Here is a 68,208-nt window from a genome sequence, read left to right as displayed (position 1 = left end):
AGGTTGGGGGGGGGGGGGGAGGAGGGCAAACCAGTGCTCAATATAAAGGCCATGGAATAGTGTGTCCTTTCCGTGAACCTGGCTTTCTCTTTCTGCCCCCACCTTCTCTCCCCTTTCCCCTTCTCTGCCCAGCTTCAATAAAATCCCCCTCCCTCCACCCCCTGCATCCCTTTCAACATGAAAGAACTGAGTTTTGGAGAGGGGCTTGGGAGTCATGAGGTGGGAAGAGGGAGAAGGCGCGATTAATTTGGAGTTCTCCCCCCTCCCCCTTCACTGGCCTACCCCATTTCGCGTAATCACGACTAGTGCAAAGGAAATAATTTATTTTTTGTTGATTCATTAAAAGAATAAGGGTCAGAGAGGATTCGAAGGCCAAGAGAACAGGGGAATCTCCAGGAAAGACATAAAACCTCTGGGTTTAAAGGGGGGGAAAATAATCCTTCCTGATCTGACTTAAAGAGAGTCAGAGGCAGAGACAGAGAAATAGAGGCAGAAGCAGAGAGACAGAAAGTGGGGTGTGAAAGGATGTTGCACTCAACACGTTTCAACTGTCAAGAGTTTCCACTGACAAGCTCAGATGAAGCAAGCAGGGAATTGTTGTCCACTGAGAATCCCCCTACTCACTTTCTTCTGGTCCTTTAGATCAAATCTCCAGAAAATCAAGTCAGGAGTGACCCTCTGAGAATAGGATAGGCACTCCAACCCCCAAGGGTTTATCCTGGCCTCCCGTGGTTTCCAAGGGATATTTATGATCATTTATGACCCACCCACCCCCAAAATCCACCCCTCTGCCCAACCCACCCGGCCTGTCCCAGCCCCTTCCCCATTTAGCCCCTGCCTCCCTTCTCCTCCCATTCGACTTCCACAACTCCTTCCCATCTCAGGATGCTCGAGGTCCCACAGTAATGCAAACCCCCTCCGATTCCAGAAAACAACCAGGTACCGGATCCCAGCCCATCTCCCGGGAGTCATGGTGAGATGTGATAAGTGTGACTGCATCTCCTCCCCGGTCCCGGGTGTTTGGGAAAAGTCTTCCCAACACTACCCCCACCCTCCATTTCATCGTCCCCCTCCTATTCCCATTCTTCCTTCCAGACTGGATTTCAAGAGAAAAAAAATACATTTCCAACCAAGCTTTTGAACAGCGGATGCGCCTCACACATCCCAAATCCTAGGATTTGAGGATAGAAGACGTGTCTCTGACCCTCCTAGCCCGAACCCCAGGTTCCTTTCTCCATCTCTGCAGATGGACCCTCCCTCCCCCCACCCCACAACCCTCCACATTCCAGCACCTTTGGAAATTCCTCCTTTTCAGCATCCCAGGCCCAAGCTGGCCTCACAGGCCTGCGCTTGCTGCCTACAGGCTCTATTCTCCTTTACAAACAAACTCCCTATTAGCTTGAATTACCCACCCAACCCAGGACAGACTGGTATAGGGCGCTCCTCCCCAACCCCAAAATTTAGGGGGGCATGGCCATCGGTTAGACCAGGCCTCTGCCCACTTCATCCTGTCCCTCCCAGGCCCTTCCACCCCAATTCCCCCTTCACAAGGGCTTCTATCACCCGGGTCCTCTGGATCAGAGGGGAGGAAGAGGAGTACCACCCCTTCCTTCTCTCCTACCCTCAGTGCCACCTTCCTGATCCATGGGGTTGGAGGAGAGGAATTGGGGACTCAACTTAGATCTCAGAAGGCTGGGGCCTAGTTGCTACAGCAGGTTTTCACCATCCCTCTGCCGTCCTCCCCTCCTCTTCCCCGTTCCCTCCTCTTCCTCATTCTCCTTCCATCTCTTCCTCCAACTCTTCTTCCTTCTCTTCCTCCTTCTCCTCCACTTCTTGACTCCCCTTCCTCCTTTCTCCTCCTCCTCCTCCTTTTCTCCCTTCCTCTTTTTCCCTCCTACTTCTTGTCTCGAGCCGTCAGTAAACACAGGGCCTACCCTGAGGGGGTCGATCAGCCTTCTAAGACAGGCCAGAGTGACCCCAGTCTTATTTTAACAAGGAGGAGAGGGGCAGACTCAAACCAATCCTCTTTGCCACCTGACCTTCCCCCGAAAGCCTAAACAGCTAAGAAATTCTCTCCCTCATTCCTGGCACTGATAAGGAGGAAGATTTTAACAATAAATGGCTACCAATTCATCTCTCACCGGACAGACCAGAGAGCACATGTTGGGCGGTGGGATCGGGGGGGGAACCAGAAAGAAGCCAACAAAGGAGAGAGGTTTGAGGTTCAGACCCCTGTCAGTTGGGAAGTCTCAAAATTTGGGTTGGAGGGAGGTCAATCAACCAGGGTCACAACACCAAATGCCACAACAACGACAACTACCACAACAATACTACCGAGAGCTCAGCATTAATAGAAATCAATCCTGATGCTCCTCATGTCCTGGCTCTGCTCTCTCTCCCCCCTGCTCTTTCTCGGGGACCCCGGAGTTGAGAGTTAAGATTTATATGTTTGCTCAGACGAAAGTTAACAGCCAACTGGGAAAGACGGAGGATTTTAGTGGAGTTCACGAAGCGGGACGGTGACGGGACCTGGTAGAAGGACGGTCACCCGGTGGGGGGGGGGGGGGGAGAGGGGTGAACGGGACGGGGGACGGGGGAAAAAGAAGACCACCAGACCGTTGAAGTAAAACTAGTCCACATCCACCTGGTTTATTATTGAAACACGGGAACGTCACATAACACTAAATTCTTTATTGCAAAGTTGTACAATCGTCGAGGAAATTTTTGTCCAATAAGCAACATTGAGGACGTCGAAAGAAACAAAAAAAAAAGCGGGAAGGGAGAGGAACGGGGGAGGGAGAATTGGGAAGAAGGAAAGGAAAGGACCTCTTTCTCCCTCCCTTTTCTCTCTCAGCTTCACTTGGTCTGATACCCTCAACCCCTGGCCCACACGGGACCCCCACGGCAGGGCCCAGAAGAAATACGCAATCACGCTTTGTCTGCCGCTTGCCTACCCCCACCCCCCCATGTTGATACAAAAGGATCCGCTCAGCTTTGTTCGCATAAACATCACTCTCACCTCTGTTTACTCCTTTCCCTGCATTCTCAAAGCAAAGGCATGAAGTGGGGTGGGGGAAGAGAAGACGATTTCGCCCCTCATTCCTCTTTCCCTTTCTTTTTCCTCGGTCCTCCCCCTCGCCTCCCCATACCGCGAAATTCACCGAAACCGATCGCCGCAACCTCGGAATATTGTATTTTGGTCGGTGTTTTTGTTGGGGGTTGTTGGGGGGGGGGGGATAATTTTGTTGCTCCTTTCTTTTTCTTTCTTTCAAAAATAAATACAGCCCCTCCGATCTCCCCACCCCCAACCCCAGGTTTGGCCTTTCAAAACTCTCCGTGGGTTCTGTACTGACCCAAACATTCACATGCGTTAACAGGGAGGAGGAGGAGGGTGAGGACGGGGTATGTGTGTGTTTGGGGTGGTTCGGGGTAATCTTATATTTTGTGGCTGTTTTCTGAACACGGGGCGGGGGAGAAGGGGGAAGGAGGAAGGGGGGAGAACCAAAATATATATATATTATATATATATATTAGATTCTATAAATAATCAAGAGTCAATTTGTGTGGGGGGTGGGGGAGAGGTGAGGGAGGGGGTAGGTTTATAACCTGGTAATATCTTCTGCTCGTTGTTCTTGCGGGGTGGGAGTTGGAACCGGGTCTTCGGAGGAGCCCGCGCCCGTGGCGGTGGCGGCAGCGGCGGCGGCGGGCAGGGAGGGCCGGTGCGGTTCCAGCCGGGGCGGACGAACGGACTTTGGTGTTGGGAAGGCGATGGTCCTTTTTCCACTTCATCCGCCGGTTCTGGAACCAGATCTTGATCTGCCGCTCCGAGAGGCACAGCGAGTGCGCGATCTCGATGCGGCGTCGCCGGGTCAGGTAGCGGTTGTAGTGAAACTCCTTCTCCAGCTCCAGGACCTGCTGTCGGGTGTATGCCGTTCTCGACCTCTTCGGCTCGCCTCCATTGTAATTAGGGTTCACTGAGGGGGGGGGCCGGGGGGCACCACGCGGAGGGGGACACATATACACAGAGACAGAGAGGGGGGGTCAGAGGCCGTGGGGATTTCCCCCACTCCCCTCCCCCCCACACCCGGCCCGCCCCAGCCCCGGGAGAGTGAGAGAAAAATCAAATAAAGTCATCCAGCTCCAACTTGGGGAAGGGGAAGGTGGGGTGGGGGATGGGGGGGACACGAAGAAGCTGAGGACTTTGGAGTCTAATAAGAGGGGGGGATTCCTCTTTGTAACGCCGCTGAATTATTTATGCGTCCTTTAACAAGCTTGGAATTTTCACACATTACATAACAGATCACAGCACATGGCACGCACTGCACCAGAGTAGCTAAGCTATAAAATTTATGGGGGATGTAATTGCCTTATTCCCGCTACGTAAATCCAGCTGAATTGTGCTAACCTCCAGTACGACTCCTGGAGAGAGAGAGAGAGAGAGGGAGAGACAGAGAGAGACAGAGACAGAGAGACGGAGAGAGAGAGAGGCAGAGAGAGAGAGAAGGAGAAGGGAGGAGGGAGAGAGAGCTCGTGAGCCGGAGGGGGGAAGAGGCGAGGGAGGAGGGAGCAGGGGAGGAAGGAAAGAAGGAGAGAGGGGGGAGAGGGAGATGGAGAGGGAGGTGGAGGGGTGGGGGGGGGGAACCGAAGTTGCCCTACCCGTGCTAACGTGAATTTTTTTCATCCAAGGGTACACAACTGGAGGCTATGGTGGCGGTGGCGGCGGCGGCGCTGGATGGATGATCGGGAGGCGGGCTGACTGCAGGCTGGAGGAGCTGGTGCTGGGGAGGTGGAAAGAAGCCGGAGAGGGACCCCGTTTCGCACCAGCGGCTGGGCTTTCTGGGTCGGTGTGGTGGCCGCCTTGGCCCGGGCCGTGACCCCCGGGGGTTCAGCGGCCCCGGGAGGCTGGTACAGCTGTACTGGCGCTTCGGGTAGCTAGCGCGAGGTAGAGGCGTGGGGTACAAGTCCTGATGGTGATGCTGGATATCCGGGGGTCCCCCCCCCTTGCCCGGCTATAGTATTCCGGACTGTGGTCAGGGATGTAGCTATTTGTGTGAATATTCCTCGCATGGAGGAAATTTCGGATCGATGTAGTTAGAGTCCATCAAATAGGAACTCATGATCATTAATTTCTGGATTGGGGAAAATAATTTTTCTCGCTTTGTCGTTTTTCTGCCTCCATAAAGCCCTCCTACTACCAAGCGACCCTGTAAAGTTTCTTTCACCATGTGACCTCTGGCGGCACAATCACAGGCAGCAATCCAGTCCCCGGATAAGGAACAGAATCGCTTTATTCAAAATGTATCCAATTTTTTTTGTTGTTGTGGGGGTGAAGGGGGGGAGAAGGGGATGGGGCTCCCCCTCCCCCCCAGGCGGGGTTTAGGGGAATCAGAACCCCCTATTCCTGGGGCTGAAGAAGGTATTGGGGGTGGGGGTGGGGTTGTCCTTTCCCTCCTAGTAGAAATAAATCAGATTGGGGGAGATGGAGGAGAGGGGCGATGAGAGGGGGATCCTTCAGTTTCTCAGCCTCAGGGGGTCTTCCTGGCGTTTAAAGTGGCAGAAGTGAAGGAGGCGTCTCCCACATCCCCCACCCCCTCCCTCACCGCCTCCGCCTCCCTGGGGAGGAGGGGGAAGGAGGGCTGAAGCAGAGTTTGAGTTGGATATGGGTGTGCCTGTGTGTGTGTGTGTGCGTGTGTGTGTGTGTGTGTGTGTGTGCTTGCTCTGTATGGTGTGTGTCTGTGTGTGTCTGTGCCAGGGAGAGCTACGCACCACTGGGAGATGCTGCAGGAGAATCAAGAGTCCCCAGAGACTGGGGTACACATCCCTTCTCCCCCATCTCCAGTGTCAACCCTCAGGGCACTCTCCCCGAGAGGAGGCGTCCGGCCACATTACCTGTCAGGTGCAGGTGGCTCGGGCCAAATGACCCTCTGACGTCAATCCCTCAGTGGTCTTGGGGTCCCTGGCCCCCTCTGCTGGCGAGAGACCCAGATTGCCTCGGGGAAACAGTGTTCTTCTTCTTCCCTTTCCTCCCTCCCCCCCTCCCCAGAAGCTGCTCACCCCCTCCCTCGCAGGCATGGACCTCCGGCCTGGTCTCCCCCCCAGGGCTGGCTGGGGCACCACTCTGGTGTGTCCCAGAGTGGATTGAAGGCGCTGGGGCTGTTTCTTCGTCATTCGCCCTCCAGAGACCCCGGAAGCTGCTGTAAAGGGTGTGAGAATCTGGACCGGTCGGTGAGGGAGGGAGGGGAAAAGGGGGTCCCAGCCTGAGGCGAAGGACCCCCCTTAAGGGACACATACACATACACACCCCCCGCCCGTTCGCAGGGCTGGAGAGAAATGGGGGAGGGAGGCGCCGGGGTCCCCCCCCCCCGGCTCTCCACGGCTGACCCCCCAGGCCTAGAAACCCTGACCTCTCTGTGGGGCTAGCCCCCCTGCCTCCCCCCACCCCCGCTGCCCACGGCGAAGGGTGAGGGAGGGGCGGGGGTTGAGGGGAGCCCCAGAGAGGGAAGCACTTGCCCCCCCTTCCGCCCAGCGATAACAATTAGATGATCTCTATAATTCACATTAAGCAGGGGGACAAGTGAGAGAAGAGAGAGATGGGGCCCCTTGTTACACTTGATAACAATTATAGTTTAAAATCATAGCTTGCCGCGGCCTGCTCATATTTTTACTTGATAACAATAAAAGTGACACATAAAGTTAACTGTTTATGTTTTATTTATTAGACTAAATCTGCCAGCGGTGTTTGGAAGCGTTCGCCTCGTTGCTACAGCTTTTATAGGGTTGTAAAACCCCATAAATCAGTCTCGGGGAGCAGTCGAAGGCCTTTTGTGTCGGAGGAGGACGAACTGCAGGCAGTGGCTGCCTGCCTTCCTGAGCTCTCCCTCTCCACCAACAGTCATAATGTGGCGATTTTTCCCCCCTCTGATTTTATTATTACGATCTTCGACGCGATTAGGCAATCTACCTTCAATTCGCCACCCCACCGCGGCCGCCCCTCCCCACCCGATCTGGTTGACCACTTGAATAAGTACCTTTTAAAATGGCATAACAACTATTTGAGGGTTTAATTAGAACATCTGCAATTAAGGGAACGAGAAGTCGTGGGGGGATGGGGGAAGCCAGGAGAGAGAGATAGAAGTCGCTTCCGAGATCTTTGGGGAGAGTTCTTTCTCCCCGCCCTCCCCCACGCTCGAGGTCCTTCAGGGGAACCCAAATGGGGGTGGGAGGAAGTGGGGAAAAGGGTAGGGAGAAGAAACTATTTGGGAAGGGCGGAGAGCGATCCCCGGCTCCCTCCTGCCTCCCCTCGCGCCCCAACTCCACCCACTCTGCTCTTTTCTTCCCCCGGGGTGTGATTTACAAGTCCCTTGCCCCCCTGCTCCTAGCTCTCTGCTGGTTGGGAGAGGTCCCAACCCCAAAGGGTCCCTTACACTCCCATTGGGGCCACGGGGGGAGAAGGCCACCGCCCCGTTGGCTCAGAGGAAATGCAGCCTGGGGTAGTGGGGTGGGGGTCGGGGAAGCTCCCCATCGAGGTTCCTCCGCTCCCCATCTGCCCTAACCCAGGGAAGGAAATGCCCAGCTGGTTTTCTGTGGCCCCGAGGAAGAGGCTGGAGTGGGCGATGCAGGGGGAGGTGGGGGGGGTCTGGGTCTGGGGAAAGGGGAGAGCGACCAATCCAACTTTATTCTAAGCCCATTTGGAGAGGAGAGGGAAGGCAGTCCGAGGAGGAGGGACAGGGGACGGGGAATCCAGTGGACCAACCGTCCAGCAACTCCCCCTTTCCATCCCCCAGAGGCCCGTCGGGGCCCGGAGGAGGGAACTGGAATGTCCGAGAAGAAAAGGGGGGAGGAACGGACAGAGGGGCACACTTGTCCCACCTCCGCCCCTACAGCCGGCCTGCTCCCTTCTTCCGTTCCCAGGCTCAACAGCACCCCGACTTCCCGCCAAAGCTTCCAGATTCAGGATCCTGCTAGATAGAAGGAGTGACCCTCACCAGCTTTTGAAAGGACATCCTTTTCCCCGAGCTCACCTAACCTCTCCTCAGGGTCCCTAAACGCCCGTCCCTCGTCTCCCTTCCTATTCGGACAGTTACAATATTTTATTCGCGTTGTGAGGTGAAGAGGATGCTGAGTTCACTTTCAGTTTTGTGGCCATGCATACGGTTATGTACGGATTACACATACACACCACACGCGTACACACATACATATATTGCACACTCTGACAGGGGGGTTTCTGGACGACACCAATTTTGAAAACTCTTTCTGTACGTATCTGTGCCCATAGGAAATTGATTCACACACAGACAGGTATTTAACACTAAAAATATGTTTCTTTTAATTAAATAGTCACATATCTATGAAGTCAAACCCGGGTATTGAGATATATTTACATATATATATATATATATATATATATATATATACATATAAATATTGTATATACATAATGTAAATAAATAATATAAAGTATATGCATTCATATATAATAGCTCCATGAAAACGGATTTACAAAAATGTGTCCACAGTTTGACCTAAATAGATTATCTTACTACATACGCTATTATATACCATATATAATAAATATTAACTACATATTTACCCAGGGGGCTAACTTATTTTCATTAATAAATATTTATACACTAAACTACATATGCACACAACTTAAATGGGAGGATTCAACTTCATGTTTAACACATTTAACAGTCCTGAATACAGTCACACACAAACACACACGCACACGAATTTAACTGCTTGAACATTTTTCAGTTCACGTAGACACACACAAACATACACACACACACACAATTCCCCGAATTTTAACTGCACGTATATAATATACATATTTAAATGTCTGCTCGCTTGCACCCTGCACGAATAAATCTGACCCTTTATAGGTACATTTAAATAGATATTTTCCCACCCACAAATATATGGATTTAACTCTGTTTATGTCTGAATATTTAAACGTCCATATGGCCACCCCTCCTACCCTTGGTCTTACTACCACATGTTTGTATATTTAAACTGTCTACACACCACACACACACGCTCACACACACACGCACACACGTACGCATTTCCGCGGATCGTGGACGGGGTCGTGGGCCTTTGTATGTGTGTGTGTGAAGAGACCAGAGAAAGAAAGAGAGAGAGAGAGAGAGAGAGAGGAGAGAGGGAGGAGAGAGAGAGAAGAAGAGAGAGAGAGAGAGAGCTATCTCATGCACGAAAATAGCTCTCCCTCCAAGGAGGCTGGCGGATGTTTGGCTCGGAGCTGCGGGAACGTGTGAAGGAGACATGGAAAAAAAAAATACCCGCTTCATTTGTGTTGTTGCCTCAGTCTCCTGCCCTATCTCCTGCCCCAAACCCCCGAATCCGGCTCCCGGCCCTCTCTGCCCACTCCCTTCTTTTCACGGAAGCCCCCCACCCAAGCCTCCCGCACCCCTACGGGTACTCTCACTCCCTCTGTCCCTGACGGACCGCCCCCCCCGCCCCCCCGACACACACATTCCCGAAACACACGAATCACTACAAAGCCGACCACTCTGAGAATCCCGAAGAGGAAATTCAGGCTTCATTGTGTGTACGGAGTCTTTGTGCACGAGATTACCATACTGACCGTTGGGTAACCTATAGCTCCCCCACCCCCATCCCACCCCCCTAACAATCTGTTAAACCGAACAGCAGTGTATAGCCCTGAGGTTGGGACGCGATGGAGACGAATCTCATACTTTCCGAGATATTTCTGGCGAGATAAGGGCTGTGGGGAAGGGCTTTCCTTTGAATTGGGGTATTGAGGGGGGCAGTGGAGGAGGGGTTATCAATCCAGCTTGCCCCCTCAATTGCAAGAGATTGTAAAAAGAGAACAGGGTCATTCTCCCCACCCCAAAAGTGGCATCCAGGTGGCGAGAGAGCATCATTCTCATTCACCCCTGCGCCCCCAATCTTCAGACCTCTCAAGAGGACAGAAAACGCCCCCCCGGCTTCCCCCAACCCCCAATCCGCTTCCCTCTCGACTCCCATCTTCATCCGAGGAGACGGGACTAATGTATGCAAAGGATTATGCAAATACTTAATTGATTTTTTCTTAAATCTCTTGTCAGGCGAAGTAATGAATCGGGCCTAAAATGATTTTAATAACCTGGACGTGTCACCAGAAAATAATCCGGCTTTTCCCCATTTTTTTCCCTCTTTCTTTAGTCCAGGGCCCGCCGGTTATCCTCGCCACGCCGGCCGAGGGTTCTTTTAAAATATTAAAGACGAAAGCCCCTCTTGCTTGTTTGCTGACCTTAAAAGAAGTTCTGTTGGCCCCGGCTCGCTTTCCTCCTCCTCTCCTTATTTTCCCCTCCCTTCCCCTGAAATTCAATTTTCTTCAAATCTCGTTTAAAGTGGCTTTTTAAAAAGTGGACGCATTTTAATACTTGGTTAGACAGTGTGACCTGCATTTCACCTCGGCTAGATGACTCGTTCCAATAGGTCACTGCAGCGTAACGTTATTGATGGGGAACTCCATTGAAATTTATCTCCTCACAAATGGCCTTTAGATCTTCCAGCGAGTTCAATAACTAGTTATAATGGAGAAGGGGGGACGCAGCCGTGGGCTAACGAATTTGATGTTTCATTTTTATGCAGGAGAAATTCGTGGGTTCGCTTTGCCCCCCCCCGCCTCCCTTTCCCCCCCTGCCTGTCCTCCCCCCACAATGAACCCGGATTTTCACCCCCCACGCACATTTTTCTCAGAGCTAAGATTCGATCCTTTGAATCTAATTTCCCTACGTTCCCCCCCCCCCGGAAAAATTTGCTTTTAGTTTTTATTTCGGTTCAAGAATCGATCGAACGGACGAAGAGAAGAAATTGAGGTCTGTATCATGCATTTTCACGTTTGGGTGGTGGAGGCTTGGGATGGTGACTTTCACTTTTTAGAGATTGAGGGGATGTACGTCTGTGTATATGCATGTGCATATTTGTGTGTGTTTGTTACTGTGGATGTACTCCCGAGTGTGTCTTGGTTTGTGTGTCTTTCTGTGTCTCCGTTAGTGTGTTTAAGTGCGTGCCTTCTGCGTGTGTGTTTGCGTGTATGTTTGTGTATGTGTTTCTGGGTCTCTGGGAATGTTTCTGGGTCTCTAAGAGTGTGCTTGAATGTATGCCTGCGTGTGTGTGTGTGTGTGTGTGTGTGTGTGTGTGTGTGTGTTGAACCCGGGCCAGTAATTTACAGGACAAGCTGGGGCTGGGGCAGGAGAGAATTTGAGTATCCTTGGTCCTTTTCACCTCTAAGCCTTTGGTAAAATCTGTGTGAGGACACTGGAGTCCGAGGGCTCGGGGGAGGGAAGAAGCCGGCTCCTTGGAAAGCAGGACAGGTCAAGGTGTGGTGGTAGTGGTGGTCGTGGGGTGGGGGCGGCTGCGGGGGTGGGCGGACCCTCTGCTCCTTAAAGTCTCCCTGTTTCCTGGAGGAGGGGAAGCTTAGAGGGGCAATCCTCCCTGCCTTCCAAAAGAGGAAAAGGGACGGAGAGAAGATGGGAGCGTGTGGAACTTCAGTCCGAGATTCAGGAAACTCCGCCAGTCACGGCTCCCCGGTTGCACGGGCTCATCGCGGAAGACTTCGTGGCTCACCCCACCCAGCGCTTCTGGGGTGTCCAATTTAGTGTCCTTCCACAACCCCTCCCCGAGCCTTCTGCCACACCTGGCCTGCTCTTGGGCCTCCCCCAAATCAGGGAGAAGGTGGCCGAGTCGGGAAAAGGGGTGGAGTGACAAAGAGGGGGCGCAGGGAGGGAGGGGGGGGCGGTTAAGAAAGGGTACTCCCTCATTCCCCCCATCTGTAAATTCCTCGTTTCAGCCTGCCCAAGCCACAGGGCCGGGAACAGCCAACAGAGGAGTGCCGGGACTCGCCCCCTCTCCTCAGCGGGCCTGGGGGCCGGGGGCGCCAGAGGTCCCCGACAGCTGGGCGCTGGGGGAGGCACGGCCTCGGGCGCCGCCGCTGAAGCAAGGAGATCGCCGGTGATCAAATTTGGAAGAAAGACGCGGGATGGGAGTGGGGACACCCCCACCCCACCCCCATCAGCCTTTTGAGAGGGGGTGAGGAGCCCCGGGACCTGGAGGTAAGGGAACTTAAATCGCCATTTTGAGGCGTGGATTTGTAAGTAATCCCCCTCTATAAACACCCTCCCTAAGTGCCAGGCCAATTTACCTCGAAGTTTCCTACCTGGGACCTCCCCACGAAAGCCCAGCTCAACTGTGGCTAGGAGACAGCTTCGGGGTCTCCCGCCTCGGCTCCCTTAGGTGCGGGTGAACTGCCCGTGGACTGTCGGCCCTTTCGACCCCTCTCAGGACGGGCGGCTGGTCAAGAGGCCCTGGGCCGTGGGGGGTTTATTCTCCCCCGAGGCAATGACTTTCGGCCTGGGAGTGAATCGGTTAGCTTCATGGTCTCGCCACCGAGAGGGGCCCGATTTCTGAGGTCAATACCGTAGTCCCCGGCCCTTACCGCCGGCCTGACGCTGTAAGCGAGGCAGAAGATCGAGAATTGATCTGGCGAAGACCGTGGATTTCCCCCCCCACCCCCGTTCCAGAAACTCTTCCAACCTTTGCAAGCAGGTCAACACGTGTCTGCATATCATGGCCGGCCAGGAGAAGTGTCAGGGGAAGGCTCTGTTTAGGGCGACCTCCCATCAGAAAAATTACACCCCCCCCCCCACACACACACACACACATCCCAAGAGAAATCACAGAACCCTTCTTGGAGCCATTGGACCCCCATCAGCATAGCGGCCCCGCAAAAGCCAAACAATTCCCCCATCCTCCAAGGTTCTCCTTATTAGCGCTGGAGTGACGTTTAATCTGTGCCTGAGATGTTGGTTGGGGACAGTAGGTCTAGAAGGGGATCAGGAGACGGTTTGAAGAAGGAGCCACAGAAGGCCAGGGACTCAGAGACCGAGGAGAGACAGCGACACCCCACCCAAAAAACCCACGCAGAGAAAGGCACTCGTGTCAACTCTCCCTGTCTCTCTTTTCTGTATAACTTGCCTGTCTTACTTTTACCTTTGTCCGGTTCCCCTCCCACCCTCCCACATGGGACTTCCTCTCAGTTTTAATTCTCATTTGCGGAGCCTCGACCTTGCCTTGCTTGCGCGCCCACCTCTTCCCTTTTAACGATTCGGTCCCCTTCTAATGACACCTTTATGGGAGGCTTGTGATTACGGGTTATTAGTATTTTCGGGAGTTTTTATTCTTCGAGTCCCTGAGGGGTTGGGATGGGAGGAGGTTTGAGGTGGAGGTGGGACCAAGTAAGAAAACTTAGAGGAGGAGGTGTTCTAATCCACCCCCCCACACACAAAACCATTATCGGTTCCCCCCACCCCACCCCCCCACCAGCTCTAGGAAGGAGAAACGATGAGGTTACTAACCGCTCTCCTCGCTCTCTATTAGAATGCTGGGGACGTAGTTGCCGGCAATAGCTATTCGTCAAAGCCGCGGAAGCAGGGGGAGTAACGGAGCTGGGCAGAAGAAATCTTGAGGATGATATAGGGAAGCGGCGCCGAGAGCATCAATTCAAACCCGATAAGAACCTAGGCGTCCGCGGGTGGGGACAGGACTGCCGGATGTGTCCCCCCCCGACCCCGTAATTGGGGTCGGAGTCCCAGCCCTGCCTTCCATCCTCATTGAGCCCCCAGTCCTCCCCACTTTCCATAAGGACTGAGAGACAGAAGTAGGGAGGGAATGAAAGAGGGAAAGGGAGAAAGATTTGGGACCCCAGTCTGTGAGGGAACTGGAAAAAGTGGCAATGGGGTTCGAAAGGGGTGGAGAGGTGGTCTCTTCTACTCTGATCTCTTGTTTTTTGCTTCCATTAGCACCCCCCCTCCCCCCAAGAAACCATTCCATTCATTGGTCTAGGCCTCAAGCATGCTGGGGATGGGGGGGCAGAGAAACCCTGACGCAGAGCCACTCCTCTCCTCGTTCAGAGAGGGACATCTCTCTGGTTAGAGTGGGGCAGACCGAAAGACAGTCGGGCAGAGGAGTGGAGTGAGTAGGGGTAGAGGACAGAGGGAGAAGACCACGGAAGAAAGAGATTACACGGGCTAGAGATCTCCCAGCACTTGCCTAGAATGCAGTGTGACCGATGCCTTCCCCCTCTCACCCCCCAACACTACACCTGGACCGACAGACTCCCCATCCCCCACCTCACTGTTAGATCCACAATCCGGAGTGCTCCGGGGAATCCAGAGAGGAATCCGGAGGGATCTAGGCATCTGGATCTGGATCTAGAAAAGAGTAGGGTCTAGTAGGGTGCAGAGTCCTTTCGACGCGGCCTTCAAGCTTCAGAGCAGACAGGATCTGCAGCAGCCCGCGCGGGGAGCGAGGGCCGTATACACCAGGGCGAGGTCGATAAAAGGGCATTCGTAACATAGACTCATATAGTGCATACATCACTGGGGCTGTGGGAGTATAAAAATGACCCCATTTCTCTCGGCAAGAGAAGCGGGTTCGGCCTGGACAGATCGGTGAAGCCTCTTAAACAGCCCCCCAATTCGCACTGTCTCCTCTCCAGCTCCTAATTCCAAACGCCCCGGCCCTGAATCCTCGCTCGTCCCCCGGAGGCAGACGGCCCCATTTGGGGCGGTTCCCGTGGGAAACTGCTGAGGGCGAAGCCCGAGAGGTATACTGTGAAGCGGTGACGTCGCCCAGGGCAAGAACCCGGTACTCCTGGGAGAGTAATTTGCCCCTGGTGGAGGGCGAGGGGGGAAGTGATAAGGGAAGGGGGTCCCCATTCCCCCTACCCCTTCCCCTGCGAACCCCCCAGGAGGCAAGGATTGACGTGGCAGAGATCAGCCCTTCAGGGGCCGGCGCCGGAGCTAGTTCGAACTCGGTAGTGGGGTCATTGGGAATTAAAACGAGGTGCCCATCCCCCCGCCTTACCTCCTTCCCCTCCCCACAGCACCTGTATATATGTACATATGTTTGCACGTATTTATTACTCTATTTATTTATTTTATTTGTACATTATTTATTGTATTTATTTTGTTAAATGCTTTGTTTTGTTGTCTGTCTCCCCCTTCTAGACTGTGAGCCCGTGTTGGGTAGGGACCCGTCCCTATATGTTGCCAACTTGTACTTCCCAAGCGCTTAGTACAGTGCTCCTGCACACAGTAAGCGCTCAATAAACACGATTGAATGAATGAATGAATGAATGAATGAATGAATGGTGTGGAGGCAACAGGCGGAAACAGGGACCGGGGGCAAACACACACACACACACACACACACACACACACACACACACACACACACACACACACACACCCTTCCTCCCCCCACCCAATCTGCACAGAGGCCCTCACATAACACAAGCACAGCTACAAACATATGCACAGAGACACACATATACAAACACACGGATATACCCCACTACCACAAAACAGGCCAGCCACCACTGGCACATATATTTATCTCTACCCTTCCTCAGCATTTCTATATAAACGTTTGACCCGATTGAACTTTTAGTTTATTCATTCTGACAACCCCCATTTGTAAATATTCTTTATGCTGTTTCCCTAGTTAGCGTGCAGCTCCTTGCGGGCAAGAAAACGTGTCTCATGTTTCTGTATTATGCGCTTTGGACAAGGCATTATGCACCCAATGGGCGTTCAATTACTACTTCTGTTACAACTGCTGCTGCTGCTACTACTATTAATCAGTACTGCTACTTGCTACTGCAACTAACGATTACTACCACTCCTATTATTACTACATGCAGACCCAGACAAACATATACACAAAACACCCCTCCACCAGTCTCTTGGTCATTCTAAACCCACATTTCTCTGAATAACACACACACAATTGCAGCAGTTTAATTCGATGTCCTGAGCTCTCCCCCACCTCTATTTCTCTATTCGAACCCGACCACCTTCCCGGTGTGAAACTGGAGTCCAGAGTCCCCCTGACTCTGGCTCTCCTCAGCTTTTAAACGAAGTCTCTTTCTCCCACGTGTAGTCCCGATTTGATTTCCATCAGGGGAGGAGAGGGGAGAGGGGAGAGGGGGCTAGGGAGGGCGAAGGCAGCTCTTCGAAGCCGCACCTTTACGGGCAAAAAGAGGAGGAGGGCCAAGGAAGAATCCGGCTCGTATGAGATCTTCGAAACCGTGCTTTCAATTATCCAAATAAAACTGTCCCCAATCGACGATTGGGGCAGACGTAGACGAGGCCAGGACCCAGGCCGTCTCGTCACTTTACTATATGGGGGTGGGGGGCCGAGCAGAAAGCAGGTCTGGGGAATTTACAATCCAAAGCCCCGAGGGGCGATTTCGTGTGAAGAAGCTAGATCAAACGGATCCCTCCGTGCGTTTTTGGCCTTCGCTTTCCTCCCCACCAGGGAAAGCCAATAAAAGCTCTGCTCCCACCCACCTTCCCAGGACACTTGATACAAAAGCAGTCCCCCCCGCCACTCCCGCTGTCCCCGAAACGGGCGATTTTCAGAAGTTCTCCCAGGAACACGTTTTCTCCGTTTTCTCTACAGGTGATACCCCGGGAAAGTTGATCTTACGGGAAACTCCCCCGCTCCCGCCCGGTCCAACGCTGCCGGACATCATCGTTGGGGACAGATGTGACAGGCACAGTCGTCCGAAGTCAGACGGAAACATTCCCCGCCCCCCGTAACATCTGGCCGAATACAGCCTAGCTCTCCCCCCATACCCCACAATGTCCCCATAGTGAGCAGGGCCCCGAATAACGGCCATTGGGCAACCCTCCGGCCTGCACCACGGATCCGCAACGGGATAAATCGGGTTCCAAGAGAGCTATTCCGGATCTGCCCACGACCCCAGTATCGGTCGGGCCCGCAATTACATTTATGATCATTTTCTGGCGTGAAAGAAATGTGTTGGGTTTCTTTTCCCCACGTTATTTACGCCGATTCCATTTCACTACCCGCTACTCTCCAAAGCGGCCCGCGGAAGGAAGGGGAATGGGGCAGATCAGAGAGATTTCTCTATCTCTCCGCCCGCCTCAGGAGCTGGGGTTGGCCCGCATCAAAGGGGCGATGCTATCGGCTAGAGGGCGGGCGGCAACGGACTCGCTGCATAGTGGTGGGCCAGAGGGGAGAGTGGGAATGGAGTCCGCGTCCGAATTATTTTGGGGTGGCTTCTACCCAAGAAGAACAAATCGGAAAGTTGACTGAACCAGACCCTCCTGGTTCAGAGGGAAAGGTGGGTTTAGAGATAGGAAGCGAAATCAAAGAAACGAATGGGCTGTCCACACAATCCGAATATAGGGATCGTCTCTCCTCGTCTCCCTTGGACGCTGCACACCCTCACCCTCGAGCCCTTTCTTGGCCTCTGGACTCATATGACCTCCTGGGGGGTTACTCCCCCACCACCTGAAATCTCACCCTGAAAATTTCCAGGTCTCTAGGGAAGGGGTTGGGGGGAAGCGGACGGTAGGGCGGGGTGGGGCTCTCACAGAACAGGGAGCGAACTCTCTATGGGCCTTTTCGGGCTTTTCAAGCCTTAATCCTCACCACCTGGCACATCCCGCCCCACCTGGAAACGCAAAACAGATTCGGGGTTGGGGCTAGAGGGAGCGAGTCGCGGCAGAGTGACCAGGTCACAGGCATCAAACTCTCCGCCCCCCACATCTTCCTTTTTCTCGTCCTCCCTCCCCTCGAGTCTCCTCCAAGAGGCCTTCCCTGACTAAGCCCCTCCTTTCCTTTTCTCCCACTCCCCTTCTGCGTCCCCCCTGACTTATTCCTCTTATTCATCCCCCCCTCCCAGACCCACTGCACTTATGTCCATATCATGTCATTTATTTATTTCTATTCATGTCTGTCTCCCCCCTCTAGATTGTAAAACTCGTTGTGGGCAGGAAATGTGTCTGTTTATTGTTATACTCTACCAAACGCTTAGTACAATGCTCTGCACAGGGGTAAGCGTCAATAAATACGATTGATTGACTCGAATCCAGCTCGGTATCCATTGTGGGGGACAGCTGTTAGTTCCAAGGCCAAGGCCAAACCTGGGTTTTGAATAGGATTTGGGGTTGGGGGACGGGGGAAACAGCCTTTAGGGCGGATAAGTGGTAATAGCAGCTTTTGAGAAACGCCCCTCACACATATTCAACCTCCCGTCCCCCCAACCACACAAACCCTCACCTACTCACAAACACGTCCTCCACCCCTTCCACATACACTCCAACCCCACCCCACATACCCAACACTAACAGACACCCTAACACCAACACACACACCCTCACACTGCAATCTACACAAGCTCACACACTTTCTCCCTACCTTCTCTTGTATCTACATACTCTGTAGGTATACATCAGTTCTTGAATCCCCTTGAACAAACTCGTACACTCACCTCCTGCTCCTCCCTCTTTCTCCCCACCCACTCGTCCTTTCACCTATCCTCTCCTTTTCATTACCTCTTCCTTCTCTCCCCCCATCCTCCACTCCCTCCTCCTAACCTCGAGTCACCTAATCCCCCTGCGAGATTACTCGACATGAGTCATCTTCGCACCTTCCCTCACCCCCCACCATAGCCCTCAGCGGTTTATCCGGGGACCCAGAGCGCCAAAGAAGTCCAGTTCAGTACTTATGAAAGGTTAACTATCTACCAGATGGGATAGGTGCTAGGTTTGAAAGCATTTTCTAGATTCTAGTGCGGGTCCTCGTCTGTCCTCTTTCACCGCTCCCATTCCGATCCGGGACATCATCCTATTTAGCAAAAAGAACAGGTATCCTAACACAGAGATGGAGGTCGCGTCGATGCCAGACCAAAGCCAAGAAGGAACGTGTTCCCAGTAGCAGTTTTGCTTATACCACCCCTTCACCCGATGACGGACTCTCCTCTCCTCCTTGGCCTGGATGATCCGAATCTGTGGGGGCCGCGAAGACACGCCCCTGAGCGAGCTCCATCGCTTCGAATAACAACTTTGGAAAGACCCTTGGGGAGGTTATTTCTCCCAGACGCTCCCGGGAGGAAGGGGAGGGGACAGGGCTCCACAACTTGCTGCTGGCTGTCTGGGATGAAGAGGGCAGGGAGGAGCCGGGGATCTTGAGTGGATTCGGGGGAATTTGTGTGTGGAAACAGAAGCTGACAGAAGATGAGCAAGGATTCTAATTGGGATTGGCCGGGGAGGACCATGTGATTCCACAAAGCGCTTGCCTTGATTGGTTGCTTCCTCTTTCCCTGGGTTAAAGACCTAGGAAGGAAATACTGAGCTGGCTTACCTAACAGGGTGGGGCGGCCAAGGAAGAGGGAGAAAGGGAGAATGGGAGAGGCAAGTGGGGAGGGGGAAAGAGAAAGAGGGAATGGGAAGGACAAGTCCCCTTTACACCCGAGTTAGAAAGACTCCTTCCTCTTTCTCCTCCCCCATTTCCACCTCTTTACCCCTACCGCCCCCCCCGCCGGCCCTCACCAAACCCAAAACGCAACCCCTATTTATGTGGGCCCAGACCAGAGAACTCCTAGCTAGGTAGGCAAAAGGGGTGATTCGCCTGTTTGACCCGGAAAAGGAGGTAGGCGCTCAAATGTCAGGTTTCCACAAGCAAAAAAATCAGATCACTCAGATCCATTCCCTCCCCCACAATTTACTTTTGTTAGGGAGAATCTTTTTGGCAGGGAGGGGTGGGTGGGGATGTGGAATGATCAGTATTATTTGCTGTTTCCTAACTCTTGGTCCAGAGTTAGGGAATGGGGACGGTGAGGAGGTTACTTATTAGAGAGGATAAAGAGATGGGTTGGTGTGTTGGAAGGATTGGTTGGTAGGCACAGATACTAATATTCGGGACTGCCTATTTGGGCTTCGAGGGAGATAGGTGTGTATGTGTGTGTGCGCGCGTTCTGTGCGCGTGCGTGCGTGCGTGTGTGTGTGTGTGTGTGTGTGTGTGTGTGTTTCTGCGAGTCCGTGGGAGGCCTGTGCTCTGGGATCCCAGGACCCCTGGGCCCCCCTTCTGGTGTATCTGGGGTTCCCTTCTCCCTGTGTCAGATCATCTCTAGGCGGAGGGAGGAGGTGGAGTAAAAGGAAATAGCGGAGGGCGTGGGAAAGGAAGGAGGAGGAGCAGGTGTTTACTCAGAACCCAGGGAATCCCTGGCTAGGGACCCCCCCTTTCCATTGCACCCCACACCCCCTGCCAAGGGCACGAGTTTCCAAAGGGCCAAGGAGACAAGAGAGAGGGCTCAAGTTGGGAGAGGAGGATGGGGAAATGGAGCAAAAGATTGAAGGAATAGGGAGGGGGAAAACGGGGAAGGGGGAAGGAAGGAAATGTGGCTAAATGGGGAAGGGACAGAACAGGAGAAAAGTGGTAATCAGTATTCTATTGCTCTGAGGAATTTCTGTAGGTTTTTACCCTCTTTCCTCTCCAACGCCCCTCTTCCTCGTCCCCGTTGACCCCAACCAGGCCCAACAGATAGGAGCCGGGAAGACCCGGAGAGGCCCCTATCACTATTTCTCTGTCTTCCTCTCCCTCACCCTCCTCCACTTTCCCTCCTCCTGGAGCCAGGTGTTCTGCTTCCTAAGTGTTGGTTGAGTGGGTGATGGATTGCGGGGCAAGGAAGAGGAAGGAGTTGATTTAGAGGCTGCTGGGCCCGGCGTCCGGAGCCTAGTCACCGTGTGCCCCTAAGCCCCCTTCCAATTCGAGGGGACTCTCCCTGGGTGCCCATCCCCTGCTCTCTCAAGCCTCTCCTGACCGGTGGACAGCGCTACCGGCTCCGAATCCACGTGCGCCAGGATTTCCTACTTAGAGCAGTACATTGTGACGCACAATAGTGGGGTGGGGTGCGTGGACACACAGGTGTTGGGGTGAGCGTGTCTACACTCTGTCCTCCCCTCTCTCTCCCTCCATCACCCCGGAAGGGCTCCAACCACGCAGTTCCACCCCCCACCCCCCTTCCGAAGGCCTCGGAGCAAACGAAAGTCAAAAGGAGAAGGAGGCGCGCCCCCCTCCCCCTCGTTATTCCGCCCTTTTCACCCCGAGCGGCGCGAGACACGGGATGGCCTGGAGACTCTGGTCTCCCTCTACTCCGGTTTCACTCGGAGGAAACAGGACGAGGGACAACCGAGATTTGGGGGGGTTCCAGACCTCCGAGAACCCCCATAACCCTCTCCGCCCGCCCACCCTAATTACTCAGTTTCTAAAACTTGGATGGAGTGGGGGAGGGAGGTGGTGGGTGGGGAGAATAGGGTTGGGGGAGGGGGGGGGGTCGAACCGGGAAGGCGGGGGAATTTGGCACCCTCCCCCTACCTCGCATCCTGTTCTCGTCATGGGACCCCTGCTGTCTCCTGGACGCCAAGTTTCCCCCTCCCCGGATCTACCCCCTCCCACGCGTTCGCACCCACACATGCGCACAGTGTCGGAGCCCGGCCCAGCAAAGTTTGACTTCAACTCTGGGGTGAGGGACGGGACTCCCGGAGAAGCGACTAGAGAGACAAGGATCGGAACGGATTGGGAAATCTCAGCCAGAGGTTGCTCCCCCAGCCACCCCTCCCCCCGCCCCACCCGCCCCATCAATTTCTTTAAAGGGCCAGCACCTAATCTCCCCCAAACTGGATGAGCCCTGACCGAGAGAGGGGATGGGCCCCAGATGCGGGAATTCCCCTCCCCCAGTTCCCCACTTAAATCCTCCGAACAGCTCCCCTCTCCTGCCTGAGCCCCCCGTCGGGGAGAACAGTGGATGCGGGGCTGCGAGTGTGTGTGTGTTTTGGGGGGGGGGGGCAGAGACCCTCCCTCACGCCACGGGACAGCTAGAGAGCGAGAGAGAGAACGAGAGGAGAAAGTCACTTACCGCGACCGCCTGGGATTCATTGGCGAAGATGTAACCTCTCCTCTCCTCACATCACTCCCCGCCGACGTAATCCCCCTCTAACCGCCTGCCCCGCTGTCCTAGCCTTAAAGCTCCCGGCAGCTGCGGGACTGGACAGTTAAGATTATATATGGGGTAAATATATTGTGGGATTGTCAGCGCTCCTGACGCCATAAAACTTGGTTTAATGACATCACGTGGTCCCCGGGAACCACTCAGCGGGCTGCCCTGGGTTTGCCACATAAATAACCTCCCAAAGTTTCTAACTCCAAAATTCACATCGAAGCCATGCCTATTTCTCTAATGCTCACTCTTCCCCCCGCCCCTTCCAGCCGACACCCCGGGGGCCCCCGCCCCCGCCCCCGCCGCGGGGCCAGCCGAGCCTCGTGGGGGTATCTGAGGTCTGGAGGTGGGTTTTCGGACCTGTCTCCTTTGGGGCTGGGGGGACTTCCACTCGATTTTGGTTTTGGTGTGTGTGTGTGTGGCTGCGCTGTGATTTTGGTTTTTTTTTTCCCCCTTCCTCCTTCCCGAGTGGTCTCCCACGCCGCCCTGCTTACTCTCTCGTGGAGGTAAGTGTAACTGTTTCTTTCGTGGGGAGGGAGGAGGGGAGGGGCTGGGGGCCGGGATGCCAAGGCCACTCATTCGCCACGGGGTCATCAGGAGGAATGTTGGAGGTCTGGGGGGTGGGGGGTATCTCGCTGGTCGCGAGTTCGGATCCACTAAGAGGGCAGGGGGAGGAGCCGGCGGTTTTAATGTTGAGGTAGGAGGCTGGGCGGGTTGGGGGCAGGGGGGCGATCTGACAGAATACTGGAAAGAATGGAGGCGGGCGGGGGAGCCAGCGGCCCTATCTACACGGGCCTAGAAGAGAGGAAAATCCTCATTCGAATGATTCAGTATCTTCTGGGACTGGAAAAGCGGAAGGGGAGGGGGCAGGGAGAAGGAAGGAGGAGTGGGTTGAACCATCTTGGGGGACTGTCTACACCGCCTCCAGACTCAATCCTCCACGCCCCCAGGCCCCTGTGGCCAAGGGCGAGGGAGGGAGAGAGGCTTGGTTTGGCTGGCAAGATAGAGCTTCGTCCTTTTCTGTAGTTAACGGCTACTCACCAGGAAATAACAGCGATTTTCCGCGCTTCAATGCTCTGCCGATAGTTTCCCTCAGCATGGAGAAAAAATTAAAATAACTCCCCGAAGAAAATTACCCATTTTATTTCCGAGACCCAGAGCGCTCTCTTTGTGTCTCTCTCCGTCTCTATCTTTGTCTCTGTCTCTCCATCTCTCAGTCTCTTTCTTTCTTCTCTTTCTGTCTCTCCCACTCTGTCTTTTTGTTTTTCTGTCTCCATCGCTCAATCTCTTTCTTCTCTTTCCGTCTTTCCCGTTCTGTCTTTATCTTCGTCTCTCTCTGTCTCGCCATCTCTCAGTCTCTTCCTTTCTTCTCTTACTCTCTCTCCCGCTCTCTCTAACTTTTTTCTTTTTGCCACTCTACGCTGTCTCTAACTCTCTCTCTCTCTCCCTCTCTCTCTCTCTCCTCCCTCTCTTTCTCTCTCTCTCTCTCTCTCTCTCTCGCTCTCTCTCTCTCTCGCTCCACCTCGGGAAGGGTCTCTAACTCTCTTCTCTGTCTCTTTCGGCCTGTGTCTCAATCTCTGTGTCTCTCGGTCAGCATCTCTCTGTTTCTCAGTATGGTTCTCTAGCTCTCTCTCGACTTCTCTTTCTCGGGGCTTCCGCCCTCCCTGTCTTGAGGCCTTTAGAGGCAACTCACCTGGAGCCGACTGAGAACGTGGGGAGAGGGGTAGGATAGGGGACGGGGGAAGGGGGAAGGGAGAACAGAGAGGAGGCCCGAGTTAGTTGAAAACTGGGGCAGGGTGGGGTAGAGGGATGGAGGGGCTGGAGGGGTGGGCGAAGGAGGGGGCTTCGCTCTTTTTCAGGAAAAAAAGAAACAGATTAGTAAAATGGGGACTGAGATGCTAGGAGATAAATTGCCGCCTGTTGTCTACATTTCATCATATATAATCATAAATGCCCTCTGCCCCCCAAGCCCGGCTAGCCCCCCCTCCACCCCGAAATCCGGCAGGACTGTTTCTATGAGTGTGTGTGTGTGTGTGTGTGTGTGTGTGTGTGTGTTTGTGTGTGTGAGGAAGCGAGCCCTTTGTCGGAGGCGTGTAAAGGAAGCGCTGTAAACTTTTATGGAACCATCGACAACATTTCTTTCTCCTGTAAATTGCTTCCTCTAACTTCCCTATCCCACCCCACCCCCCAACCCCGACCAGCCCCCAATCTCCTTCTAGCGTAATCAGGCGGCTTCCGTGATCCAGAGAATTCAGGCCTCCCCAGACTTCCGCCTCTCTTGACAAGGATAATGAGGAAAATCTGATTTTGTTTTGTTTTGTTTTGGAGGGAAGCACGGGGAGGGGGCTGTCCTCTAGGCCTGAATCCTCCGGATAATTGCCACTCTGAAGAGCACTCTGTCTAGGCGAAAAGGTGGCCGGGAGTGAGACGGACAGACTGACCAACAGAGAGCGCAGACCCGCCTTGAGTTTGTGGCGGCTTACCTTTACCCCCTTATTCAGGGGCACAGAGACTTCCCGGCACCCCAGGACTCCCGGGAGAAACCCCTTTCCCCCCTACTCGCACACCACCCCAGCGCCTTGAAACTGACGCTTTCGCATCGTCTTCGAGTTCCCCCAACCCCCACCACCCAATCCCGCTTCCACTGGCCCCAATCCCACCATCAGTTCTGCCTCAAATGGTGGGCTCCCTTTCCCGCTCGGGCTCGGGGCGACCTAGGTACTGGTGGGGAGCAGAGACCCCGTTCTTAGGCGGGCTGCACACCGCTTCCCGCCTCCCAGCCGGCTATCCCTCCAAGTTTCACATACAGGTATTACCACCCTGGCACATACCATGCTGTTTAACACCTATTAGCCACAGTGCCACGCTGTTTCACACCAATTTGCCAGTGCCACCCTGTCACGGTACCACTATGCCATGATACCACCCTTCTGCAGTACACCTTCCCACAGTGCCACCCTTTCATAGTGCCACACCGCCACAATACCATCCTTCCACAGTCACAGAACTAGTGTCACCTTGTTAAACTGCCCCCCTTCCACAGTACTACCCTGTCACATCCTACACGCCTCGGTGCCAGACTCCCACAGTGCCACCACTACATGCCACGGTACTACCCTCCCTCAGTGCCATCCTCCCACATATTACCTGTCACACTGCCACCCTCCCATAGTGCCATCCTGCCAAAGTACCACCTTCCACATTCTACCTGACTCAGTGCCATCCTGCCACAGTACACCCTTCCACAGTACCGCCCTCCCACAGTGCCATCCTGCCATGGTATCACCCTACCACGATACAACCCTGCCACATGCTGTCTACCACAGTGCCACCCTGTTATGGTACCTCCTTGCTACAGTGCACCCTTTCAATATCACGGTGCCACCTTTCCACAAAGTCACAGAGCCCTAGTGTCCCTCTGGTTACCCTGCCCTCGCCCCAATGCCACCGTGCCACGTTTCCAATACTATTTTTCTCTCCTCAGACCGAGGCCTAGGAATCCTGATTCATGCTCCGAATTGTCCTGAGACCCCCATCCCCGTACAGCATTGTCCAGCCGCCCCCCATACCGCTCCAGGGAGTCGAGACGAAACCTAATCAGAGTGGCGAGGTGCAGCTCGCTCATTGGCGTCCCCAGATAATTCAGAGTCTCCCCCCAACCCTCCACGAGAGACACAGGCAGAGAGGCGTAGACAGACAGACGGACAGGCAGATACGGGATCGCTTTGGGCGTTGAGTCTAACCGTCTTTATTCAATATGACAAAATATAATTTCCAGGTATGGAATTCGCGTCAATAAATAGGTGGATTACAACAGTAGGGGATTAAAAAGCGAAAGGGGGAAGGTTGGGGGTCGGGAGGCCGCGCTAGCCCACTGCACAAGCCGGACAAGAGCGGTCACTCCATTTCTCCCCGGGAATCAAAACCAAGGCGGTCTGGCGGAGCGCAGGCCGGGCCGGGGGCGACGGGGGACGGCGGGGCCGAGTGAGAGGGCGAAGCACAGGCCAGGCCTGCTCTCCCGTCTGTACCGTTTGGATTTTTCTCCCTTTTTTAAAAGGCGACGATTTCCCCGGTGGAATTCGACCCAGGGTCGCGTACTCCAATAATTCCTTTCATTTTTTTCGCTTTCAGGGGCAAATCATAAAAAAATAATGAGATCTGGTAACAAAAAAGGGAAGAAAAGGGAGCGCATACACTCACACACATTCGAGCACGCGTGCACACACACACCACACACCACAAACACACACACACACACACACACACACACACACGCTCAAGCAGACAAGCCAAGGCAGCCCTCCCCTCTCCTCGGCCTTTCTCCCCAAGTGCTTCAGGGGAACAAAGAGTCCATCGGTGCCGGCGGAAAGGGCTATGGTGGTTTTGGGAGCGGACTCGGGGGTCACCGAGGGAGAGAGGAGAAAGACAGAGAGTTCAGAAGACCCTGGGCCCCCATTTTCCAGCTCCCTCTCTTTCCAACACCCCTACCCCCAGACGATTTAAAGAAAATAAAGAGAGCAGCGTGAAAATACGAGGCGATGCAAGGATACTGGCTAGGGAGAGACGTTATAAGAGGGGAAGGGTCCACTTGGAGGCAGCGGATGATTTTTTTTTAATTTCCCCTCTCCCTCCCCCCTTTTTTTAATTTTTAGCATAAAGAAGTCCAGGCTGGGGGCAGAGAGGGGCTCAGAGAGACGAGGAGGGATGCGAAACTGGCCGATGAAGTTGAGGGGGGGGCGACCCAGGTTATTGAATATTAATAGGAGTGGCTCTTGCCTGGAGGGGCTGAGGGGACAGCGGAGGCAAGGCCGCCTCCTCCCCCCCACCCCAAAAAGTTTTCCCCAGGTAGACACCAACCAACTCGCGGAGCGGGAGAGGGGAGGAAGTACGAGGGAGCGGAGGATTGGGGCTCTGCTCCACCATCCCTTCTTCCTCTCCCTCCGTCTTTCCCATGCCCTCCCGCTCTTTAGAGAGAATCTTTGCTCTTTAATTTCGAGTCCTTCTTCCACTTCATCCGCCGGTTCTGGAACCAGATCTTGATCTGCCTCTCGTTGAGGCACAGATTGTTGGCGATCTCGATGCGGCGCCGCCGGGTCAGGTAGCGGTTGAAGTGAAACTCCTTCTCCAGTTCCAGGGTCTGGTAGCGGGTGTAACTGGTGCGCGAACGTTTCCCGTCGGTTTCTGAAAGACCACCCCCGGCCCGAGACACACACGAAAATCAGGACAGTGGCTCGCCCGAAACCCTCAACCCGAAACAAATAAAGCCGCCCTTTCTCGACCGTCCTCCCCAAAACTCCCTCTGCCCCGTGCGCTCCAGGCCAGAGTCCAGAGGGTCGGGCGAAGGGGGGCGCCCTGGGGGTCCGGGGCGGGGGGCGGGGGTCCTGGGAGAGGCGAGAGTTGGCCAGAAAACGAAAGTTTCCCGGCGGACACACACCTAGCCGAGGCGACAGGGTTCGGAGAGTGGGGAGGGGAGGGCAAAACCTCGCCATCGCCTCCGTCTGAGGAAAATCTTTCCAAATCCCTCTCCCCCCACTTTCTCCCAGACCCCCCACCCCCCCCCACCCCCAGGCCCCCGCCAGACTGGGCCGGAGTCTCCCCACCCCCAGGCAGGCTCTCCAGTGTGATCTGTATTTTTTAAATCGCCCCCTCCCCAAAAATTGAATATTGCCTTTTATACACGTTTTGTGCCTATGATCCAATTATGTCGTCGTAAATTCGGACGCATACAGCCTCTAAGCCTTTTAGTGGACAGTTTTACGAGCAACTGATGCCCGCATCGTAAAATTTATGACCGCGGGTTTTTTTTCTTTATTTGCCCCGTATGGCCTATAAAACTAAGGCGGACCCCAGCGCACAAAATGAAGGCGTAAAGTTTACCGTGGCTTATGTGAAGTTTGGTCATCCATGGATAGATTTGTGGTTGGGTAGGCGGCTGGGGGGTCCCTCCTGCTTGGAGCGCGGGACTCTGCTCCTCCTTGATCCCCCCAGAGCTGGGGGCTGGCTCTTCCAACGGCGGGCTGTCTACCTTCCGTCTGTACATCCCCGCGCCGAGCGGAGCCGGGTCCTCCCCGGGCAGTGATGAGCCCGCGGTACAGGCGGGCCGCTCGGGGGCAGGTCTGGCCGTGGTCGCCATGTCCAGCCCGTGGGCAGAGCCGGAAGGAGCAGGCGCTGGGAAAGTCAGACTCAGATCCAGCCTCCCGTAACAATACCTGGAAGAAGGCGCGTCGGCTACCGATCCATAGTTACCATAAGTTTGAGCGTTATATGCAGGAATATTAGAACTTTGCTTATAGAATGAATTGGCTACGTAGGAACTCATGTCTCGCAGGAGGAGGAAAAAAAATGTTTTTTTTTTTCTGCGCCCTTTTTGATTAAGGGTGATTTGTGACTCTTTGAAGTTGAGGGGTTTTGTCCTCCAACGTGCACAATTTATAGGGGGAGATAGCTCTTTCTTTACCCTATGCGCGCTTGCCAAATATGGAAGGCTTAAATAGGGTCACGTGACTCGGGCGGCCACTCATAAATTTGGCTTGATGACCTCGGGAGGTTAGCGATGGAAGCCGGTGAAACATATCTCGCCATGCCGGAGAAGCCTAAACCGGAGGGGGGGGGGGGCGGGGGGGGGGAGGGGAAGGGGGGGACGGGGAGGGGAGGGGAGGGGCAGGGGAGTGAGGAGAGTCGGAGAGGCTGAGACAGAAATCGAAAGGGAGACAGGCAGAGACTCAGACGGACAGACAGAGGGGGAGAGGGGAGGGCAGAGAAAATGGGTGTAGGGTTTGGGGGGTCGGCGGGACAACGAAGCCACAGCGACACCTGGCGCTCGCTCGGAGGAATTGCACCGTGGCTCGCCCCGGCTCGCCTCGCTCCTTCGACCGCCTCCGCGTACGGGACATTGCGGATGGCGCTGGGCAAATCCATTCCCCTCCCACCGCTCCTGCCACCCCCTCGGCCTTCCTCCTCTCAACTCCCTCCCCTGGGGATTTTTACGGTTTACGGAATTTGGGGGAGCGACGGGGGGTTGGCCTGGAGAGTCGGGGAGCGTTTCTGAATGGATTTTTGTTCCCTAGGAATGTGGGTGTCGAGGGCTGGGGAGGAAAAGCCAAGCCTCCCTCCCTCTCTCTCTCTCTCTCTCTCCCTCTCTCGCTCGCTCTCCCGCTCGCTCTTTGTTGGGATCGGGGTTGGGGGATTTTAGCCGAAACGGTGCCTTTTTTTCGGGGGGAGGGGCTCCCTCTGGGGGGGTTCCCTGATTCCATAGGGGTGTGAGGAGATGTGGCTTGGCTTTAGGGTCTCCCATTCCTGGAGGCCGGGAGAGGGGAACTGGTAAGGAGGCAGGAAAAATAAGCGTCTTTGGGCCTCAATGACGGCGTGGGTGTGAGTGTGTGAGTGTGTGGGAGGGTGTATGTTGGTGTAAATGTGTGTAAGTCTGTGTGTGTTGGCGTAAATATGTGTGTGTGCTGGTGTGTATACGTGTTTGGGAGAATGTGTGAATTGTGTTTTTGTATGAATATGATTGTGCATTTATGTGAACGTGAGTTTGTATGTATGCGTATGCACTTGCGTGTAGGTGGGTGGATGTATGTGTTGGTGTTTGTGGATTGATCTGGAAGTGAGTCTATGTTTGGATGTGTAAAGATGTGTGTAGGTGGGTGTTTGGGCGTGAAGGTGTGTGTGTGTGTGTGTATAAGTAGCTGCGTAAAAAAAACCCTGAGACAATCGGTATGGGGATGAGGGTTACCTCTCACCAGATTCACGAATCTGTTGGGGTGCCTCTGGGTGTGATGATTATGTGATCCCAAGATAAGGCCCCCAAACGCCCTCCCTGTACAAACCCAGGCCTCGTGTGTCCCCGAACGGGCCACCCCAGGCTGAGGGCGGAGGTGGGAAGGGAATTACTCGAGATCCTGCCAGAATCCAGGACAAGACTCGAGCCCCCGCTCGGGGGGGACCCGAGCTGCCTCGGGGGCTGGGCCCTGTTCAGGCGGCTTGTATGTGCCCCAGAGGAGGCCGAAGGGTCCCGTTCGGGACCCGGATAGAGTGCGGGGTGTGGGAGAGGGACCGGGCCCGTCTCCCACCATTCAGTCCACGACCCCCTCATCCAGCACAGATGACATTTTCTCTCTTCCGTACCGAGGCCTGCGGTTTAATTCCTCCCCTCCCACCCCACGCCGTGCGCGGGAGGAGAGGGGAACTAGGGCAGAAGCTGGGTGGAGGTGCAGGACTCGGGAAAAAACGGGTTTTCTGGAGTCTGGGTAAACAGGGCTTTTCCTCTTTCCCAAATGTCCTTTCTCTCCCCATGCAGCGCCCAGCCCTCCGACCCCTTTGCCTTCCGTACCACAACAGCTGCACCCTAGATGGGGCGAGGGGGGGAGGGCGAATCATCTCCCTCTCTCGCTCCCCTCTCTCCGGCCTCCTTAGAGGGCCATTCTGCACCCGGAGGCAAGCTCCGGTTGTTGTGATGTGGAGGTGGTGGTAGTAGTTGTGTGTGTGGGCGGGGGGGGGAGTTGGTGTGGGGAGGGGTAGCAGGAATCCAGAGAGAGCAAAACTGTAAAATATCTGACTTTGTTTGAAACACAAGATCCTAGGTATTTACAACCCCATACCCTTCGGATGGTCTTAGGGGTGAGGGGGGGGGGAGGAAGAGAGGGGTATCTGGAGAAGGAAAGACGAAGCCAAACGAGGTGGTTTCGGCGCCCCTCGCCCCGAAATTTAGGCTGCAGAGTGAAAGAGGGAGAAGGCGCTTACACACAAACACACAAACGCACAGTCAGAAGGGAAGAAACTCTTCTCTAGTCAAAGCGAACTTTCGCCCGAAGTGGACAGAAACGGAGAGTCAAGTTTAAAAATAATATCAGTTTTATTAAATATTCAAGGAGGAGTCCGCCGGACGTGACCTTTATACATGGAAGGGGGAGGGGTAACACGAGGGAATTTTTTCTTTCTTTTTTTTTTTTTTCCTCTTTTCTCCTACCGGCTAAACAAACCTCATCCGTTTTCTTTTCTTTTCTTTTCTTTCTTTCTTTTCTTGTTTTTTTTTCTTCTCTCGCTTCGGATTTTCTTTCCTTGTTTTTAGATTTTCTTCATTCTGAACTGGAACACTGACGGCGCTAAACATAAATATAAATACAGAGACCACAAATACAGCTAAAAATATTCACACAGAAACGCTCACAGTTCGTTATACTGTATGCCATGGTGTCTTCGGGCTCGTCTTTCTTAAATACAATTGGACTATACGGAAGATATGCTAGTGGGGGGGGGGGCGCTGAGAGGCTGCGGGTGGGGAACTGGGGGTAGGGTGGGGGCTGGGGAGAAGGTGGGGGGCAGGGAGACGTTTTTGAGCCAATCTAAGAGGGATCTGGGCTGTTTGGGGAGACGATCTGCTTAGGAGCGGACATTGATTCATTTTAGACCTTCCCTGGGAGAGAAGGCTCTCTCCTCTCTGTCTCCCCCCTAATTCTCTGTATGTCTCTCTCTGGGGTTCGGGGACCAGGCTTTTCACTCAGATGCGAAGTCTGCACCTCCCAACCTTCCAAGTCTTATGAGAGAGAAGGGGGAGAGCGACAGAAGAGGAAAAGGAGAGGTGGTGGGGCATTCCTGTCTGTTTTTAAGATTCACGTTTGACTGTATTTTTTTTTACTGTAGTCAAACATATAAATTGTGCCAGTGATAAATATCGGGGGGGTGGGGGAGGCTGGAGGAGGGACGAAGAGGACAAGGGGGGGGGGGAATTCAGTTTTTTTTTTCACTCTTTTTGCTTTTCTTCTTCTGTCTCTTCTCTTTTCTCCTCTTTGCCGGCCAAGCTGTCCGCGGCCGCCCCGCCACCTCCCCCCGACAGCGTAGACGTGAGATTGGATTCCTTTTTCCACTTCATCCGCCGGTTCTGGAACCAGATCTTAATCTGCCTCTCGGTCAGACACAGGGCGTTCGCGATCTCGATGCGGCGCCGCCGGGTCAGGTAGCGGTTGAAGTGAAACTCCTTCTCCAGCTCCAGGGTCTGGTAGCGAGAGTAAATCTGGCGACCCCGTCTCCTGTCCGCCCCGTAGCCGACTCCTACGGAATCGGAAACAAAGCAAACTAAAAACAGTTAGTAACAATATAATACAATCTAATCCCGAGTCCCCCCCGGCTCCTGTCCTTTCCCAATATATCGCTTCCCCCTACACCCTCTCGAGGTGTGGAGCGTTTCTGGAAGGGAAGATCTGGAGGACCCCCCCCCCCAACACACACACACACACACTTAATTACTCCACCCCAGGCTGGGGAGAAGGGGGGAATCTCTCGTAAAGCAGATTGGGTGATGTGTGTATGTCTGTGTGTTTGTTCGTGTGTGTGTGTGAAGTGGCTTTATTTGATTTTTTTCAGCTCCCAATCCTGCCCTTCTCCACCTCTCTCCACTCCTAAGACCCCCCTCCCACCCTGAGGCCCTCCCCAGTTCCCGCTGCCTTTCGGATGGTCTCTGCTCCCTTCTCTTCCCCCCCAAATCTCTCCCCCGGCCCTCCCCCCTCAAAGCGAGGGAGAGGGGGCCCAGCAGCGGCTGCGAGAGGGAGCGGGAGAGGGGTGGGGGGAGAGAGAGAGAGAGAGAGGAGCGTTTTTATGAGGCCATAAAATGTCTCTCCGCCTGTTCTGCCGGGGAACTGCCCACGGAGGCCGCTCAGTTGATCGAATTTATATCTCGAAGCTGCAAAACTCACCACTGTGCGAATTCATTCGCTGCATCCAAGGGTAGATCTGGATACTGGCTTTCTGATCCTGGCCGGTCGTTCTCGTCTGCTCGCTGCTAAAATCCTGAGTGATTGAGTTCTGTGAGTTGTGTCCCAGGGTGCTCTGTCGGCAGTTCGACAGAACGTCTTTCTCCTGGTAAAAGGAGTTAGATCCGTACTCGTAGGGCCCCCGGCCGGAGCCGAACACGACGTTGTCTTGGGGGGAATAAAAGGGGGGCGAATAAATCCGGTTCTGGGCGACGGCAGCCCCGTAGGCAGAGAAGTGTCTCACGGGGTCGTAGGCGCTGCTGTTGAGAGCCACGTTTGGAAGCGCGTCTTGACTGGCGGCGAGATGGCAGGACAGAGGGGGGTTGGTGAAATACGAATTCATCTTTCCCTCTTTACCTGGCCCGGGCTAGGATTTCTTTTAATATTTATTTCGGTCTCCAGTTTGGACTCGGAACTAGATGGTTATAGCGACGGCTCCACTCCCGGACAGACAAAATGACAAAGTCAGCTGACCGAGCCGGGGCCAATGAGGAGCGAGACGTCAAGGAGTGAGAGGAAAGATCATTTCTGGTTGTGTTGGTTTCCCTAGTTGAGACTAAGTGTGCCTTGAAAGTAAGACTTGAGGGGTGGCTTTTTTTTCCACCCCCCCTTCCTCCTTCTTGATGGAGAGACTGCTTTGAGGGGGCCGGGGGGAGGTCCCGCAAGGGGCGAGAGAAAATCGGTTGCTCCCCCGGCCCCAAGCAGACACCCCCCTCCTCCCACCCCGCCCCTCGTGTTTCCAGATCCCTGCCTGTTTGCTTCTATTTGAGAAAAATATGGCTGTCCCCTCCCCAACCTTAAAACACAGACCCCCGAAAGCCGCAAGGAGAGCCCCCTGTATGAAGGGGGGTGGGGAAGTGAGGGGACCCCGCGTTCCCTGCCCTGCCCCCCCGTATTTTTTTCTGGGCTCTCCCCAGCTTGTGTTTTCCAGTGATTTACAGGGAAAGGAGAAAAGACCTCTCTTTCTCACACACACAGGACAGAAAGAAACTCGGATAAAATATGATGACGGGTGGGGCTGGTGGCGTGGGGGGTGGGGGAGGACGGGGAAGGAGAAGAGGCCAGGAACCCCCCTCTCCCCTTTCCCTAACTTCGTGTTAAAGAGAGGGGCAGAAGAGCTGAACCTGGGGCCACAGTTTAGCCTTTTCACCGTCCCCTGTCTGACCCCCCACCGGCCCCCTCACGCCTCCAACTCCTCCCCACCTTCCCTTCTCCCATGACTGCAGATATTCAGTTAAAAGGGCTTACAGAAAAAGGTTATTTTTTTTTAAATATCCCAAACCCATAACCCAGCCCCCCTTCGCCCCCGGGAAATCTCGGCTTCAGAGAGACAGCAACTCGCGTTCCCCTGGGCGAGAATTTACCATGCGCAGAGGGTTAGGCGCCAGGGCCGGGGGCAGGGGTGTAACCCCCAAATAAAATCATTAGAGTCGTAATAAGAGTCATAACCGAGAGGGTTAGAACAGGAAGCCTCCCAGGCGGGCCAAACCTGCTCTCCCTCCCCCCCTCCTACCCTCCCCGCCAACCAGCGCCTCTTTATTTTATCTACACTCTCCACTCCCCCACCCCCCAACTACTTCCCACCCCCGCTTTGGGATCTCTAACATACCTGCTACTCTGGACACCAAACAGCACTGCTGAGGTACAATATTTGGAGGTTGGAGAGGCGGGAAACCCAAACAAACATACAATCCCCTACCAACTCGGCCCCTCCCGGTACGATGGCCGGGGGTCTCTCCGAGCACACCCCCTCTTTCCTGGCTTCTTTCCCCCCTCGGGGTGACGCCGGAGAAAGAGAAAGGGGACGAGGGGTCCGGGGGGTAGGGGACGTTGGGAGGCGGAGGGGGAGACACTCCGCTCCCAAATAAACATAAACAGGGTAAGGTGTTGAGTTTGAATTTCTCTTATGATGACTCCGAGCTTAATTCCATGTCGCGACGCCGCCTTTGAGTTGACAAAGAAGAGGAGGGGGACGAGGGGGGGAAGGCCCATATTTTCTCCCTCTTTTTTGGCTGGCTAGAACAAGAACCCGGATGCTAAAGGATTTTATGATCTTTTCCGTGTGGTTAACAAAGCACAGTAATCAATGGTAGCCATAAAGCCATAAACGAGACTACACTGAAAAAAAAACACAACTCGTTTATTCATCTTCTATAACAGCGAGGCTTCCTTGGTGTGTCGCTAGGGGAAAGGGGGGAAAATAAAGTTTCTAACGCTGAAGGAGACAGGACATGGGCGGTAGAGGAGACAACACGCTAGTTTACACATGTACCTCGTTACTGGGCTCAAGAAGGTGTTCCCGCGAAGCAAGTTGTGGTAGTTAAAAAAACCCAATAATATCTCCTTCCATATAGCAGGATTGGATCAGAGTGGAAGATTTACTGGAGATTTAGAAAAAAAAAACTTTAATTGTATTATCTCTCTCCAACACCCCGCCCTACACAACCCCCAATCTCTCTATCCCTCTCTGTAACGCTGGAGGCTCAAAGCGTTTTATAAATTAAGAAAGAAAATATGACACGTGTTATCTCACTTTTGATCTCTCACACACAGAGGCTTACCCCCCACCTCCTTTCAAACATCCGTGGGGGTTTCTCTCTCCAGACGCCTCCCCACAAGAGATGTTCAGGAGTGCCCGTTGTTGCAGAGGTGGGGGTGGGGGGGTGGGGGCAAAAGAGGCGCTTCCGCCTGGAGCTGGGGAAGGGGCAGGGGGCTGGGGAGAAGGCGGGGGTGGGGGGGGTGGGGAAGGGGCGAACTGCCGGTTAGGGCCCAGACTGTATGCCTGGTTTCCTCCCTTTCTGCCCCCCCCCCCCAAAAAAAAAACAGATCTGGACCAGCTACATGGCCGAGATTCAATTCTTCCCCATTGCAGAGAGCGATTGCGAAAAGGATAAATCATTCTCTGATATTTCTTTCAAGATATTAAATTGTTGCACCGGAGAACAAATTGAATGATGGAAGATAGGATGTCTTAATGAGATTTTGCTTTGCCTGAATGTTGATTTTTATGTGGAGTTGTGTTTTTTTTAAAATATATATTTTCGAAAGGAGGAGAGAGTGAACGAGGCTCGGGGAGCAGAACTTGGCAGGGGTGGGGGGCTTCTCGGGGTGAGGGTTCGTTCAAGGGAAGGGAGAGGACTGGAGCTTGGCAGCCCGGATACCTGGGTCCTTACCCTCACGGCTATTCTCCCACTGCAAATCCCCGGGGGAAAGCGAAGTTGGAGCCGGAGCGGGCCAATTTGGGACTTGGGTGCTGGTTGGCGGGGGTGGAGGGCAGAGAGTTCTGGGCGCTAAGAATGTAGGTCTCGGGCGGTAAGTGTTTTATTACGTCCTTAAACAGAGTGCAAAGCCTGGTCGGTTTATAACGAGCAGAGACCGGTTGAAGTGGGGAGAGAAAGGAGGAGCAGAAATGTTGAAGGGAGGAGAGAGTAGGGGAAAAATAGTAATACGAATAAAGCCAGGTCGGATGGGGGGAGTCCCCAAGCGAGTAGATTTTGAGGGATATTTATAAAGTTCCGGGACAACCTTTCCTCGCCTCCAGACGGCCGGGGTCCTCTCTCCCGACCCTCTGTGACCCGCTACTTAGCCGGAGGACCTTCGTTCCAAGGTAGAAGACTGGGCCAGGACTTTGCCGAATTTCTCTCCCCGCCATTGAAAAACATTTTTTGAGGGGGGGAATTCAGCGAGAAAGGTGGGGGAGGGAGAGGAGAGAGCTGGGATTCTTGAATTTTCCTATATTTTTATTTTTCGTTAAATTTGTCTGAAAACAATTATGGAAACTCGTCAACAGAAGCCAGAGCAGATGTTTTATGAAAACTGCAGTCTCGGCTCTGTAAATATGGCAAATCGTGGAAAGAAGGGGGGGGGTAGGAGGTGGTTAGGCAAGGCGGTGGTGGTGGGGGGAAACTTTCTCTTTGTTGTCCTACATCACAGGCGGAGAGAAATTATGAACGACCTCCACACCCGTTGCTTTTTGATTCCCCGAACAAGAACCCCAAATTCGGTTAATCAAAAATGTATGGTTTTTTGCGTGCTTGTGTTTATGTGTGTGTGTGTGTGTGTGTGTGTGTGCACGCGCGTGGGTGTGGGTGGGTGGGTGGACGGGCGAGTGGAGGGCGACGGATACGAGACACTTTCTAACCCTTCTATCCTTGCTGGGATTTGCGGATTGTTAAACCGAGTTGGAAAACTGCAGAAAAAGGAAGAGTCTCTCCCCATCGCCCCACCCTTCGAACCCCAAATTCTCGCCGGAGGTCGACGAGGTTAGGAGGAAGTCGAATTTTCGACGCCGTGGGCCTAGCTGTGTTGGGCCCATTCTAGGTAAGAGCTGGAGGTTAATTTGGGGTTTACAAGAATCTTGGAGCGAGGGGAAGAGCCCTCTGGCCGAGTCCTTCAGACCCGGAGATCCAGACAGCCCTCGACAGAACAGCGAGGTTTCAGGGCCCCCTCTGCCCCCAGCCTTAGACCTAGGGAAAGGGGACTTTGAGGGCACCCAAGATTCTGCCAGTCTGCCTCTCTCATGGCCCAACGCTGAATACGGCGCTCTGCCTTTTCTTTTTTCTTTATTTTTTCTGAAAATCCTCTGCGATACCGGACTGTATGTCTCCCCGCGGGAAACCTGAATCCAAGACTATATTCATTTCTGCTCCCTCTTTCCTCCCCACGACCCCCGAGATCAGCTTTTCTCCCTCCCCCTCTTTCCGCCTCCACTCCAAACTCTGTGCTGATTCACCTAATTCCCATTCGTCCCCGTTCCAGCCCCAGCCTTCCGCCGTGGTTCGCGGGCCGCGGCCTCGGAGAGCGAGCGAAACTGTTATTGTATCGCTTTCGGCATTTACCAGCGTGGCTTGGTGGGGTTACCGGTGAGAGGCAAGAAACCTCGAAGCCCCCTCCCTGGTTTCCTGTCCCCGTTTCCTTGTCACCCCCCCTACTTCAGAGTTCCCCCCTTTATCTCTTAGCGGGTTGTGTGTATGGAAGGGGGAGCGGGGGGAGAGGGCAGGTTTTGTTTCGTCTCCAGGATCCTGGCTCTCTCTTCTGGAGAACAGATCAGTCTCGGATCAATAACTACTCTCGGCGAGCAGGCCGAAGCCTGACTGCTTCCGTCGGGGGTCCCCCGCCACTAACCCTTCTCGGGGAGCGATCTGGACTCCTAGACTTATTTCTTGCAGGGTTTTTTTTTAACTTCCTACAAGTTCCTGGAGTCCTGGTTCTGACTGTCTTTTTTCTGGGAGAAGGAGCTGGACTCAAAGAATAGCATCCACGAGGAGCAGGCGAAGGTGGGACAGCGACCGAGGGGGTTCGGTCTCCCAGTTGGTGGCTTTACGGTCTCTCGGCCCACCTTCTCTCTCTCTCTCTCTCTCTCTCTCGCTCCTCTGCCCCTCCCTCAAAGACAGAGGGGAGGGCTATTTCCCCACTTCTTTCCCCGAAACTGAAGCAGAAGCGGTTCTCTAGACTATTCAACCCTCCATTTCCCAGGCTGAAAATGGTTTATTTTTTGTCTTGGAAAATATCGAGGTAGGACCCCTATAGCGAAGGGGGGGAGGGAGGCCGGGAGGTGATTTGGGGGGGGTGAGGGGACGGGAGGATTCTGGACACTGTCAAAATACACATCTTCTAAACAGGAAATCGGGAAACACCTTATTGCCCTAGCTAATTCACTCTTCTTTCAGGGGCAGGGGGCTAAGGGATATTGACTGGACGGACTGTTTATAATTAAAAAAAGCAGGCGGTATATGGCGGGACCAGAGAGAATAAGTGGACTTTCTTCTCTCTTTCCCTCTCCTCCCCCACTCTCTCTCCAGGTTTCTTCGTAAGCCTCCATCATTCCACACGCCCCCACCGCCCCCGCGCCGAAATCCCGGAGTTCCTGCCATCCTGTGCCCCTGAAGTCGTACCCACGACATTGGTACTTCTGTGGCTTAAAGGTGACGTAGAAAATGAAGTGACCCTTATCTTCCCACTCTGCGCCCAGACTTCTTTCCCCTCAAAATCTAGGAACTCGCCACTCGGCGCCAGCGACTGGGGAGCCCTGCCTTTCGGTCGACCACCGGTGAGAGGGCGGAGGCGGGTCCTCTGAAGAAATTCTGAGCTAGAAGAGGGAGAACTTCCCATGACCAAGGGGTGTCAGGGTGGGGGAACGGAAAGAAGGGGTGGATGGGTGTACTGGGGGAACGAGATGATCTTTGGCTTTCAACTCCTCCACTCGGAGGAGTAAACCCTATTTTTATTCTTGTCAAATTAGGGGCTGTGGGAGGGGGCACCTTTCCAAGATGATCATCTAGCCCTGGTCTCCCTCCGTCCCCAGAGAGTGGCTCATTCTCTGACCCCCTCATCCCGATCCCTCCCAGTGGCACCCCTTCCCTTTCCTGGCACCCCACCCCTTCCCATGTACCCCGTAGAATTAGAATGGTAAAATTCAAGAATAAGCGTGTATGACGTCACAGTGAATAGTCACGAGGAAATTGGAACTATTGTAAAAATTAAACACGGCGGGTATTTTAATTCCTCCCCCATTTCTGCCCCTCGCCTCTTTTCCCTTGCTCCTTCCTTCGGTTTAAGTGGAACTGCTCAAAAAATAAAATGTGATCATGGTCTAGAAGGATTCACCTACAGTGAAGCATCCTCTTCATTTCCCAATAAATAATTTTCCCCTTTATTTGCAGAAAGAACCATTTAATTTGCGCTGGCGAAAAGCGGGAGGGGGAGCGATGGAGGAGGGGGAAATTAATTTCACAAGCGGGAGTATCACTTACTCCAGTGATGCTCGTTCAGATTTACTAATCACAAGCAGCATTAGAGTCGAGAGAAAAACTCCTCGCCTCTACACCTCGCGGATTAAAGATTTATAGACCGTTAGCTATGCGACCATTGCATTTTGTAGGATTTGCTTAACTACCTTCCTATTTTGGGGGACAGGGAGGGAAGGGCGGGGAGGGGAGCTTTATGGATTGATGATTTCAAACCTAGCAAGATGGATCAGACCACTGACTCTCGGAGAAAAGAGTCTGGGAGGGGATGGAGAATTAAAAAAAAAAACTTTTTCAATGTCTGTATCTATTCTCCCCCATTCCTTTGCACTCGTTTCCAGGGAAAAGAAAAGAAAATGAAGGAGGAGTCGTTCCTTCTAGACTCCTTAAACGCTTGGGGGGTGGGTTATTGTGTCCCCGTAACTACCCAGTTTTCGGGGGAAGGGCTGGGGGGAGGGGAGAGACGGAAGGTTGGGGGACGACGAGGGATGAGGACATGGCAGACCTCAAAGGGGCTCAACTGGCTATTCTGTTGGTTTGGCTTTTTTCTAACACGGGGTGGCAGTAGACAAAACAAGTAAACACACACACACACACACACACACACACACACACACACTCAAACACCCTCGCTCCCCCCCAGCCCTCAATCCCGCGCACACAGCGCACAGACACAATAAAACTGGGCCGACGGCCGGGCTCTAGGGATGGGGGCGGGGAAGGGTGGGGGAGATTGTGGTCCTGAACGCCGAGGGAATCCTTAGGGTGGTGGGGAGGGGGACCAGAACCTCTTAAAGAGGCTATTCTGGGCCCAGGTCTGAAGGCCCCAAAGCCTCTGCAGGAACCGAGGGAAAGATTTGGCTTCAGAAACCCGGAGACGTGTCCTAACACGAGAGGGGAAGCGAGAACCGGAATTCCAGAAAGGAGGAGCAACAACTCAAAGTGACTCCTTGTATCGCCTCGTGGTTTTCATTTTCAATGGGGTTTTCGGCCTTCCCCGACCCCGCTATTCCGCTCCTGTACCACCTCTACCCCAAACCCGCTCGCTTGGGGATCCCTATCTATTAGCGAGCCTCCCTAGAATTCCCAGGGCGGGGATGGGTGCGGAGTCCACAGGTCCAGAGCAGAGCAACGAGGCCGCCGCTCCTTTCTGTCTCCGGTTTCTCCTCTCACTCTGTCTCCTGATCCCCCGGAGGGCGAGTCAAACCACGTACCCGGGTCGCAAACCAAGCTTTGTGATCTCGGGAAGACCCTAGTCGGCTTTAGCGCCCCAACAAATATCAGAAAGAGTAAATAGAGTCCTCTCTTTCCCACCTCTCTCCAATCTTGTGTTCAAATCACCGTATCTCCGAGATCAATTCCAACTAACATTCCTACTCCTCCGCCACACCGCAGACTGGCATCACTTAATCCTTTGGAAGAAAAAATCCCAACCATCACCATCATCGTCATCGTTACCATCATCATCACCCTTACTGTCATTGTTATCAGCAGCGGCACCCCAAGAGCCTCGGGGACCCCCCCACTCACCCCGTATTGCTGAGTCCTCAGGAAAATGGAGGGGAAAGAACATAGCATAGGAAACGAAATCACAGAGACCAATGCCTCTCTCCCCCCAGCATTCCCTCTCCTGCAAGCAGCGATCTGGTCACTTAGTTGAATTTCCCCTTTCGAGCGCCCTTTTTAAATCTTTCGTACCCGGAAAGTGTGGAAAGAGAAATCGAGGGGAGGGATGCGGGGCCTGCATTCCTGGGGCCGAACGTGTGTTTTCTGAGTGTGGGGGTGGAAATACACACGGTCCCATACGTGCATTTGAACCCAAGCACGTTGTAGTCAGGACCTTCTTGTAGTTTTGACTCATCACCGGTCAGGAGCGAGTTACGGCGGCAGAAATCATCTCATTTGTGCTCCTTACGGAAGAGTAATCGGCATTCTCACCCTAGAACTGTGTGCGCCCAGAATTATAGTGTGTCCGAGCGGGAGGAGGAATGGGGAGATCGCCTCAATAATTGCTCTTGTCTAAGGCATACACAAATAGGTAACCCTTGATTTCATTGTGTAGGCGGATAAAATCGGCGCAGTGACGCAGTGAGATTTTTTTTTCTCCGCCGTACGCCTTGGCCTCTGCACACAGTAAGCGCTCAATAAATACGATTGAATGAATGGCCTCCGCAAGCGGGTACACGCGTGCACGCCCTGTGAACAGAACCCCTTCGCCAAAAAAAAAATTAAAATCCAGGAAAACAATAGAACGGAAGGTTCGGTACGTTCTCTGTTTACTGAGTTTAGCCAGCCCGCCGGGCCACGTCCTAATGGTGCGATGCGCTTGCATCGAATTCTCCTGAAAATGGATCAGACGTTGCAATGAGTTCGGAGGCCTGAATCGGGACCGGTCACAGCCAATGCCTACCTAGGGTAGAGGGAGCGGGGAAGAGAGAGGAGCGAAAGCGGGCGGAGAAGGCGACTGGGGTCTAGGCGGCAGCCTCAGCCCCGGGCCACCGGGCCAGGTCATAAAATCTTCCCCCGGCATCCTGGCTTACTCTGCCAGACGGGCCCAGGGGCCCGGACAGCAGCAGCGGATAGAAGGGGAAAACAGCCATAAAAATCGATCTATTTCGAGGTAGGAAAAAAGAGAGGGAAACGCTTAAGGCCTATAAACCCTTCCTCCCACCCACAATTGGAACAGGATCTTAGACGCGGCGGTAAATGCCTAGGCATCAGCAGAGATATTTCCATCCGAAATGACATTTTTTCATTTTCTCTGGTAAAAATCCACTATTTTTCGATGTATTCCGGGCTACAAGAATCCTCATTTATCAGAGACACAGTTTCCTTTGAGTCAAACAAAGAGAGCCAGCCCCCCTCCCCGGCCTGGCCTACCTCGATACCCCCGAATTTTGTGAGAAAAACGGGAACTCAAAGGGTAGGTAAATCTCCGATACCCAGAGCTCGGAGTTCCAGAGAGAATTGGACGGGCAATTCGGGGATTTCTGAGAGAAGGACTCCCGGGCGAGGGAGAATAAATTGACCTCGCTGGCCAGACGCATCGGCTGCAATCCCCCCCCCCCTTCTCCGTCTCCCCCCCACCTAGGCATTCCTGGGACAGGAAAAGCGACCTGGCGACAAATATTCCCGCTACAGAAAGACTCTCTTCTCCACTGGGGATTTAGGTTGAGGTGGACGGGGAGGCTTTCGGATCGGATGTGCTCTGACCTAAGTCATTTTCATTGCATTTCAGTTTCAAAGCAGACGGGGAAAATCTTCCCGCTCTCGGAGCCCACAGCAGGGGGCGGATGCCGCGACGGACATGGAGACAGACACATAGATTCTCAAAGTGGCACCGAAAAACCCACTAAGATCCAAGCCACCTCAGAGTACATCTTCACACAGACACTCACACACAGACACGCATCCTTCTCCCACATGCAAATCCACGCACGGACGCCCGAATCGGCAGCCTGGCCGGGAGCGGCCCCATTCGGAAGAAATTAAGGCTTCATGTTAAGAGAAACATGTGTGTCGGGTTAGGGGTAATGCAACACGCCATTAGCACCAATTATGAGGTGTATTTAGAGTCCGGATAGGTTTGTCACGGCCTCCAGACCTCACTCAGGGGGGCCCCAGCGTTACAGGCCGAAATAACTAGCCGCGCTCCATAATCTGCATTCTCATTCCCCTCACTCTAACTGCCCCCACCCAGGGCTTCATGATTCGGTAGCCCTCCTCCTTCCCCCACCCCCCTCGCAGACAAACCCTTGTTCCAGCAGGGACTAGGAAGATGGCCCGGCCCCTGAAGGGGCAGAAATTGATCCCCCTTTCTCTTTTATGGGGTGGTGGCGGCGGTTGGAGGAAGGTTCAAACAGGGTTTCTTTGGTCCAACCCCATCCTGGGGGCTGGAGGATTACTATCAGGGCGAGTGGGCATGGGAGGGGGGAGGAGAAGGTAGAGAGAAGGGGGCTGGAGAGTTCTTTATTTCAGAATTTTTCTCCCATCTGACCCCACCCCCTCTGTCTGCTTCGCGTCGCCTGCCCCCCTCCCGAGAGAGAGAGAGGGGAGGGCGACGGTGGTGATAGTGGCCTGGGGGGGGGGGGGGACTGGAGAATCCACCGCCTTCTGAACCCACCCCTCCCCCGCCCACATCAGCTGATCCACACCCGGCCACCAGCCGCACCAGTAATTGCCAATAAAGCTGGCCCAGCCGACGGCTAGGTACACTGTTTCCTGCTGGAGAGTCGCACTGCGCATGTGCACTCGTACTGCTCCTCTCCGACAGAGGAAGGGGAGGAGGGGGGGAAGGGGAAAGGAGAAGGGAGGGGGGTGCGTGTGAAAAGTTTGTTGGGTAAAATAAATAGGCAAGGTATCGCCCCAACCCTTCCACTCCCCCTCTCCACATACAAATACCCTCCTGGAGCGGGGCCCCCAGCACCCCAGCTCGATAGCCGATGAGCTCGGAATTAATACAAAAACTAGACTCAAAAAACAGGGGGGAAGGCCTCCTCCAGCCCCCCTGCTATAACGCTGTCCTCGCCGCACAGACCGCGTTCTCTCGCTCACTCCCTCTCCCCCTCCCTCCTCCTTCCTCCGCCACCCGAACCACAGGCAGTGACATCACGACTCTTCTATTTTGCTGTCTCCCCTCCCCTCTACCGAAATTACCCCATTTCGGTCGCCCCCCACCCCGGCCGCCCCCCACCCCCACTCTAGTCCCCACCGGCACCCCCTCCCACCCCCGGATCCCCTGTCGCCGCGAAACCCGCTCTAGCATCCCTTCCCGACGCCCCCCTCCCCCGGCCTCAGCCCATTAGGTACACATTTGAACCAATAAGGAAACACTTACCGGGATAGCCGCCACTGTGCTCTGTCTCAGCCCCTCGCTCTCCCTCTCTCCCCCTCTGTCTCTCCTCTCCCCTCTCTCATCCTGCGCCGCTGGCGAGCTCCTCAGAAGGACTTCCAAAAAACCCCCTCTCCCCCCATACGCCACCCCCAAGGCGAGTCACCTCCAGGAGTCGCAGCTGGAAGGAGGGGGGAAGGGTGCGGGAGGAGAGGCGGGAAGCGAGCTGAGGATATTGGGGCCTCTCTGGTCCGCGCCCCCCTCCCCAAACACACACCCTGCGACCCCCGCCCCTGGGTGGGGGGCGAGGCGGGGGGGAGGGGGGGAGGGGGAGAAGTCCCCAAGGCTCCCATCCCCCCCTCCCCTCCGGGCCCATGTCCCGGGCTTCCAGCGCCCCTACCCCGCGCCTCCCGACAGAATGACCCACTGAGGAGGGGGGGGACCCTGCGGGCCGCCCGGCCGGTGGCCCCGGCGCTGCCGAGGCGCTACGAAAGGAGTGTTCTGCGGAGCTCTCTCCGTACGGACAAACCACAATAAAAAGTTCACGTTCATGGATGCGATCCACATGACTCCTTGTGGCCAATCCAACTTGTGAGACGATCGTAAACTTTTATTACTCAGCTGTAAATTTTCTCCAAACAACCGGGAATGCGACGCATTTGTGTAGCGTGTGCAAACGGACTCCGGTGTCGCCATGTTTACCCAATTCTTTGCCAGCCTCGCCGCCCCGCCGCCCCCCAGCCCCCAGTCCCCAGCCTGCAGCCCCCCGCCCCCTGCCCTCCCCTCCCTCCGGCGGGGATGGGGTCGGGGCTGAGGGAAGTAAAGGGGGGCGAGGGAGGGAGGGAGGGAGGGAGGAAGAGAGGGAGAGGGTTCTGGTACGGGGCGGCTGTTGGGGGGGGCGATTGGAGGGGTGGGGTCTCGCCTTATATTTTACTTAGAAAATAGGGGTGGTGGGCTTCCCGGGGAGACTGTCGTGGGGGGAGGGACCCAAAGATTGATCTGGAAGCGGAAATATACACCCAGAGCTAGGGATGAGGGGATACACCCCCCGCTAGATTCATTTCATGCATAAAAATCCATCTCCCGCTCGCCCCCACGGGGGTCCCCCGAATAGAAAAGTCCGACTCCTTTTCTCCCCGCGCATCACTCTCCCTCTCTATCACCCCCCATCTTCCTCCAAGACCCCCAAACCATCGCGGCCCCCCTAAAGTACTAGCGGCGGGGACCCGAGTGACCCATCAGGGGGCCGCGAGGGCCTGTGGTCTCCCTCCCTCGGAGGACCCTCCAGGAGTCTCCGACTGATGAGCTGGATGGTCCTCCCTGCCTCCTTCCCAGTCCCCGCCCGCCTCCCCGACTGCGCTAGATGCCCTTTGGCTTCAGTTGAGCGCTCCCCCACTCTGTGAGACCTATTTATCCCAATCGGACCGACTTTCTCCCTTTGCCTTGTGAGGAGTAGGGGTGGGGATGGTTCGGGCGTACACCCCATTTTTTGAATTATTCCTTCTCCTGGGGCTCCCAGTCGGAACACCCAGCCGGGACCCCCACCGGGTTTGCCAGGCAGATTCTGTCGCCTCAAACCGTCTCAGGACCCCCTCCCAGTCTTCCCGCCCCCCTCCCCAGATTTATGGTTCTGGAGATAGGGGAGTGCACCCACAAAGAGTCCTGCTCAGTTCATCCCGAGGTACCGCCCGCGCCCGAGAGAGGGAGCGTCCCTATTCTTGATCATTCTCGGCCCTTTGGGGGGAGAAATTCATATTTTCTTTCTTTCTCTGCCCACTGCGGGAGCTCAGGTTGGGGTTGGGCGCACTGAGGTTCGGGGTGGGGGGATCACAGCTAGTGGCGACCATTTTTTGTGGGGTGTATACCTCTTCCAAGGGGGGGAGTACTCTTCCCTCCTTCGTCCTCCCCCCAAAACTCCCTTCTCTCTCTGGGAAGCTGTTAACTCCCCTGGCTAGGGCCGCCCGGAGGGTACCGCGCCCGCCTTTCAGAGCCGCCCATAAATTTTATAACAGGTAGTTAAAAGTTACGACGAGGACGAAGCGGACACAGCCTCTTCCCCCAACACAATAGCCCCCATCATCCCTGGTGAGGATTCGTGAAGAATAGGGTCTCGAACCCTCCGGAAATTTCAGCCTTAAGTCCCCGAACTAGCGCGCAACCTGTTCGGAAGGTCTTTTTTTTTTTTGTTTTCCCCGCTCTCTCTTTTTTCTTTTCTTTGTCTTTTATTTCCGCGACTCTGGGTCCTTGCCCCAGAATAGTCGGCAACTCCGCCACCTGGGTCAAGGAGATGGACTGTCCCTTCTGCCCTCTCCTTACTTCTCCAGAAACCCCAAAACCCCGGTCCTTTCCTCGCCCCCCCCCCCATCTCACCATTCCCGCTCCCCCGTTTTCAGATCCGTCCAGGCCCGCCAATTTCGTTATCTCCTACGACTGAGACGAGTGGGGAGGGGGCGACGGGGAGGGGGAGGAGGGAGAAAGGAGGGAGGAAAAAAGAAAAACGAAATTTCTTTCAGTTTAATAGCCGCATTATCCCAAGGCGGCAGAGGAGATTGCCATAATCAATCCGAGGGGAATGAGCCAGATTTTCGCACTCAGCGTTTTGAGGGGCTCCCGTTTTTCACAAATCACAGGCCCCATCTTCGAAGCTACTTTTAAGGCCCATAAAACGGCCCCATGGCGGGAAGCGTCCGTCCTTCAGCCGGTGAAACCGTCCGAATTCCAGAAATGCTGGACGATGATGATGGGGAGGGCTCCACCGCTTTATAGGGAGAGGAGGGAGGTTCGGTTCTCCCCATTCCGCTCCCCTAGCCCGACCTTCGCCTCCTCTTCCCTCACCCAGAGAAATAGCCGGCAGCCTTGAGCGAGCGCCCACAGGAGCCCATACTAACCAAAAAAAACCCCAAAACAAAAATCCATGTGTACCCCATTCCCTCTCTGAACCCTTTTCCACCAGCCCCAAGGACAGAGAGTCGTCCCCCTGGATTTGCCCAAATGCAGAGCCTTATATCGGGGAGGGGGAGACGGGGGAGAACGCTTTGAGCAGGCGGATTATTTCAGCGACGTTATAATGGGGTGAAGGGATTGATTGGGATTTGATTTCTTCCGATCCGGCTTGCGGATCAGCAAAATCAAGGATTACCCCCACCACAACATACACACACACACACACTCATCGAGAGTCAAAGACGCTCACAAATCCACACATGTAAAAACAGATAGTCTCCCACCCCAACGTACGCAGACCCACGCAAAAATACACACACAAAACTTTCTTAATCTTTTTCTGGTTCTTAGAGGTACATGGGGGAAAGCGAGAAATATTAGACGTGGAAGGCAATAGTTGGGGGGGGGAACACCCAAGGTGCGAAGATCTTTCGGCGGAAGGCAGAACGAACCCCACCCAGTCACGGAGAGAAGGTCGCGGCGCCCGGGAGGAGAGGCAACGGAGAGGATGCGGAGGGTTGCGGTTGGGGTGCTGGAGGGTGGCGGGCGTTTTCTCGAATGCGACTCCCCTAGGCGCACCCTCTCCCCCTTCCCCGTTCCCTCTACCCCCTCTTTGAACAAAACCCCCATACGACGCAGGTCCAGACCGATTCTTCCGCGTTATGCACGGGCAGGAGGCGGCAGAGACGCTGGGTCGGGAAGGGAAATCATGAAACCACCGGATTCCCGGGGCCCGAGGTCCGGACAGACACCGACTTTGACTCCAAAGTAGCCCAGAGGCAGCCCGGCTTTGAAGAGGAATCTGGTGCTGGAGAGGAGGGGTCTGGACAGTCCCCTGCCCCCGAACGAGCTGACTCAGCCAAACTCTATCTATGGAATCCGGGATTTTCTCATCCCTTCTTCCCCTGGAAAAAGCAGTTGAAGCCCGGGACCGTTCGGGAGAGCCCCTACCCCTGCCCTCCCTCCTCCTCTCAGTCACACAGGAGAGGAGATTTGCAACATCTCCTATGCAACGGTGTTGAGGGGGTCTCGGGGAGCGGGGCATTGCAGAAAGGCCCTCCCCCGACACATACACATACACCCCAAGGTCGGCTCTGGGGTCCCAAATCCTGGACGTGAGTTCCAGAAAAGGGCTAGGATCTGAACTCGTCAAAGTCGGGACCAGTGAGCGCCGAAGCCCGAGGATACGCCCGGCTCTCAGTAGAGGAAAAGCGGAGTGTCTCGTTTTCCTGTCCCTAGCCCTCGACAGTCTTCCCCCCATCACCTGAAAAAAAATTCCTTGCTGACCCTCTATAAGGTCCTGGTACCCCGGACTCCGTATCCCTCTCTCTATCTCAGCTCTCCTTGCCTGGGCTGGACCCCAGAAACTCCCCCCCTCCACAAATCTGAGCGGGGGAGACCCAGAGACTTGAATGGAGGGTCCCCCAATTCGCTTCCCTTTCCTTCTCGCCCTTAGGCCCCACCGGGGATGAGGAGGGAGGAGGGCAGACAGAGGGGTGAGTGGTGAGAAAAGAGGGAGCGTCTTTGTCTAAAAGAGAAGGAAGGGGAAATGTCTAGGGGCCTGGGACGGAGGTGGGGCGGGAACGAGATGGGGGGGACACACCGAAACACAAGTAGTCTAATCAGCCAGAATTCTTGGAATTTTCTCGCTCTCCTGCTAAGGCCCGTAGATGGGAGCCGAAAGCTGAATTATCCAGGACCCGGTTCAGCTCCCATTTTCCACCACCACCATGAAGAGCCGAGTGTGTCCCCGCTCTATTTCTGCCCCCCTCCCTCCTTTCTGCCCCGCTGCAACGCGCTTTTCAGTCCCCCTGGGGGTTGGAGGGTGTGTGTGTGTGGGGGGGGGGACATGCAACCTGCGAACCCAGACCGAGGCGGGGGGCTTGGGGCTGTCTGGAGAGAGCCGGGGTCGGCGAGAAATCGAGGCGATCCCGCTGTAGATGTTAGGTTTTTCTCCTTTTTTATTATTATGATGATGTCACGTATACAATACAAAGTACTCGAGCCAGAAACAGGAGCGGAAGACACACAATCTACATTCATAGCTGGACATAAAGACGGATGAACAAAAATCATTATAATAGATATTTTTTAATCTTTTTTGTCTTTTCTTTCGAGCATGTGGCATAAACAGATAGGTCAAGACAGACACTGTAGTAACGCTACGTTCAGTGCAATTTAATATCTAAGCTACCGAGATCCGAAACACAAAATAACACAACACTGTCGCTTTAGGCAGTTTCTGCTGTTGGGTATTTCTCCATAAAATAAGCAGCAACGGACGACAACAAAATCGCGATACGAATACTTTCAAAGCAGGTTTGTTTCCTATAGGTAGTGATAAAATACGCTTCTTTTTTTCCTTTTCTATTTTTCTCTTTTTTTCCCTCTTTTTTTTCTCTTCCCTGTAATTAGGAATAGCTTTCTTCTTTGTCTTCTTCTTTATTTTTCTTTTTCTTCTTGTTCTAGTTCTTTTTCTTCTTCTTCTTTTTTTTTCGCGTGATTATTGCAGGTTTCCCTTTAGGTAGTACATTAAAGATATTAATTATTATTATCATTATTATTATTCGAGCGCTTGCTGGGTCCCCGAAGAAGCGCAGTCTGAATCGGGGGCGAAGGGTGGGGGTGGGGGAGGGGACAAAGGGGACAGATGGATGGGTTTTAGGGGGGTCCTTGGCCTGGTATCCTCCAGGAAGGGGTGGAGTGGGGTCTGGTCCAGTGATAGGGAAGCGGGACACAGAACCCGGTAGTGTGGTTTGTCCCAGCCAGGGGGCAGTTCCATGATGGAGGAAGGGTAGGAAGGGAGAATTCCGAAGCCAACCCACAGAGAGCTATCGCTACCACGAAGTCACAAATAATGGGTCTCCCTAATTCTCCTGGGCTTCATGAGACAGGAGGAAGAGTGGGTGGAGGGCCGGGAGCAGCGCCCCAAAAATAAATACCAGGATGCAGAGTGGGGTGACCCAGCCTAAGGGGGAGGGAAGTGTCTGACAGTAGGAAGGCAGCGGGGAGGCCTGGGAGGGGGGCGGGAGAAAGTTTCCTAAGGGTCTTGTCGCCCCCCACGCGCCCCCCACCCCATAACCAAACTAGGGGAAGGCCAAGGGTTATAAAAGGGGAATCGCAAGTGTCTGACAGGTAGTTAGTGTTGTGTGTTTCATTCTATCATCTATAAAAGCGAATGGCAGTCGTAAACATTTCGGTTTATCAGCGACCATAAAACCAGACTTCAAGGGAGTTGCTAAAGGAAAAAAAAAATCTCTCTCTCCCCCCCCTCTTCCCCTCAGTCCTTGTTTTCTTCTTTTTCTTCCTCTTCTTTCTCCTCTTCTTCGTTCCCCTCTTCCTCCGCCTTCTCCTCGTCCCGGGCTCCAGGCAGTTTATCCTTGTTATTTTCCTTTTTCCACTTCATCCGCCGGTTCTGGAACCAGATCTTCACTTGTCTCTCGGTCAGTCCTAGGGCGTGAGACACCTCGATCCGCCGCTTGCGTGTCAAGTAAGGGTTGAACAGAAACTCCTTTTCTAGTTCCAGAGTTTGATATCTGCTGTAAGTCTGCCGGCCGCTGCGCCGACCCGGGGCTGGGGAGAACACGGCAGATCCAGATGGGTTAGATTAGGGGGGCGCGCGGGGGTCGCCTTCCCCATCCTCTCTCCCTCCTCCCAGGCTTGCCCTCCCCCCCCCCCCCCACCCCTTCCTCCCCTGAGCGGAAGCGACTCAGGGAGCTAGAGAAAGGGGTGTGTGTATGTGTGTGTGTGTGAGTGTGTGTGTGTGTGTGTGTGTATGCGTGTGTGTGTTTGTGAGCGTGTGGGGGGGATTAAAAATAATTTTAAGGGAGCTGAAAGGGGGCGATAGAGGGTGAGGGGGGCATCGTGGAACTTGGGGGGCTGCAGAGGAGAAAGCCCGGGCACAGCGATACCCTTCCGGAGGCGGAACCAGCCGGCGACTTCCTTTTAGCTCTGTTTGGGCGTGTATGTGGGTTAGAAAAGAAAGGAAAGCGGCCGGGCAGCCGGGAGAGGAGGCTGAGGGTTCCGGGAAATTCCCGGTCTCTTTCGGCCACCGAATGGTGCGCGAGGATCCGAGAAGCGAACCCCTCAACTGGGTCAGGGTTTGAAACGGGGACTTCCAGTAGACCTGGCCCTTCCGGGCCCGGCAGAGCTGAGAACTTTTATTTCTCTCGCTCTCTTTCCCTCTCTCCGTTTTTCCCCTTTTACTTCGAAATGGGCCACTCGGCCAAGTTACTTTCCTCTGTTATCCCCGGCCACCAGTATGGGGTCTCCAAGAGACCTAATTTAGTTCCTCAAACGCCTCCCTCACCCACCCTCAGCTCTGTGAAAGCTACTGTCTGGGGTGAGGGGCGAAGGGCAGCGAATATGGGCCACTCTGGGCCTTTGGGGTCGAGGTAGGGGGTGGGGGATTTTTGACAAACTGGCGTTAAGTTGAGGCAAAGTTGGGAGAACTGAGGTCGGGGTGTGTGTGTGTGGAGGGGACTCAGAGTTTCTTTCGCCTTGGGAAACAGCAGGGGACCCCCCATCTTGCTCCCCTCCTCCCCACACAACCCCCGCCCCCAGCCACACACACTCCGGGGCCTATATCCCACGGAGACTTTCTATTTCAAGACCAGTAGTCTCTTCCTCCTCCCTATCCTTCCCCCCACCCCCTCAGTCATAAAAACGAGTTTTCCTTTAAGGAGAGGTGGGGATTTGTTTCTTTTTAACCCTTTTCGACACCCCCCGAGAGAGAGAGAGAGAGTTCGAGAGTGGGAGAGGGAGAGAGAGAGAAAAGAAGGATCTATTTCTCACCGTGCGGTCTCATCCATGGGAACATGAGGCTGGGCGACGAATTTTGATTTAGGTGGCCCTGTCCCTCGTTACTGTTACTGTTGGAAGACGATTTACAGTCAGGATACTGCACGACGCTCGTCTCTTGCTGGGCCCCATAAAGAGACTGACGGGGGAGACTCTCGTAGCCATAGAACTTGGAGGCGTCGCCGTGACAGGTCAGAGAGCAGGGGTTCTGCTGGTAGCCGGGGTTGGAGATCCCGGAGGTGCCGTGGTGGAAGAAATCTTGGACGTGGTGCGACGGGTGCTGGAAGCCGGGCGCCGCGGTCCCCGGTCCGTATACCAGGGCATGGCTTCGCCCCACGCCCTGGGGGAACCGGCAGTCATAATAGGTCGGTTCCAGGGACTCGCCGCCTTTGTATTTGGAGAACAGGGGGTTGACAAAATACGAACTCATAGCCGGAGCTCATGAAAACCGGGCGGACCCCCCCTCCCTCCCCTCCCCGCTCTCTTGAACGCGCCCCCCCCACTAGAGCGCGGGGGTCCCCCCCACCCCCCCCAGCCCAGGCTGGTCCTCCGCGGTTTGCAGAGGCCTCCCCCCCACCGAAAAAAAAAAGATCGAGGCGCTCTCGCCGGGCTGGGCGGGGGAGGGGTGGGCTGTCGGGGGTCCTTTCCGAGGGGTTCTGGGGAGAGAGAGTGGCTCCCGCCGGCTCCCGCCGTTGCTTAGAGATTCTCCATGGGCTGTGGAGTGGGGGGGGGGGGGGCGGAGGGAGAGGGCGGGGGAGCCTTAAGTCGGAGTCCCTGACGCGCTCCGCGTCTCTCGTTACTGTCGGTAGGTAGAGTTGATTCCCTCCCCTCTCCTCGCCGCCTTCCCTTTAACAGCCTGAGCGAATTCTTCAGACTCCCGGCGGCGGAGGGGGTCTCACACGCGATTCGTGTTCATCAATCCACGAATGGAGACAGGAGAGAGGGCGAGAGAGAGAGAGAGAGAGAGAGGGAGAGGGAGAGGGAGGGAGAAAGCACCGAGAGAGAGGGAGAGAGCGACAGAAAGGGGGAGAGAGAGAGATGGGGGTGGCGGTGGGGAGTTGGGGGGGCTTGGGGCTCTAGACCTCGCAGAAACAGGAAGAGGAGGGGGCGCGGGCGGGAGGGGGAGGGGGAGGCGAGGGTGGGGGGAGAGCAAGCCAGACGAGAGCGAAAGTCGTTGGTGCGCATTAATATTTGAAGGTGCCTCCCCCTTACGCCCCCCCCCTCCCCGCACCCCCTTCCCCGCCTCTTCACTGAGAACAGGAGACTCGTACGCGGCCGAGGTCAAGTCAGGTCACCTCAACAGGTACGAGGGACTCGCAGAGGGGACAGGCCTCGTGGGGAGGGGGGAGAGTTTGGGGGAGAAGGGAGGGCGGGAGAGTCCTCCAACGCCCTTCTACCCCATCTCCCCAGCTTCTCATAGCCTTCGCCACCCGGCACCCCACACTTCCCCGCGTCTTGGCTAAAATTCCCGCTCCTGCGGTCACCTCCTTCTCCCGAGGTTTATCCCGCTGACCCCACGAGCGCCCCTGGGAAGGAGATGGCGGAGGAGACAGAGACGGAGAGACAGCTAGGGAGACAGAGCTACGATTATCCCGCCCCAGCCGAGCGTCTTTGTTTTTGTGGGCCTTTTCCCTGGCCGGATAGGGGCGAAGGGATTGCGGGTTCCAGGGGGTCGGAAGGCTTGGCCGAAGCCGAGCCCTTGCTTCCGGATTAGACCGAGTGCCTTGGCGCCTCAGGTTTTAGGGTCGCCGATGCCTTTCGGGAAGTCTGGGGGTTCGGTAGGGTGAAGTGCTGGGTCCCTGGCCCCCAAACTGCCCTGGGCCCGGCATCCTTCCGGGGACAGCTGCCTCACCACTCCCGTCTCCACGGCCAGCCCCGTAAATACGCATTCTTTGCTCCCTACTGCCCCGGTCAGGGACACAGTGCGGATATTACACACACACACACACACACACACACACACACACACACACACACACACACACACACAAATGCTTCTACTGCCCGGCCAGTGGCACAATGCCAATACTGATATTTCATGCACATACTATAATACACAAACAATCTCAATAACACACACCCCCTCAGTAACACACACACACTCAGTAGCACACATAACCTCAGTAAATCATATCCTCTACTACTAACACACACACCCTCAGTAGCACACGCATCGTCATGAACACACAACTTAGTAGCATCCACACTGTCCCAGTAAAACACACACACACTCATGGGCCCCCACACTCTTTTCAGTAAGGCACACACTCTCCCACTAATGTAACACACACATACTCACATTTTCCTGGAAACACAGACACACAAACCCTCAGTAATCCACATACAGTATCCACACACACATTCACCCAGGCTCTCTCATACACACGGAACCTCAGTAATATGCACTCTCAGTAACACACATATAATCTGTTACACCTTCCCCGTCATACACACACACACGCACGGCTTCAGTAAGAAGCACACACTGCCACAAAGAGAAACTCATTGTAAGGAAGCTTCCAGCAGCCACACTCTTGTCCTCTCCCTTGTGGCCAAGCTCCTTTCCAGGGCCACGGACAACTGTCTGTTTCCAAAGCCCTGCTACCTCGCACCCTCCCAATCCCTGCACAAAGTCCAGTGGCTTTCCCTCCAAACGGACTTGGGTCGCCTACACTCTATTCCAGAGGCCCCCATCAAAACAGAGAAGTTGCCCTGACCACTGGACTGTGAGGAGGCCTGCCCTAAACCCAGGCCTGAGCATGAGAGTGGACACATAACAAGCTCTCCCCACCAGACCTAGGGTCTGCTCCTGCCCTTCACACCCAGACACATCCAGTAATCGCCAGTGGATAAAGACACCCACACACTCATGCCTACACCACTCACACAGACAAACCCACCACCCATTCACACGACTGCCATCAGATAAAGACATCCACACACAACATCCACACACACAAGCCTACACCACCCGCACAGACAAATCCACCCCCCACTCAAACATGTAGATTTAGATGAGTACAACATATTCTACAGACATGATTGGCTTATACAGGCAGAAGAGGGGACCCGGGACACACATGTACAGACACTGAATTCGGATAGACTCAGTTGTATATATCAACATACAGACACTGAATTCGGATAGACTCAGTTGTATATATCAACATACATGTATACAGGCACACACCACAACCATATACACTTAGACTCAAGCACAGACCCAGCCACATTGTACATCTACACAGACGCATATAGCTATACACATACACATACAAAACGTACCTACACACACTTACACATCCTGATTCAGACGCACACCCACACACCCACACACCCAGACGCACACCCACAGAGGCCCCCACACTTACCCATCCGAACACAAATAGACCCACACGGACACCAGGACACACATTCGGATTCAGACACTCGCGCAAACACACATACACATATCTACACCCAGATGAAGTCGAATCTTTCACGACCCTCGACAAGTCCGTTCGCTTTCTTTCTCCCCCACTGCTTTCCAGGGCTAAACGAGGGACGGAAAACCTTTTCGTAGTCCCTCGACCCCCTCATTTCCCCCCGCCCCGATTCTCCGCGACGAATTGGTCCCTGAACATAGTGCGTTATAGTCGCTCGCGAAGAAGCTTTTTCACGGTGGCTTCGGCTTTCGGCCGCTCAAAGCCCAGTTTCGTCGCCGAATACAGCACTCTCCCAGGGATGGGGGTCAGGGGAGAGGGTCGGGAGTCAATTAGGAATCCGCCCGGAGCCCCGCCGATCCTCTCGCCTCCTCACAGGCCCTTTCTCTTGGATTCCCTCTCCAACTCCGGGATACAAAGCTGGAGCCTGTGAGGGGCAGAGAGAGAGGGCGGAGAGGGACATTTCTTCCAGGGGTTGGGGGGCACTGCCCCGGGACGTTGAGGAACATGGGAGAGGCAGCCTCCCACCCTCCTGTGACCCAGTATCCTGCTTGGCCCTTCCCCAGAATCCGGCCGCAAAGGTCCTTCTGCGCAATCCGTTCCGAGGGGCCGGACCGTCCGCATTTCAGGCCTGGTCTTTAGAGCGGGTGGCGAGGGCTGGTGGTGGAAATCGCTCGACGCTTTCATGGTGCAGCCAACCCCCCGCTATAAACGCATTTCTCCGAGTCTTTGTGTCTCCGACTAGGATTGCGGCCGAGAGAGCGGCGAGCCGGTATGCTCTCCTGACACCTCTCCTTCTGGGGTCTGGGGACCTGGTGGGGAAAGGGAGGCTGAGCCGGTACCCCACGAGAGCGAGTTCGACCCCCGTCTCCTTCGGACGTTCCCTTGGGTCCTTCTATCCCCACCCCGCCCCTGCCCGGGGAGGGTTTCGCTGGAAATAAAGGAAAAAAAAAATGAAACCCCCTTCCCTTCACTCTCGGTACGTTCTTGACTCGTCCCTGCGGCCTTGGCCCCTGCCTGACCTGCGGGATTCGGGCCCGTTTTTTGAGCTGGGAGAGGATCGGGTCCAGTTACCCTTCTGGTGACGGTTATAATATTACTTATTGTGTGGCTGGAGTAGGGGCGGAAGGGGGGACGCTCGAGTGGGGTGCTCTCGGCCCCAGGTACCAGGGCGCGGGCAGGTGGCTTGGTATGCAGTTACCAGTTGCGACTGATGGGACTGATAACGTTACTTGTTTAGATTTGTGGATTATTTTTCTCCCTCTTTCTCTTCCCGAGAAAGCCGGGAAGGCGAGGGAGGGAGAGAAAGAGGGGGAGAAAGGGAGAGGGAGCGAGAGAGAGAGAGAGTAAGTGTGTGTGTGTGTGTGTATGTGTGACTGTGTGTGTATATGTGTGTGTGCGCGCGCGCGTGTGTGTAGCGCGGCGGGGAGGGGGGACGAGCCTAGTAGACCGCAGGGTTTCTAAGATTGAGCAACAGCGCCACCTAGCGTCCCCGACCGCCCACTTCACGCGGGAGCGGGAATGCAAAGCGGGCCACGGGAGGCGAGATGGGCTTCGGTCTCTGGGGGTCTAAGGAAGAGCAGGTTGGATCCGGGGAAGAGGCGTCCCCAGACCACACGTCCCTTCCCAAAACCCTAGCAAGTCCAAAACCGTGGGGAAGCTCGCATCCGTGTCCTACCCAGCTCTCCACAGTGATCCGGCCGTAGCTGGGGATGGGGGGTGGTGGGGGAAAGGGAGAGCTGGGAGAGGGAAAGAAGGGGTCGCGAGAGAGGCAGATGTGGAAGGGCAGGGTTGGGTTCTGGGCTGCTCCACCTTCCGAGCGCCCTCCACCCCCGTGGATCTTCTCCACGCCTCCCCCTCACCCCCCACACACCGCCACCCCCCCGGCTCTGCTGTCTTAGCTCACTGCCCCCCGCCCCGCCCGGCCTCCGACGTCGCCCCAGAGGTCCTGCCGGCCGCGGCCCGTAGACAAAACACTTCTATAATCCGATTTCAAAGGGGAGAGCGCCCACTTTATTTAAACCATAAAACAATTACGCCCAGACGTCTAGCCTTCGCGATGCCGTTTTGTTCAGTTCTATTCAGGTCTGAGCGCAGAGAGACAAACAGCGTCGTAAAACTGGCATTTGGGGGCTTCGGAAGCGGACTTATCAGTGGATTTCCGAAGAGAAACATCCTTTGCGGGTTTGAATAGCAGGGGGAGGGGGGAAAGGGAGGGGGTCGTCCGCCCGCCCTCCCCCATCCTCCTTCTGTCCCCCAGATTATTGAAAATCCATAATAAGAAACAACCACCAACAGCAGCAGCAGCCTCGGCCGCCGCACCACAGTCAATCCCGGCTTAAGGGTCAATGAGTTCGGAGGCGGAGCCGGACTCTGCGACCTTAGCTCCGCCGCCCTCTGTTCTCCCCCCTGCTCCTCCCTCCCATCCAAGGGTGGGTGCTGGATTCTGGGGGGCCAAACACCCGACCCCAGTGGGGCGAACGGGAAAAGAGGAAGGGAGACACCATCTCCCCCCCACCAAAAAAAAAAATGGCAGTCGGAAGTGTTCCGGGAGGATCTTTCTAGGGTTAGAGGCAGCCTAGTTCAGCAATCTGCCCCGACCGCCCCCCACCACCTCTCCTCGGGAGGGGCACAGGACCCCAACCCGGAAACAGAGGGGGAAATCGAGAGGAGAGGATACCGAGGCAGCTCTCTCGTGAGAATCTCCGGAGCCCCCCTTTTGTTGGGGGGTGGGGATAAGAGAGGCGAGAACGAAGAAGTCCGGGTGCACAGAGAGGCTACTACAGCCCCGGCATAGCCTCAACCTCCGTCCTTCTCCCGGCTCGGTCGAGCGGGCCTGGAGGCTGGAGGTACCCGCACCGGGCTTGGAGATTGGTTTTTTGGGGGACGAAGCCCTGAGCATACAGCCTCGCTGGGCCGAGCTGCAGATATTAAAAAGCTATATTTCATTCGGGCCAAATTTAATAGCTTCCAGACTGGGGATTTCCGAGAAAGGGGGGGACCTGTTTGTGATTATGAAGCGGGAGAAGGGGCTCGGACCGACCCCGAGTGGCTCTGCGGGGGGAGGAGAGGGGTCGCACCCCACCCGTCTCCATCAGGATCTCGCTCCTCCAAGTCTGCCCGGCGCTGGGGCCTTCCATCTCCGCGCTTCCCAGATTTCCTACCCTCAGCTTCTCCGCACCGTTTCCCAACCCCATTCCAAGAGGCAAATAATAATAATTAAAAAAAATAAATAAAAATCCGCGATCTACGGATCGTGGGACCCTCCCGCCTCACCGTCCTCGGCCTTCCAGCCCGCCGGACCCCCGGTCTCCAAGGCCCCTGGCTTAACGCGGGTCCTCGAAGGACCGGTCTCCGGGCCCAAACCCCGTTCGAACTGCCTAGTTTGGATTGCTTTCTCCCATCTCTCCCCCACAGTTTCCGGATCATAGTTTTCTATGATCCCATAGATTTTAATCACCCTCCCCACCTTGTCCGCGCCCCGAATCCTGTTCCAGGCGCCCACCCCCCGTACCTCGCCATGCCGCCGTCTCCCCAAAAAGACCTTTCCCAACCACCCCCGCCTCCGTACCCCCCACCCCCCATCCCAGTACATCGCTGGTCCCGCCGGAAATAACGACAGTCCCACGGCTTGCTTTTACGTGGATTTTTTTTGTGGGGGTGTGTGAGTGTGTGTGTAGGTGTGTGAGTGTGTATGTGTGTGTGTGTGTGTATGTGTGTGTTTTGGTTTTGGGAGTGATTTCGATATATTAACACAGAGCTGTTCCACTACGACACATCGCGACAGGACACAGGACGATAGGGCCCGGGGACCCGGCCAGCCCCGGCCCAGGAATCCCCGGGGGGTCGGGGGGGCGGCCCCGGCCCTGCTCTGGCGGCGGGGAGCGGGAGGGCGATACCCCCCTTTTGTCTCTTTCCCTCTGTTCTGTACAAAATCGAAACGCAGGGCGACCTCGGGGCCGCGGGGGCAGATTAAGTTACGAAATAAAATACTAAAAATAAAATAAAATAGATAGGACTGGTTCAAGTACTGGATCCGGGGGTTGGGTGGGGAGGAGGGGGGATGGAGGCTGAACCCCCTCTGGACAAAAGGAAAAGATTCTCCGCTGTGTCGCCGCTTCGCCTCGCGGCCGTCCCCCGCTAACTCTAACACCAATGCTGCACACTGAGACTCAAAAACAATTTTTCCTTTTCCTCTTTCTCTCTCTCGCTCTCTCTCTCTCTTTCTCCGTCGGGGAGGGGGGCGGGGGGGGCATTTCTTCGCCCTCTCGGTCGGCGCCGGCCCCCACCCCCGCCCGGCCCCGGCCCCCCAGGCGCCTAAGACTGCTCCTTCTCGCTCTTTTCTTTATTCATTTTTTTCATCTTCATCCGCCGGTTCTGAAACCAGATTTTGACCTGGCGTTCCGTGAGGTTCAGGACCCGGGCCACCTCGTATCGTCGGTCCCTGGTTAAATACATATTGAACAAAAATTCCTTCTCCAGTTCCAGAGTCTGATACTTGGTGTAGGGGCAGCGCTTCTTCCGCGTGGATCTCGCGTGGATCCAATTGGCCACTGGGTTACCTGCGGGAGGAGCAGGCAGGGTCAGGTTGTGCCTTCAAAACCCACCTGAACCGACGCCCCCGCCCCCACCCTCACCGGGGCCGGCCGCCGCGGGAGATATCAAAACCCTCCAGACGCCCGGCCCGCCCCCCACCCCCCTCCCCGCCCGGTGGCAGTCTCAGCCGGACCGCCTCATAAAAAGCCCCAAATTCCCACCGTTTCATAGGCCCATAAACGCTTTTCGCTCTTGTTTTTTTCCCCCTATTTTTATAGCTCGGACTCCCCCGTCTCTTCCCTACTGCCCGCCGCCCCCCACCTCCACCCCCCAGCCCACCCCCGACCGCCATTCTCCCCCGAGCCCCCCAGCCCGGTTCTGCCCAGAACCCCGCTAGGGCGAATTGGCAGCTGGGGAAGGGGGAGAACAAGGGTTGCCCTTCCTGTCTCCTGATGCTGGGGCAGAGGGATTGGGGTGGGGGGACGGGGAGCGAGGCCCCACCGCCAGGAACGGCATAAGGACACCTTCAGCCGGGGTAGGTGGCTGGGGGGAGGCTTTGGGGTTGGGGACCCCAGCCGCCCTAGGCTCCCTGCCTCCTCTTCTCGGGGTTTCTTCGACCCTGGACTCAGAACCTCGTCTTTACTCTGCGGGTCCACCTCCATAAACGGATATTGACTTTCCTTCTTCATTTTCACTCCGCTTTCCCCAACGTGGCCTCTTCTGCTCCCCCAGGCTCACCCCCCAGCCCCGCTCGAACCCCTCACCTCTGATCTCCTCTCGAATCCAGAACGACCCCAGCCCCAGGGAACCGGCTGGTTACCCTCCCGCCGCCCCGCCCCTCCCCAGCTCCCTTCCTTTCCTAAAGCCCGGAGGGTTTCCTTCGGGTTCCGCCTCCTGCCTTCCCCTCTGGAAGGTGGGCTTAGAGGTCAGGGTGGCCGCTCTCAACTTCCACGCCTGCTTGCCCCTCGTCCCCAGCTCTTCTACCTCCTCGAGTGGGGCACGGGGGGACCGGACTTGGGAGGGGGGAGTGGGGAAAGAGGAACTCTCTGCAGTGCGTTTTTTTTTTTGTCGTGTTTGGGTTTTTTTTTTTTTTTGGTGGTTGTTGTTGGGGTTTTTTTTAATTTTAATCCTGGAGGGTTTCCTCAGATCAGAACAATTGAAGCCCGACTTTCTGGGGGTGACTCTTAGAAAGCCAAGGGAGGGAAGCCAAGCCAGAGAGTCGGGTCCCCCTTCACCCCTCGGGGTGCCCCCCACCTTCCTGTGCCCGGGGCGAGCTTTTAAAGGTAATTCGCTTTTATTGAGTCTCTTCGCGGCGGCTATAACTCCATTCCTCACTGGTTTACCCCCCCCTCCGCCCCCCGCCCTTCCTCCGCTCCCTCCCTCCCTCCTTTCGCCCGGGTTGTAAAGGGGAATTACTCCGGACTTACTCGGATCCAGATCCGTCTTCTCCTCTTTGTGTTTGCTGCCGGCCAGGGCGTCCGACTCGGGGGAGGGCAGGGCGTGCGGGGTCCGCTCCCGGAGCTCGCCGGTGGATCCGTACATGTAGTCGGCGTAGCCCCGCGCGTCCCCAGGGCCGCAGTCCGCCCGGCGGCCCGGGTAGGCGTCCGGCTTGAGCGCGTAGGGGCGGCCGCCGGCCGCGAAGCCCGGGAACGAGACGGCTCCCGAGAGAGGTTCCAACCACGTTCGCATGTACCTGGAGTCGGCGCCGATGTGGGGCTGGTGCGTGTAGGGGTGGTACACGACCGACGACTGCGTAGGCACCGGCGCCCAAGACGTGCTGAACACGGCCGGCTTGGGGGCGAAGCTGCAGGACGGGAAATCCGAGCACTCCGGGACCAAACCCGGGGGGCGGGCGGCCGCCGGGTGCGCGCCGGGGGCCGGGAACCGGGAGGCGAGCAGCTCGTCGCCCTCGTGGCCGATCAGCGAGTCGACATAATAGTTACTTATCGGCCCGGTCGCCGACATCGTCAGCGCCTCTTTTACATTCATAAGATTATTGTATGAACTGTATATGTACTTTTTATCTGCCCCAGAACAATCAAGGCAGGTAATTATTTTTCAACGTTTTCCCCGCCTCCCATTGGCCGGCCGCGCCCCACGTGATCGTATTTACCCAAAAATACGGCGCGGATCAATGCGCAGGGATTTGATTTTTTTTTTCCTTCGCTGATCCCCACGACCTGGCTTCTCCCGAGGAGAAGGAAAAATCCTAGAAATTAGACGACCCCCCTCCCCTCCCCGCTCTCCTTTACCCCTTTCCGAATAGCTGGCAATTCACCAGAGGACACCCCCCCACGCCCCCTCCCATTGAGGTTTTTTTTTTAACCGGGGTGGAAAAGCCCCCTAAAGCCCCCGCAACTCTAGACCTTCCTTCCCCTCTCTACCGCGCCCCCCAAGGACAGGGAAGAGGGGAGCTTAGGAGCGGGGGGGGCGGGTGATGTGGCGGAGAAAGCAGAGGAACTATTTCTTGACGTAATCTATGTCTGTCTGCTCCGACGCTCCTGCAGCCTGTGGGAGCCGAGATGCCGCCGATTGTCAACCCAGAGTGCGGCTTTCCAACATCCCCTGGGCTGGGGGATAGGGGCACCTACCCCTCAGCAGGGTGGGGGTGGCAGACTTGGGGTACCTACTTTCCCTCGGGCCTGCCTGGGCACAGGGCCTCTGGGGGTGAGGGAAGGGACTGGAGGGGAGGGAGCCGTGGTGATTGCGGCTTTAAGTTCATCCTCGGCCAACTGGACCGTTGTCACCGAGGTCCCCCCGGATTCCGTTGGGTTTGCCAGTAGGTTGCGGGGGGATGGGGGGGGGTGATCTGCTCCTCTCCGCGTACCCCTCCCTCTGAGAGTCCTCCCTCCCCTGACTCGACTCCCCTCCTCTCTCGGGGTGTTCCCCCTGTCTTTGGCTTTTGAATTCATAGTGTCTCCCCATTTCTCTTCCCCAGTTTCCGAAAGACGGAGCAGAGATCGCCCCAGCTGGAGAGGAGTCGCCCCTCTGCCCCCCGTCTCCCCACCCCCGGGGCCTCAAGCCCTCTGACCCCCGCACTTCTCTGCCAGTCTCCCTGTGGCCAGGGCTGGTGAGCCCACGGCCGGCCGCGAGGCGCTCGTTTTTACGTCCTTCAATAAACATTTTACGAGGATCATTTGATTGTTCATAAATGTGTCTTTCATTAAATAAAACTCGAGGCTGTTTGCGGAGCGGGGAAAGGCCGAGTCCAAACGGGAGAAAACAGTTCGGTGGGATGGGGGGTAGGGGACGGGCGGGCCGGGACCGAGGTGGTATGTAGGGGGTCTTTGCAGTAGATTGGGGGACTTTGATTTGTTTCTGGGGTTTCCCCCTCACTTCCTGGCTCTTCTGCTCTGAGCTGGCTGTCTTCCCTCATCCACTCCCTCCCCCATTTTCGATCTGTCCTTCCCGCCGGACTGCCTGCTTGTCTGTCTGTCCGCAGAGAAGGAAAGAGTTGACGAAGCTATTTGATTCCGAAATCCGATTGGGGGGTTCGGTGACTTGGGGTGGGACTGGAGTGGGGAGAGTCTGGGGCGCAGGGGACGATCGGAGTCGAGACCCACGCTTTTCCACACCCTTCTGCTTCCCCTCCGCCCTCGAGAGGGATAGCTTGGACAGCCCTCTCTCCGTTTGAGCCTGGTTGTCCCTGACCTTCTGACCGCCCAGACGGGAAGGCAGGGAGACTGAGAGGAGACGGCTGCGCTGGAAAGCCCGGGGTGGTGTCGACAAAGCAGCACCCCGAATGGGGAGGCAGTGGTCATTGGTCCCGCGTCCCCTCTCCCCCCTTCCCAACCTCTGAGAGCCCTCGTCCAGCGGCCCCGAGACGCCTTACATTTCGGCCGAGCGGGGCTCCAGTGACTATGCAATAGAGGAGGGAACCTAACCCACCAGCCGAGATGGCTTCGGCCCCCAGCCCCCGCCTCGAGCTCTGCCTCGCTTCTCATCCCCGACCCCTTCTCCGCCGCAGGTGGGGGAGCTCCGCCTCTCTAAAACTCAAACCCCAAGCCCCAAGACCAAAGTCCATCCCCTGACCGAAACGTTTCTCGGTGGCTTTGATGGAGCGAGTTTAACTGTCAATCAAAAATGGTCGCTGACTAGTTCAAGGAAAAGGCAGGCGAGGGGAGGCACCGGTAAAAATAAATAATCATCCGAATGATCCCAGGAGTAGTCCGAATAATAACTTCCATAATTCCAGTGCCAATCTGGATGTCAGTCCCCCATCGTTCCAGCGCGAACCCGAATCAACCAAAGAACAAGAAAAATCCCTCTCCGGGGGCTGGCGCGAGGGCCTGGCCCGGGAGGCGGCAGCCGGACACAGCCGGCTCCGGTTTCGGGTTGTAGCTGAGGGGAAAAGCTGAAATAGCTGTACAATGGGACCGAGCCCGTGGGGAGACAGAGACACGCAGAGACCCGGAGAGGCGCAGAGAGACAGAGTCCGGGTCTGGCAGAGAATGGAAGAAGGGAAATCGAGAATGAGAGAGAGAGGGAGAGAGGGGAAAGGGGAAAAGACGGGGAGAATGGGATGTGAAATGAACTAAAGGACGCGAAAGCCTAGAGAGGAGGAGGAGGAAGTGGAGGAAGAGGAGGAGAAGGAACGAGGACGAGGATGAGGAGGGAGGGAAGGGGTCAGACTAGTGAGGGGAGGAAACAGAGGGAAGAACCGGGAGAGAAGCGAGGGGCCCGGAAGAGCACTCTGGGACCCAAATGTGCAGAAAAATCGCCTTTGTCCGTCCCATATCGTCCGGTGCCGACGGAGCCATTGCTGGGGGCGACCCAGCCGGCGAGGCTCGCCCCCCCCTACTCCCCGCAGACAAGGTCAATAATTCGATTTTGAACCCCCGCTCCCAGCCATACAAAGGAGCAAAGCCGGGTGGTACGGAGAGCCGGTGGAGGGGCCCGCGGGGCTCGCCGTTCCCGCGGCTCTGCTGCCTGCCTGCCTCTTGGCTCCAGGCGGACAACCCCCCGAGCCTTGACAGGGCTCCACCGGACAGGCCGAAGCGCCGCACTTGTCTAGGGAAGGGGGAAGGGGAGAAAACGGACCGACAGCTCATCCCCCTTCCGCCTCAACGTCGCTTCCCTTCTCCCCCAGAGGGCTGAATCCCGAGGAAAAACTCGTCACCATCCTAACGCAGCGTCGCCCATTGATTTTCCCCCCAGTCAGATTTGGCTTTCAATGGCTCCCGCCTTCCCTGAGCCCCCGCAAGACGGCCTAATCCTCCCCGAGATGGAGCTTTCGCCCCGGGACGGCTTCTGCCTTCTCCTCGGGCCCCCCAATAAGACCCCGGCCCTGCCCCTGTCCCTTCTGGTTTCACAGATCCCAGCCGGCTCCGACGAGGAAAAAAAAAGGGGGGGGGGAGGCGGGGAGGGACCCAGATCCCCGCCCCCCGCGCCACGAACTGTCTCCCTGAATCTCTGTACAGAGACAGGTCTCTTTCCCCTTTCACTCTCCCCAGTCTCCTCCAATTCCTCCAGTCTTCCTCCACTCCTCCCCACCCCCCCACCACCCGCCACCGCATTCTCCTGTCGTAGATTCCCAGTCCCTCTTCTTCGACTCCCTTTCTCCTAGGGCAGCTCCCCGGGGAGGGCGTGAAGGTGGGGGGGAAATCCAGCTCCCCACCCCTCCGCACACACAAACGCCCCAACTAATCGGCGGAAAAAGCCAAAAAAAAAAGGGCGGCCGGGGGAGGCGGAGAACTCAGCGCGATTGCGTTCGTCCGGCTCGGAGCTGAATCCGGTCCTTTCGCTTTCACTCTGAGTGGATCCGGGATGAGCGCGGAAGGGGCTGAGCGATGGAGGAGGGGTGTGTGTGGGAGGGCCGAGGGAGGCCCGTTTGGGGCCCCCGTGCTGCATGGAGAAGAGGACAACTCGCCCCTGAGGACCAGAGGGTCCCCACCCTCCCCCCACCCCCCGCCCCGCTCCACGCCCCCAGACCAGGGGCAGCTGAGCGGGAGCCCGAGATGGCGCCGCCCGGGAGGAAGCCTGATGCCGGCTCTCTCCCGGGAAACTGGGCCTGGCAGTCCGGTCAAGTTCGGATTAAAACCCAAATCGACGTCTTTTTCCTTCCTCTCCCCCCACTCCAATCCCTCTATCTTCCCTCCTCCTCTCCCTCCCCACCCCCACACCCCCGAAGTGTCCAGTGCTTCGCTTCACACCCACTCAACTCCGCCTTGCCTTCTTCGATCAGCCTGTTCCCCTGTCCCTGGAGCCGCAGGCCCCGGGTCTCTCCCCGGGCTCGCTCCCCTCTCTCCCCTTCTCTCCACGCTTCTTCCTCTTTGTTACTCCCCGAATCTCCCTCCTTTCTCACGCCGTCTCCTTTTCCCTCTCCCTCGTCTTCTCCCTCTCCCACCGGGCTCTTTCGGAGACGCCTCAGCCCCGGGCCCGAGGTGCCGACGGGGGTCCCGAGTGTTCTGGAGCCCGGAGGGGGCCCCCCGCTCCCTGCTCAGGTCGGTAGAGAAGATTCCGGGGAGGCCCGGATTTGGGTTTTCGAAGGGAGCTGGAGCGGTGCGGGTGGAGGGGTGTGGGGGAACCCCCGAGAATATTCCCCCCAGCGTGGCCATTCCCGCGAGTACCCATTTCTCTTCCTCCCCCATGGCGGAGAATTTCACCCCAAAAGACTCTTTGTTTGGGGGCCCCGGGGGTCCGGGTGACTGGGGCGGGAGAGGGGAGGGGCGAAGGCCAGAGCTGAATAAATCGATCTGGCTGTGTGAACCCCAAATATCCCCTCCCGCCGACGGCCGAGATTTTTTTTTACCAGTCCCTTTGTGCCGGGGGCTGGTTCTAAGAGTTTTGCCAGTTACAGTGACTTTGGAGCTGTCGGGGCCGAGGTGGCGAGAACAGGGTCTATAAATTCCGAAGTACAATTAAGCTCCTATTCTCTCTCTCTTTCACCCTTCTTCTCCGTCTCCTGGATCCTTCCTCTGAAATTTCAGGTTGAGGACTGAACCCCTAGAGATCAGGGGGAGCCCGGGGGTGGTGATAGACGGGGGGGCCCTCCCCCAAACAGTGCTCACCAGACAAACCGAACCCCCACAAACCTGCCCCGGTCCTGCTCCCCCCCTCCCCCCACGCTTCTCGTTTCCGGAAGAAATTCCATCCCCCCCCTCGCCCCCGCGCGCGACGCGAATTCCAGGAAGAAGCCACCTCAAGCCGCTCTCCGGCCACCTCTGTCCAGGACAGCTTCCAGACAGCTCGGTCCTGCCGACTCGGCGCAATCAAGCACAGGTTCAACATCACCCGCGGGCGGTCGCCGGGCGCAAAATCGCAGACGTGGTTTCACCTACCTTGAGTCGCTCTCCCGTCTCCTCTGTCTGGGCCCCGGAATCCGAGGGCCTGCAGCCGCCGTTCCTCCTCCTCCTCCGCCGCCGCCGCCGCCTCCGCCGCCAAGGTCCGCACACATCGCCCCGGGTTGGGCTGGGCGCCGCCTCCCGCGGCCTCCTCCACCCCTAAGCCCTCCGGGCGCCGGAAGGCCAGACACGGTGCCACCGCCAGGAAGCCGGCGGGCTCCTCCGCCCCCATCGTTCACCGGGCCCGCGCGCGGGCTACCTGCTCTGGACGCGAGCCAGGTACCTCCGGGAGGAAAGTCAAACCCTCGGCCCCGTTCCCAAAACTCCTTCTCCACCTTTTATGCAGGTTGCAACTCCCGGAGCCAGTTATCCGGATCAGTGGGGACCTATCGGGAACCGCCGAAGCCGCCCGAGCGAGGAAGCGCCCTGAGCCAGCCTGCCGCGAGGTGACAGAGCCGCGCTCTTCCATTATATATTTATATAGTGCCCAGGCGGGAGGTATATAAATATATATATTCCACCAATCACCAAAATCCACTCCACAGACCTCAGGTTCCTGCAAAAAGCGCGCTCCCCCACCCCCACCCCCGCACCCCTCTCCCCACGCCTTCGTAGGATCCATCCGGATCCGCATCCGGCGGGATCGAAAACACGGGCCGATCCTCCCGGTAAATCTCCCTCTCCGGGGGTGTCCCTGGAGGTCCCGGGGGATCCTTGCCTCCTTATCTCCTTGCCTCCTCCCCCCGCACCCCGAGGACAAGCGGAAACCAGAGCCTAGGCGCCCCCTCCCCCTCCCTCCTTCTCCCACCTGCGGGAGCGGTCGGAGCCCCCGATCCAGGGCAGAAACCGCCGCAGCCCCCCGACTCGCGTTGGCCCAAATTGGGGGTGGGGGGTGGGAGGAATTATCCCCGCTGCGGCTCCTGGTCTCCCCGCCTTAAGGACCGTCCGGCTTGCGGGTTGCTTTCTTCTCCCTCGATAGCAGCAGCAGCCCCCGTGCTCCTCTATAAATCTGCTCCTCTCTTCGATATCATAATTAAGAAGGAACGGTAGGGGAG

General features: G+C 55.7%; 5 protein-coding genes and 1 long non-coding RNA gene across 7 annotated transcripts; all 6 read right to left on the bottom strand.

Annotated features, from left to right (window-relative positions):
- Positions 1-3,569: 3,569 nt before the first annotated feature.
- Positions 3,570-5,281, bottom strand: HOXC4 (homeobox C4). Its single transcript, XM_038752487.1, is given in 8 exon segments — positions 3,570-3,719; positions 3,721-3,974; positions 4,657-4,714; positions 4,716-4,745; positions 4,747-4,794; positions 4,797-4,997; positions 5,000-5,047; positions 5,049-5,281. Coding segments are annotated over 8 exon segments (936 nt in total). The 5' UTR covers positions 5,226-5,281; the 3' UTR covers positions 3,570-3,599.
- Positions 5,282-26,092: 20,811 nt separating this feature from the next.
- On the bottom strand, positions 26,093-28,163 carry HOXC5 (homeobox C5). Its single transcript, XM_038752650.1, has 2 exons — positions 27,722-28,163; positions 26,093-27,025 (listed from the first exon to the last, which is right to left on the bottom strand). The coding sequence occupies exons 1-2, from the start codon at positions 28,161-28,163 to the stop codon at positions 26,811-26,813; spliced, it is 657 nt and encodes a 218-aa protein (XP_038608578.1). The 3' UTR covers positions 26,093-26,810.
- Positions 28,164-31,572: 3,409 nt separating this feature from the next.
- On the bottom strand, positions 31,573-33,223 carry HOXC6 (homeobox C6). Of its 2 annotated transcripts, none has more exons than XM_038752406.1 (2): positions 32,536-33,223; positions 31,573-31,918 (listed from the first exon to the last, which is right to left on the bottom strand). In XM_038752406.1, the coding sequence occupies exons 1-2, from the start codon at positions 32,933-32,935 to the stop codon at positions 31,587-31,589; spliced, it is 732 nt and encodes a 243-aa protein (XP_038608334.1). In that variant the 5' UTR covers positions 32,936-33,223; the 3' UTR covers positions 31,573-31,586. The 2 variants fall into 2 exon arrangements, with proteins under 2 accessions (XP_038608334.1, XP_038608335.1); XM_038752407.1 differs by having other exon boundaries at positions 31,573-31,894.
- Positions 33,224-34,711: 1,488 nt separating this feature from the next.
- On the bottom strand, positions 34,712-44,278 carry LOC119933109. Its single transcript, XR_005452529.1, has 2 exons — positions 44,176-44,278; positions 34,712-34,973 (listed from the first exon to the last, which is right to left on the bottom strand). It is a non-coding gene; the product is annotated as an uncharacterized LOC119933109 (long non-coding RNA).
- Positions 44,279-49,749: 5,471 nt separating this feature from the next.
- HOXC8 (homeobox C8) lies at positions 49,750-52,342 on the bottom strand. Its single transcript, XM_038752408.1, has 2 exons — positions 51,907-52,342; positions 49,750-50,685 (listed from the first exon to the last, which is right to left on the bottom strand). The coding sequence occupies exons 1-2, from the start codon at positions 52,340-52,342 to the stop codon at positions 50,393-50,395; spliced, it is 729 nt and encodes a 242-aa protein (XP_038608336.1). The 3' UTR covers positions 49,750-50,392.
- Positions 52,343-59,556: 7,214 nt separating this feature from the next.
- HOXC9 (homeobox C9) lies at positions 59,557-62,025 on the bottom strand. The gene is made up of 2 exons (XM_038752655.1): positions 61,298-62,025; positions 59,557-59,896 (listed from the first exon to the last, which is right to left on the bottom strand). The coding sequence occupies exons 1-2, from the start codon at positions 61,857-61,859 to the stop codon at positions 59,652-59,654; spliced, it is 807 nt and encodes a 268-aa protein (XP_038608583.1). The 5' UTR covers positions 61,860-62,025; the 3' UTR covers positions 59,557-59,651.
- Positions 62,026-68,208: the final 6,183 nt, after the last annotated feature.

Source organism: Tachyglossus aculeatus, chromosome 10, assembly GCF_015852505.1.
Source record: "Tachyglossus aculeatus isolate mTacAcu1 chromosome 10, mTacAcu1.pri, whole genome shotgun sequence".
NCBI classification, from domain to species: domain Eukaryota; kingdom Metazoa; phylum Chordata; class Mammalia; order Monotremata; family Tachyglossidae; genus Tachyglossus; species Tachyglossus aculeatus.
The sequence above is the reverse complement of the archived record's forward strand: the minus strand, read 5'-3'. Positions and strand labels throughout refer to the sequence as shown.

What these genes read in the sequence shown, in the direction of transcription:
- HOXC6 (XM_038752406.1), bottom strand. Translation starts at nt 32,935, where the DNA reads ATGAATTCGTATTTCACCAACCCCCCTCTGTCCTGCCATCTCGCCGCC. An exon ending in GCGAATGAATTCGCACAGTG is followed by an intron (nt 31,919 to 32,535) that starts GTGAGTTTTGCA and finishes AACTGTTTTTAG; the next exon opens with TTTGCTTTGTTTCCGATTCC.
- HOXC5 (XM_038752650.1), bottom strand. Translation starts at nt 28,163, where the DNA reads ATGAGTTCCTACGTAGCCAATTCATTCTATAAGCAAAGTTCTAATATT. An exon ending in CAAACTTCACATAAGCCACG is followed by an intron (nt 27,026 to 27,721) that starts GTAAACTTTACG and finishes GTGGTCTTTCAG; the next exon opens with AAACCGACGGGAAACGTTCG.
- HOXC8 (XM_038752408.1), bottom strand. Translation starts at nt 52,342, where the DNA reads ATGAGTTCGTATTTTGTCAACCCCCTGTTCTCCAAATACAAAGGCGGC. An exon ending in CCCATGGATGAGACCGCACG is followed by an intron (nt 50,686 to 51,906) that starts GTGAGAAATAGA and finishes TGTTCTCCCCAG; the next exon opens with CCCCGGGTCGGCGCAGCGGC.
- HOXC9 (XM_038752655.1), bottom strand. Translation starts at nt 61,859, where the DNA reads ATGAATGTAAAAGAGGCGCTGACGATGTCGGCGACCGGGCCGATAAGT. An exon ending in GAAGACGGATCTGGATCCGA is followed by an intron (nt 59,897 to 61,297) that starts GTAAGTCCGGAG and finishes CTCCTCCCGCAG; the next exon opens with GTAACCCAGTGGCCAATTGG.